Source organism: Zingiber officinale, chromosome 1A (assembly GCF_018446385.1).
Source record: "Zingiber officinale cultivar Zhangliang chromosome 1A, Zo_v1.1, whole genome shotgun sequence".
NCBI lineage: Eukaryota > Viridiplantae > Streptophyta > Magnoliopsida > Zingiberales > Zingiberaceae > Zingiber > Zingiber officinale.
Window position 1 is genome coordinate 47,654,696 of NC_055987.1, and position 72,089 is coordinate 47,726,784.

General features: G+C 38.3%; 5 protein-coding genes across 6 annotated transcripts; 3 read left to right on the forward strand and 2 right to left on the reverse strand.

Moving 5' to 3' along the window:
• The first annotated feature begins 10,763 nt into the window (after positions 1 to 10,763).
• LOC122024515 (ferredoxin--NADP reductase, embryo isozyme, chloroplastic-like) lies at positions 10,764 to 14,204 on the forward strand. Of its 2 annotated transcripts, XM_042583174.1 has the most exons (7): positions 10,764 to 10,922; positions 11,011 to 11,067; positions 11,938 to 12,273; positions 12,838 to 13,057; positions 13,361 to 13,601; positions 13,689 to 13,954; positions 14,095 to 14,204. In XM_042583174.1, exons 1-6 carry the CDS (start codon positions 10,899 to 10,901, stop codon positions 13,945 to 13,947), a joined length of 1,137 nt encoding a protein of 378 aa, XP_042439108.1. In that variant the 5' UTR covers positions 10,764 to 10,898; the 3' UTR covers positions 13,948 to 13,954; positions 14,095 to 14,204. The 2 variants fall into 2 exon arrangements, with proteins under 2 accessions (XP_042439108.1, XP_042439102.1); XM_042583168.1 differs by lacking the exon at positions 14,095 to 14,204 and having other exon boundaries at positions 10,765 to 10,922; positions 13,689 to 14,077.
• An 824-nt stretch (positions 14,205 to 15,028) lies between these two features.
• Positions 15,029 to 17,049, forward strand: LOC122024509 (patatin-like protein 3). The gene is made up of 3 exons (XM_042583155.1): positions 15,029 to 16,096; positions 16,354 to 16,416; positions 16,523 to 17,049. The coding sequence occupies exons 1-3, from the start codon at positions 15,179 to 15,181 to the stop codon at positions 16,826 to 16,828; spliced, it is 1,287 nt and encodes a 428-aa protein (XP_042439089.1). The 5' UTR covers positions 15,029 to 15,178; the 3' UTR covers positions 16,829 to 17,049.
• A 5,641-nt stretch (positions 17,050 to 22,690) lies between these two features.
• Positions 22,691 to 31,252, forward strand: LOC122024527 (DEAD-box ATP-dependent RNA helicase 53-like). Its single transcript, XM_042583184.1, has 7 exons — positions 22,691 to 23,166; positions 23,979 to 24,106; positions 24,236 to 24,644; positions 29,122 to 29,220; positions 29,313 to 29,537; positions 29,899 to 30,060; positions 30,245 to 31,252. Exons 1-7 carry the CDS (start codon positions 22,780 to 22,782, stop codon positions 30,881 to 30,883), a joined length of 2,049 nt encoding a protein of 682 aa, XP_042439118.1. The 5' UTR covers positions 22,691 to 22,779; the 3' UTR covers positions 30,884 to 31,252.
• Positions 31,253 to 31,874: 622 nt separating this feature from the next.
• On the reverse strand, positions 31,875 to 35,739 carry LOC122024538 (septin and tuftelin-interacting protein 1 homolog 1-like). Its single transcript, XM_042583193.1, has 2 exons — positions 32,921 to 35,739; positions 31,875 to 32,158 (listed from the first exon to the last, which is right to left on the reverse strand). The coding sequence occupies exon 1, from the start codon at positions 35,516 to 35,518 to the stop codon at positions 32,960 to 32,962; it is 2,559 nt and encodes an 852-aa protein (XP_042439127.1). The 5' UTR covers positions 35,519 to 35,739; the 3' UTR covers positions 31,875 to 32,158; positions 32,921 to 32,959.
• A 1,390-nt stretch (positions 35,740 to 37,129) lies between these two features.
• LOC122024547 (single myb histone 6-like) lies at positions 37,130 to 45,580 on the reverse strand. Its single transcript, XM_042583205.1, has 7 exons — positions 44,917 to 45,580; positions 44,051 to 44,247; positions 43,706 to 43,920; positions 43,098 to 43,182; positions 41,467 to 41,550; positions 38,127 to 38,459; positions 37,130 to 37,362 (listed from the first exon to the last, which is right to left on the reverse strand). Exons 2-7 carry the CDS (start codon positions 44,198 to 44,200, stop codon positions 37,348 to 37,350), a joined length of 882 nt encoding a protein of 293 aa, XP_042439139.1. The 5' UTR covers positions 44,201 to 44,247; positions 44,917 to 45,580; the 3' UTR covers positions 37,130 to 37,347.
• Between the last annotated feature and the right edge of the window lie 26,509 nt (positions 45,581 to 72,089).

A 72,089-nucleotide genomic window follows, 5' to 3' on the forward strand; every position in this document is an offset into this window, starting at 1 on the left:
ATTTTGAAAGATTCTTTGAAATTAATTTTGAAAAGATTTTTAAATAATTTTGAAATTAATTTTGAAAAGATTCTTTGAAATTAATTTTGAAAATATTTTTAAATAATTTTGAAATTAATTTTGAAAAGATTTTAAATAATTTTGAAATTAATTTTGAAAGGATTTTTAAATAATTTTGAAATTAATTTTGAAAAGATTTTTAAATAATGTTGAAATTAATTTTTTGAAAATGATTTTGAATAATTAATTTTGAAAAGTTTTTTAAATAATTTTGAAATTAAGTTTTTGAAAATGATTTTGAATAATTAATTTTGAAAAGTTTTTTAAATAATTTTGAAATTAATTTTGAAAAGATTCTTGGAAATTAATTTTGAAAGGATTTTTAAATAATTTTGAAATTAATTTTGAAAAGATTTTTAAATAATTTTGAAAAGGATTTTTAAATAATTTTGAAATTAATTTTGAAAAGATTCTTTGAAATTAATTTTGAAAAGATTTTTTTTTTAAATAATTTTATTACTTAGTCATCTCACCCGATCTAAATTGTCAATCAGGGAATCCTATAATTGATGTGAGATGATTTATTGTTGAATTCAAGGGTCTGGTTTAACTTTGTGTTAGATTCAGGTTTAGCTTTGGGTTCAACAAGTAAGCATTCTTTGGATAAACTTCTGGGCTATGGTGAGTCACAAGGAGCTCATTAAAGTAACCATGCCTTCGAGGTTTCCCAAATAGTCCTACCCACTGAACTTAGTACAAAACCTTGGTCTAACTAGTTAGGATCCATTTAAGGGTAGCTTCGGTCAGTTCCACTTGGCCATCGAAGTCATATCTTCCTAGACATGCGATGCCCAAGCTTCCCTAACGTACTATCATCCAAAAACTTCACTAGTACTGTGGTTCAAGTTAAACTTATCCCGTTTTAATCTAACCTTAATTACCCTGCCGGGTAATTTATTCTTGTTTTACCCATTTTGGATAGATTAGGTTCAGTTACCCTATCGGGTAGTTCAGTTGGAGGTGCCAGCTAGTTTGGATCCTCCATCTAGTTTTCAATTTAATTTTGAATTTTTATTTAATTTAATTTAATTTTGAGTTTTGAATTTTGAATTTATTAGAATTTAATAATTTTTAATTTAATTTTGAGTTTTGAATTTTGAATTTATTTTGGAATTTTTAATTAAGATCGTTTTCCATTTTAGCTTTCCCTGGATCACAGCCTCGATATGGTCTGTCGAGGTAATATATTTGATCCTTCGGAACCCAGTATTGGCCAAGTCCAATTTGATTGATCAATTTAGACTTGGGGACCCATGCTTGGACTGATTTACTACTTTGTTTTGTTGGTGCAATATCCTTTAAGTCAAGGTTGACTGAGTTGACCAAGCTTGGGTCTTGGTCATAGTTTCGATGTTTGACAATACATGTAGACACATGGACAATGCAGGTGCAGTTGTTCATGTGGGGAGATTCTGATCAGGGATTGATCAGTGTGATTGAAGGAGAGTCAAATAGGTCAAGAGTGACCGGATACCTGACTAGGAAGTCCTAACTGGTATGTTAGGCTGCAGAAGTGAAAGTCCTGGTGAGTGAAGTCAGGCAGAAGGAAAGCCCTAGTGAGTGAAGCTAGGCAGGTGAAAGTCCTGGTGAGTGAAGCCAGGTGAAAGTCCTAGTGAGTGAAGCTAGGCAGATTGGAAATCCTGGTGAGTGAAGCCAGGTGAAAGTCCTAGTGAGTGAAGCTAGGCAGTGGGAAATCCTGGTGAGTGAAGCGGTGAAAGTCCTAGTGAGTGAAGCTAGGCAGAGGAAATCCTGGTGAGTGAAGCGGTGAAAGTCCCGGTGAGTGAAGCCGGGCAAGGAAAATCCAGATGGATCGAGGATGATCGGACATCTGGTGGAAGTCCAAGTAGGACAAGAGAGTGACCGGATACTTGGCACGAAGAAAAGTCCAAGTGGGTGAAGGTTGACCCGGACACTTGGTGGGAAGTCCTAGCAGTCAAGGGTGACCGGATGCTGGGCATGATGTATCAACAGTCAAGGTTGACCGGATGTTGGTTTGAGAGGCTTGGAACTTGGTTTTGGGCAAAAACCAAGTGTTGGATCGATCGATGGATCGATCCAGCCTTCTTAGCGAACAGAGAGCCTCGGATCGATTCGTGGATCGATCCAGATGTCCAAATCGATCGGTGGATCGATTGGGGCGTTGCTTCGCGCGATAAGGCTGGATCGATCCGTGGATCGATCAAGCGTTCCGAGCATAGCGCTCGGATCATCCGTGGATCGATCCAAAGCCCCCCGATCGATTGGGAATATTGAATCGATCGGGATCCGCTGCGTCGTGTTTGAGCGGCGTCGTTGATGACATCTCTTCACCGATTCCTCCGGATCTCGCCGACTTCTCCGCCTTGAAAAGCTCGGATCGCGGTTCTTGAAGGATCTTGGAAGGTTTCCAAGTCAAGAGGCGGATCAAAGTCAAGAAGAGAAGCTAGGGTTAGGGTTTGTACTCATTGTAAGCTTGTAAGCTTGTATTTCTTGTATCCTTTCCCTCTCTTCTTGTACTGAGTCTTGTAGGGCTTCTCCGCCCTTGGTAGTTACCATAAAAGAGAGTTTTATTAGTGGAGGGTGCGTGCGTAGGTGTGGATCCTTGGACTAGTCACCTCTTGTGAGGTGGATACCAAGTAAACCAACCTTGTTAGCGTTGTGTGATTTGTTTCTTTGTATTTCCGCTGCACATCTTTGAAGGAACAAGCAACGCCGAGCACCGAGCGAACGCGACGAGCTATTCACCCCCCCCCCCCCTCTAGCTACTTTTGGTCCTAACATGTTTGTTTATTAAGGATAAATAAAATTTATATTTCTTTTTACTTTTATATCCTAGCCCAGTTCTATTGTAGATGGCTCTTTGTGTCCCAAGAATTAGATCCAAATTCTTGGAGCCCAGAGAGAACTTTTCTAAAGTAATTTTTAAATCTTTTAACTGATTTTTCAGGTTTGAATTTTCTTTCTCAAGTTGTTGTACTTGAGTTGAATCTTCAGTTAAAGATGTTGAGTTAGTTACTCCTTTAAGAATGGTTACTTCTTTTAAAAGTGACTTAATTTTCAAATTTGACTTGGCTAATTTGCGAAGTAAATAATTGATTAAATTATTAAGCCTAGGAATACTTACAGCGGAGTCTGGCCCTTCGGAAACGGATGCGGATCCGTGGCTTTGCTCGGAGTCGGCTTCTGACTCGCTCTCGCTGATCCGGTCCCGGGCCATCAATGCGAGTAAACTCGTTTGGTCGAGTTCGTCGTCTTCGTCCTCCGAAGAAGATTCGTCCCAGGTTGCCTTTAGCGCCTTCTTTCTTCTTTGCTTCTTGGCTTCCTTTTGATTGGGGCAGTTGGCTTTTATATGCCCCTTCTGGTTGCACCCGTAGCAAGTGACTTCGTACTTTGCCTTTGAGTTCTGTTGAGCCTCCTTGGATTGAACTGCCTTCTTTAGATCTTTCTTGTTGAATCCCTTTTTCTTCTTGTAGAGCTTCTTCACGAGATTCACTAGTTCGCTGGTCAGTTCATCCTCTGAATCTTCTGAGTCGGGTTCGTCTTCTGATTCTGATTCAATCTTTCGCCGTACTCTTGATTCCCTTGTTCGACTTGTACCTGCAACCAAAGCAATGCCCTTCTCGGATGGTTGTGCATTAGTTTGTTCATGGAGTTCAAATTCACTAAATAATTCGTCTGATTTTAAGGATGACAAATCCTTAGAGACTTTGTAGGCATCTATCATTGATGCCCACAATGAGCTCCTAGGAAATGAGTTAAGAGCATACCTTATTATATCTCTGTTTTCTACCTTTTGCCCGATTCCATGAAGAGAGTTCAGAATATCTTGGATTCGAGCGTGTAGAGAACTTGCCGTCTCGCCTTCCTGCATTTTCAAATTGTATAATTTGAAAATGCACAGATCACGCTTACTTACCTTGGTTTCCGAGGTGCCCTCGTGAAGTTCGATCAGTTTCTCCCATAGTTCCTTTGCGGAGGAGAATGGACTGACTCTGTTGAGCTCTTCTTTGGTCAGACCGCACTGGATGGTGCAGGTGGCTTTGGCGTCGGCTTCCACTTTTTTGATAAATGCGGGCTCCCAGTTCTCACAGGATGTAGGCTTACCGTCTGTACCAGTTGGCAGTTGCAGTCCTGTTTTGACGATCATCCAGGTGTCGAACTGGATCTTTAGATATATCTCCATTCGCCCCTTCCAATATCCGAAGTCTTCTTCGGAAAATAATGGGGGACGAACGGTGCTATATCCTTTTGTTGGCCCATTTAGATCTACAAAAAAACAGAAACAACAAGATCTATTCCAAGACTAAGTCTTGGATTAGTAGTGTGGGAGGAAGGAAAAAAAATAACAGGCTCAAGTGGTATTGACCAACTTTGAGCAGAAAATTGATTCGTAAAAAGAATTAGAATATAGCTATGAGGCTAAATTCTAATCGACTCCGAACAAAACCACGAAAAAAAATTGTCTTGAATAGTGGTTGCACTGATTCAAGACGACCCCGCTCTGATACCAATTGTTGGATCGAGAGGCGCTAGAGGGGGGGGGTGAATAGCGCTCGCGGCTATTTTGAACGTATCAGAATCGTAAAACTATCAAAGTAAATATACGCAGCGGAAATAACGAATGCAATCACAGAGGGACACAAGAAGTTTTACTTCGTTCGGAGCCTAGGTCGACTCCTACTCGAAGGCCCGCGATCCTTGATCGCTTTCGGTGGGCAACACTTATAAGTACGAAAAAGAGTACAAGATTTACAATTAGTACAGTAATTAAAAACAAGTATACCGACGACAGAATCGTAATCTCGAAGCTCCTGGTCGTCGTGGACTCGTAACAGCACTTCAGGGTCGTTGATTGAGCAGCACGCAGCACAAGGATCGCTTGGAAGTTCTTATCGTTCAATGTTGCTCGAAGTCCCCTTATAAAGGGCATCCAGGGCGCCTTGAAGGCCTCTGAAGGCGCCTTCAAGGCTCCGAGTCCACTGTGCAGATGAGCGCTGACCAGTTTGCGCTTATCACCTTTGAGGGCGCCTTCAAGGGCCTTCAAGGCGCCTTCCAAGGCGCTTTTTGTACCCGAGGCGCCTCCAAGCTCCATGGAGGCGCCTCGGACACTGTTCATCCGAGGAATTAGGTTGCTCCTTTGCACCTGCAAGATACGTTAGTCCCAAACACAATCCTGCAACACAAAGTTAGCACAATACACATGATAAATAAAGTATAGACAGTCTCCGGACTGCTAACTTTTCGGTTTTCCGGAAACCCTAGGTCGACCCGACGCTTACTTCTATGGGGAACGCGTCCTCACCTACTCCACTCAGAGATTTACATTGCCGGTCGATCCTCCGGATCGATGGACTTCTTTCGACACCGGCGCTTGGACTTTCTGGACATCCGCTTCTGAATCGGCTTTCACGGTTCGCGACACCAGGACTTTCCACCTAGGGTTACCACCCCCTAGGACTTTTGCCTGAAGACATCGACCTACCAAGACTTTCCGCATAGGGTTACCACCCCCTATGACCTAGGGTTACCGCCCCCTAGGGTTTTCCCTTTGCCTAACCGCAGCTAGGACTTTCCTGAAATCCTCAAGTAGACTTGTTAGACTACCAAACATCTTAACTTTGAATTCTTTGCCATTATCAAAACACGAATTCGATCGTCGGATGCTTCCCGCACCAACAATATCTACATAGTCCATATCACTCATGTCATATTCATGTCATGAAGAGTGCTCTTGATCCCACTTATAGGGAAGCAACTCTTTAGGCATAGCTTAAAGCATGTATATTTGAGCACACATCATATCATGAACTTGAGCACACAGCATATCATGATCACATGCATAATTAAGCCCACAACCTATCATGAATTTGAGCACACAGCATATCATGAATTTGAGCACATAGCATATCATGAGTTTAGGCACATAGCATATCATGAATTTGAGCACATAGCATATAATGAGTTTAAGCACATAACATATCATGAATTTGAGCACACAGCATATCATGAAGTTAAGCACATAGCATATCATGAAATTGAGCACACAGCATATCATGAACTTAAGCACATAGCATATCATGAAATTAAGCACACAGCATATCATGAAATTAAGCTCATAGCATATCATGAATAGGACCTAACATAACAAATAAACATCACAGCATGTCATACTCTTATCATATCATAAAGCATTGCATATGAAGTTCATGGAAAGAACATAATTAGGTCTCTAACCTTAGTAACAAGTGGTGGCTGAAACATGTAGAGATGGCTTAGGTTAGCAAGCAACAAAAGAGCATGTGAACCCTAAACATTTAACATTTCTTAGAACATAAGGAACATCTTAAGCATGTTTGATATAGGTTCCAAGCTTTCTAGGTTCTTTTTCATATCATGGCCGAAACCCATTAAGCCTCATTTTTGGGTTATAAGCAACATACAAGTATGAAAAACCCTAACAATGGCCACATCATATTTCATAAGAACAACTTGAGCATGTTTGATTTTGGTTCCAAGTTCTCTAAGTCTTTAACCCTAACATGGCCGAAACCCTAGCAACATGTTTCTAGGTTACAAGTAACATGAAAAGGTTGAACTTCATACTAATATCTCAGTACATATCATGAGAAGCACCATAAGTACTCTTAGTCTAAGTTTCGAGCTTCTCAAGCCCTTTAACCTAATGTGGCCAAACCTTGTTAAGCATGGGGATTAGGTTTCTAGTGGCATAAGAGCATGAAGACCATAAGAACTTTCTTAGTATTCATTACAAGGAATAACATGGACCACTTAGTTTAGAATTTAAGCATCCTAGGTCTTAAAAGCAAGTGTGGCCGAGAGTTATAGAGCAAGAATTCAAGTTTCTATGCAACAAGCAACATAAGAACATCAATTTATTTCATATCTTTTCATCAAGAAGGTCATGAGTATCTTAGACTTGATTTAAACTTTCCTAGGGCTCAAGCCTCAACATGGCCGAATCATCATATGCATAAAAATATAGTTCAACTTAACATAAGATCATGACATAACATATTAGCTTCATATCTTGTCTTATGAGAATCATAGCATGCTTAGGTTTGGGGTTTAAGCCCTTCTAGGCTCTCAACTCTATCATGGCCGAATGTTCATGAAGATGAAAATCAAGTTCAAATCAGCATACAAGTGGAAAGAAAACATTAATAACACCTTTTACCCTAAGGTACATATCATAAGGACAAGAGAGCATGCTTGATTTAGGTTTAAAGCTCTCCTAGTTCTTTTGTTCTTGCTTGGCCAAAAATCTAAGTTCATAAACTTATGTTCTAACCAAACATTCTAGCATGAAAATATTGGTTTAGTCCCCTTATCATAAGATACATATCATAACAACCATCATGAATATACCTAGTTGGTTTTTTTTTCAAAGTTCTTAAAACCTTTCTTTTTGCTTTGGCCGAAACCCTCTTGAAACAAACATAGGTTTTTAAGCAATATATTTACATGACAATCATTTAGCTATTGTACCACAGGTGAGGGGAACTTACATCCTTTCGCTTGTGGTTTTTCTTAAGGAGAAAAATATCCTAGGAGCCAAGGAAGGAGATAGCTTCTTCTTCTTGTACCTCTTCTTGTTTTTCTTGCTTGGAAAGGATAGGTCTTGTAGGTGTCCTCTCTAGATTTACTTTTCTTAAAGAGGAACTGAGCTTAGTGTTCGGATCAAGGAGATGGGGGAGTCCTTGGTCTCGGTGGAGAAAGGAAAAGGAGGAAGGAGGAGGAAGAAGGAGAAAATGAGAGATTTCCTTTCTTATTTTCCATTTATTCACCATGAGGGGAATTTATGCCTTCATTAATTCCCTCTCTTAACTCTCCCATGTCTCTTCTCTTGATTCTCACGAAAATGAGAAGAGGGAAAGGTGAGGAAGACAACTTGCCTTCTTCTTGTTCCTTCTCTTAACCAAGAGGAAGAAGAGGTAAGAAATTTGATTTTCTCTTGCTCTTTGCTTTATTTTTTTCTTCTCTCCTTTAACTACCATTTTTATTCCTTCCTATCCATATGTTACTCATTATCCTAGTGGTGATTATGTCGTTAGTCTTCCTCCATTATTTGTGGGAGGTTCAAGGTTCAATCCTTGGCCTCCACCTCTTACCATTTATTTTTATTTTGTTTCTTAGTCTTCTTTTTCTCTTATTCTTTCTATTTATTTCCATGCTCTAATGAAAATAATACTCATGTACTTATAAAAATTCGTGGGTGTTACACATATATTGGTACTCATTATATGGAGAGGGATAGGATTAGGATATTTCCCGGTTTAGTGACATGCACCATCTTGCATGATTGCATGCTGAGCGGTTGGTAGCTCCATTATTGTTGAGCGCATCGCCAGTACATGGATCTGCACACACCACCACTCACGGGTTAGTGGTATATCAGACAGGGTGTAGTGTTGTCTTTGTCAATGCTTTGCTGGTCCACTCATGGGTAGCGTGACACAGCGTGGTAGCACGTCAGGGGTCCCTCCACTGGATTGTCTCAGGGAGATGAGAGCATTGAGCTCCCCCACTTATGATTTGGGGTAGGAGGATATGTGTACTTCGACAACATCCCGTCCACTCGGTCACTCATCAGGAGCAGTGATGATAGAGTGCACGGTTGTCACAGCCCTACCCACTCGGTCTCACTAACGTGTGTGAGACGTCTGACTGGAGAGTAGGGGTGACCAGGACATGTTAATTGCATTATATGCATTATTTGCATTTATTGCTTGTTTTTGTTGCACTTTATATGCTGCGTATTTGATGGATGCATTGTTTGACATGCATACAGGATTTATGATACTTTGGGTCTGACGGCCTTGATATTCCTATACCTAGGTTCTGGTTAGTACAGTTACTCCTTATCCTACAGTTTTGCACTTTTTATATGTTATATCAGGAGATTGTACGCATAGTTATTGCTATTTGTTATAGTTTAATATGCATGTCAACTAGGTATTCGCTGAGTGTTGGACTCACACCCCGTTATTACTCTTTTCAGGTTGAGGCTGTCTGGAGGAGTTCCAAGTTGCTAGTCCCCCTCCAGGTTGCGAGGATTTCCACTTTGGATCCTTGCTTTGGTTTTTCTTATTATGTTAGACTATGTTTCAGACTTGTATCTGCTGGAATTTAGATTTTGTACGATCACTTGTTATCGATGGGTTTTTGTTTGGATGATATCGGTTTTTGCTTTATGAGTGTAGTTGAATAGGATATCGGTTTTGTGTTTTATGAGTGTAGTTGAGTAAGATTTTTGCGATGTTTTTCCTTATCTATGCTTATGTTTAGTTTTCATTATAAAATTGCATGGATGTTTGCTATATTTGTACTGTTATATATTATTATTGTTCTGGCCGTGTTGGCCGATGTATATGTGGCCTTGAGGGTATTGTAGGAAATTTCATATTGTCACCCGTACAGGAGAGATGTTACCGAAATTTTCTCTGGCAGGACTACCTGGGACGTGACACCTACAACTCTTCAGTAACTATTACAACTGTACAGTAACTATTACAACTATACAGTAACTGCTATAACTGTGTAGTAACTATTATAACTATAAAGTAACTGAAGTAACTGTTATAACCGTACAATAACTCCTATAACAGTACAGTAGTTATAATTACGGTAAATTAGAGAAAAATCCCCAATCACAATGTTAACTTTGCATGTAATCCCCATGTCCAAAAAACTTTGTTTCCACTCCCTGCATGTAAAGTATTACTTGTTTCAACTCCCTCATGCAAATATTGATACCTAAATTGCCCCTCAGATTTTTTAGGTACAAAAATTACAAAATTGAGTACAAAAAGTCCAAAAATAAGTATAATTCTTCTTAAAATCAGTACTTTATATTAAAAATCGAGTATATTTTCTATCACAATTATCCCTCTTATTTTTTAGGTATAAAAAGTCTAAAAATAAGTATAATTCATGTTAAATTCAGCACTTTACACTATAATCTAGTACTCTATACTATGATCGAGTATATTTTCTATCGAAATTAAGCCTCATATTTTTCGGTACAAATTGTCTAAAAATGAGTATAATTCCTATTAAATTCAGCACATTAAACTAAAATCGAGTATATTTTGAGGTGAAAAAAGAATCGTACTCAATTTGATAGAAAATATACTAGATTCTAAGTTAATATACTCAATTTAAGAGGATTTATACTGATTTTTAGACTTTTTGTACCTAAAAATATCATGGACAATTAGATAAAGATGTTTAATTGGAGAGTAAAAATAAAGATTTTCATGGATAGAGACTGCATGCAAAGATTTGTTTGTCAATAGGGACTACATGCAAAATTACCCTTATAATTATATATATATATATATATATATATATATATATATAATAAATTATTTAAATCTATTTTTTTATTAAATAAAACTTGAAGTTGTTCCCACCCACCCATTCACATTTCAATTAATTAATTTAACTAAATAATTAACAATTCAAATGCCCTTTGACAGAGATGAAGGGCCATCCACGGAGACGCAGGCAACTACTTATTTTTGTTGTACCTCTTTACCCCCAATATTGATCGAAGATTAGCCGTTCGTTTCTCTATCGGACGGTCATCCACGAATAATATCATATAAACGCCTTGATTCTGCGAGGGTAAAATAGTCTACATAATATCCAAACCTGGGGAATCACTTCGCCGATTGAGCGACAATGCGAGGGGGTTTCCGCAAATGTACCAGCTCTAAGCTCTCTACAAATGGGGGCTTCGCTGCCGGATGCCTCTTCCTCGTCGCCAAGGGCTCCGTTTCTCCCTTCCCAAAACCCGACAAGGAGGAGAGGAACCGTAGAGAGATCTCGTTGAGGCAATGGTGCACGCATTAGGAGCACAGGTGATGTTTTGATTGCTCACAGTCTCTCTCCCTCATTGTTGGCTTCGAGTGAAATTGATTTTTCTTTCTCCTTGAATTTGTTTGGCAGGCATCTGTTACTGCATTGGCCAGAAAGGATACCTCTCTGAGGAAGGCCAGTTTCAAGGTGACATTTTTTTTATGCTTATTGCGATTGGGTGCTCTCTCGAATTCCCTTCTATAGTGTTTCGTTTTGGTAAAATAGGGTTTATAGAGTGACTGGGGAATGCAATAATGACACAGTAGATGTTGAATGTGGCATATGGATCACTAATATTGGCACTGTAGGTATTGAATTTGAGCCATTCGAGTTGAGTTGTTTATGGCAACCGAATGGATATTGATGGGAGGATTCTTGCGAGTTAGAGAAAGCATGTTAAAGTGTTTGCTAGTTGATAAAATTTCCATTTTTCTACTTAAGTCGGACAATAGGACTTCAAGTACATTTGATTTTGCCAAACCATGCATCAAAACGGGAAGGTTTCTGCTTTATGATTTATGGTATTAAATTTTTGGTTTTTTAAGTAATTGCTTTCAATCTAACAATGCATTCTTGAACATCATTAATTTGTTCAATAGGCTATGAATATTAATGATTGATCCTTCCTAGACCCGTATGGATTACCTTATTTCAAGGAGATGAATATAATGATAAAGTTCTCTCCCTCCCTCTTTTTAATGAAATAGCTTATTAAGCTCATCGATATGATCTTAACAAATTCAATTGTATCTTGACGCCTTATCTTATAAGCAGTTACAAGGAACTTGCTTCTATATCTTCATTTGTTAAGCCCTAAAAAATAGCATATGAAATTCACTGATATCTTTGACCTTCAAAAGATTAATTATGCTTGCTAGTCTTAATCTTTACCCTTGATGCTGCAAATTTTACATAACATTTGCCTTAGAATATAATCTAGAAGCTGTTTTCTGTATATCACTGTAAGCAATTTGAATTATATTCTTCAAACTCAATGACACTTATTCTTCCATTCAGGAAAACAAAAATATTAGCTTCAACAAGTTATGGATTCCCCTTTCTTCAGCAAATTTGAAAAGCGGATCTTCTGCAGCAATGCACCATTTAAAGGTGCTATCTATGTCCGTCTCACAAGCTACACAACGAAAAACTCTTGTTCAACCATTGGAACTTGAGAACGCCAAAGAGCCTCCTCTCAATCTTTACAAACCCAAGGAACCATACACAGCCACGATTGTCTCGGTTGAGAGCCTTGTTGGCCCAAAAGCTCCTGGTGAGACATGCCACATTGTTATAAATCATGGAGGCAATGTACCTTACTGGGAAGGGCAAAGTTATGGTATTATTCCTCCGGTAAGTGCTAGTTTTGATGTTTAATTTTATTTAAGAAAAATGCAAAGGCTGATAAGTTTAGATGTATCCCAATAGGCCTCTAACATATTTTCATATTTTGCTTGCTATGCATTGTTAAATTTTGGGGTCTTTTGTCCGGCCATTGATTTAATTAATGCATTTCTAAATGTTGTTAATCCTATCAACCATCTCAAGCACAAATAGAAAGCTTTCTTCTCCAATGATAAAATCCCCCATCCGGTGATCAGAACTTTAACTCATATGAGATATGTAACAGATTGCTTTAGTTGAGCACTCTATGATTTTAGACGTGACAGACACACCTTGATTTTCTAGTGTCCAAGATACTTTATTAAGATCTTAGTGAATACATTACCATACCGTATCAACAAATTGTAGAAATGCTTCATGTGCACACAATTGTAAACTATAAACAATAAGGTTCTCAGATGAGTAATTCTTTATTTTCTCATTTTGTCCGCTTTCTAGTCAGTTATTTATAAGATTAAACTAAAACAGTCATTGTGAATGTTCTACGGTAAATTTCTCAATTAATTTCTGCAGGGTGAGAACCCAAAGAAACCTGGGTTACCCCACAATGTCCGTCTCTACTCAATTGCATCAACTAGGTATGGGGACTCATTTGATGGCAAAACAGCTAGTTTATGCGTTCGCCGTGCAGTTTATTATGATCCTGAGACTGGAAAGGAGGATGCATCAAAGAATGGTGTCTGCAGCAATTTTCTCTGCGACTCAAAGCCAGGAGACAAGATTCAGATTACAGGTATGATCATTTGAGGTCACCACTGATATTGAGATGTCATATTCCTCACATGAATATGGTAAATTGACCACCTTATTGATGTTTCATAGACATCAACAAACCGAATGCTTAGAATTCTGTATATCTAATTCCTTTTGTTTGCTGAAATTCGATTCCTTTATTGCTTCATGACAAAAATAGATATGTAATACAACAACAAGTCTCTTAGTTCCATTTTTTCAATAGAGATCGAAGGAAGTAATTTAATTATGATCAGCCATATCCATTGTTTGCTTATCCTATAGGCATTATTTGCTGTTTCAGGACCTTCAGGAAAGATTATGTTGCTACCAGAGGATGATCCAAATGCCACTCACATCATGATTGCAACTGGAACTGGAGTGGCTCCTTTCCGAGGATATCTCCGTCGCATATTCATGGAAGATGTACCCACCTACAAGTTCGGTGGTCTTGCATGGCTCTTCTTAGGGGTTGCAAACTCCGACAGCCTTCTCTATGACGACGAATTCAGTAGCTACCTCAAGACTTTTCCTGACAACTTTAGGTGCTAAAACTCTTCCTTATCCATTGTCATCTGAATTGCTCTAGTAATTCTGCATGGTTTCACTGGTGTAGCCAAACTACTTTGTAGGTACGATAAAGCGCTTAGCAGGGAGCAGCAGAACAAGAACGGCGGGAAGATGTATGTCCAGGATAAGATCGAGGAGTACAGCGATGAGATTTTCAAGTTGCTGGATGGAGGCGCACATATCTACTTCTGCGGTTTGAAAGGGATGATGCCTGGAATTCAAGATACACTGAAGAGAGTCGCTGAGCAAAGAGGAGAGAATTGGGATGCCAAACTCACTCAGCTCAAGAAAAACAAGCAATGGCATGTTGAGGTTTACTAGGATTAAGGTAGTAGTAGCAAAAGACGTCAAGCAATGTTGGAAAAGAACACGTTTCCAATATTTGGAAAAGTATCATCTGAATTTTTCTTCGTTTGAATAATGTTTCCCAAATTTATCTTGGTTCACGAAATGCTCTATTTCTTTCAGAAAATTCTAGTCGAGGTATAAAGACATTGCTGGATTTGAAGAGTCAATTTTCCAAGTAAGGTCTGTGAATCAAAGATGAAATTTATATGAGTTCAGAAATTATTGTACTACTGTTTCTCAGAATTTACTAACTTACATCATAAATCTGTAAATTTATAGATCTAAAATAGGTGTTGGCCTACGCCATAAGTACTTATAATAAAAAAAACTGAAAAATACAAGTTTGATGTGATCTAATGTGAGTCTATTCTGTGAAGAAAATTTAAATTTATATAATATAATAGCAATAATATAATGAAAATGAATAGCAAACTGTTTACATCTAAAGGCAAAAAGTGCAGTTACTGCAACACATCGATGGCATTAAACTGGAATAAAAACAAAGAGCAACATGGGAAGCACAAGAAGAAGAGTGAAAGCTTACACAAATAGACAAACAGGCATTAAAGACTGTAGATGAGTGGAAGAACAGGTAATAACTATGCGTCTGTTTCATTTATTTGTTTTCAAGTATTAGAAAAAAAAAAGTTAATCTCACTAAACTCCACTTTAAGCCACTAACCATCTTCCAAAGAGGAGAAAGGGTTGGACTTGGACCCCCTCAAAGGTTAAGGCTGATGGGGTAGTGTTTCTGGTGTTGCAGAGGCGGCCTAATAAAGCAGGGCACGGGAGATGTGGTGTGGATGCGCGTGCCGTTCTCGTGACTCAATCCCTGCTCCCTGCTCCACCAACAGCTGTGCACTGAAGCCGCATGTCTCGTGCCTCCGACCCCATTACGCTCGATTGGACCCGACCCAATCACATTGGGTCGCACCCAGATGGGACCCGACCAACCAACTGATTAAGATCGATCCCGCCCGTCGATCATGCGGCGTCGATCACGATCGCATCCTTCGGCCCTCGACGCCACGGGAGCCCCCACTGATCAGCGATCGCTCGCTGCACGAGCGTGTGCTAACTTGCGCCGTCCGGCCCCACGCCGCTAGCTCGGCCTCGGCCCCTTTATTTGGAGCTCGAAGCCGGTGGCGTTATCCGTCTTCCTCGGCCACTAGCGTCGGCGCTCGCCCGTCCGCCTGCAGTTGCCATGGCCGTGGATGTCGACAGGCTCAGCTACGAGATATTCTCTATCCTCGAGAGCAAGTTTCTCTTCGGCTACGACGACTCCCCCCAACCTTCGGTCCTCTCCTCTGCTTCGACCGGTACCCCACCCCCGGCTGCTGGTCCCGGCGGTAGAGTCCGCATTCTGTCCATCGACGGTGGAGGGCACCCTTCTGAAGCCCTCCTGGCCGCCGCCTCCCTCGCCCGCCTTGAGTCCTCCCTCACCCGCCTTTCCGGCAATCCTTCCGCTCGCGTCGCTGATTTCTTCGACGTGGCCTCCGGATCGGGGGCCGGAGGCGTCCTTGCATTGATGCTCTTCGCCCGAGGCGCTGACGGTCGGCCCCTCTTCTCAGCCGACGAGGCGCTGCGGATCCTCGCAGCCTGGAGCGGCCGGTCGCCGTTCCGATCCGGTCAGAGGGGGAGTGTGCTGGAGCGACTGCTCAGACGGAGGCCTTGGCGGAGGCTCCGGCGAGCGTTCGGCGACGCGACGCTGAGGGACACCGTGAAGCCGGTGCTGATCCCGTGCTACGACCTCGCCACCGGGGCCGCCTTCCTCTTCTCTCGGGCGGACGCGATGGAGGCCGACGGGTACGACTTCCGCATCCAGGAGGTCTGCGCCGCCACCTGCGCGGACCCTGCATTCCCCGCGGTGGAGATTAGCTCCACCGACTGTCGCACGCGGATCGCCGCCGTGGGAAGCGGCATCGCGATGGGGAACCCTGCGGCAGCAGCCATCACACACGTGCTCAACAACAAGCCGGAGTTCCCCTTCGCCGTCGGGGTGGACGATCTAATGCTTCTTTCCTTAGGAGCCAACATCTCCGCTACTCAAAAAGCACCGAGGCGGCCGGCGAAATCGACTGCGGAACTCGTGAGGATCACCGTCGACGGCACCGCCGACATGGTCAGAAACCTAAACCTTCTCCTCTTCTATATCCAGCTGGCATTTTAAACATTTTTAAAAGAAACTCGACACATTTAATTTTTATTTCGCGACTGCAAAAATGACAATAATGTCGGTTTGTCCCTATTTCCTACGTGGATCAAATCCGTCCATCTATCCGTCGATTATCATATGGACGGTCGATTCACCTAAAATATGAAATTTTTTTAAAAAAAACACACACATATTTACTTTATAATACCTGCAAATTGTTCCAGGTGGACCAGGCAATTGCGATGGCCTTTGGACATAATCGGATAAATAATTACGTGCGAATTCAGGTGACAAATCATTATCTCTGAATAAAAATATCAATTCTGTTCGTTTAATATTTGTTTTTCTCATTTTTCTTTTGCTTGCTTGATAATATATTAATACTAATGTCAGGATAACGGGTTTGGATCGGGTAATTCTGCTCCGAGAACTAGCGATCCGAAAGATTTGATGCGAACTTTGGAGGACACGTTGCTGCAGAGGAACGTTGAATCGTCGTTGTTCAGAGGGAAGAAGGTATCGGAGCAAACAAACGCAGAGAAGCTGGAGCGGTTCGCCGGCGAGCTGATCAAGGAGGAGGAGAAAAGGAAGAAGAGCTTGATTCCGATAGTGGTGCTGAAGCAGGTTATAACTCCGAGCACTTCCTCCACCGTGTCGAGCGTCGTCACCGCCGCCACATCGAGGACGTCGACTTCTTGATCGCTGCCGTTTAAAACAGCTTCGAAGTTCGATGGATTAGGGGAATAAGAGATCAAGCGCTGCTGCTTGTGTACATTTCGTAGGTACATTTGGGTTTTCTATGGTAGGCCAGTTCAAGATTTTGGTTGAATTAGATCTTAAATATCTACCAAATTTGGCATCTTGTTCATTTCATATTTGATGGTAGTAATCAATCTCTGGCTCCGAGTCTTACTTTAAAATACTAGATGTTACAGTACTAGTCTAGATATATATATATATATGAGGATAAGATCTCTGTTCATTAATTGTGGGATAATCGAGTTTCAATCACTAAGGTCATTTGACTTGAGATTAGTGTGCAGTACTCTATTACTCTTATAGATGGTGGCCCAGATAACTGTGATATAACACTAAAATTGGGCAGATCATCTGGATTTTATTTATTTTCAGCAAGTGTTTCATACTTCTGTTTTGCTCAAAGTGCACAAATTCATCAACTAAACTGACTATCCAAGCAGATTAACCTCCATCCACTCAAACCCACATATGTTCTTGCCAATAATGCATGTTTTTAAAAAGTATTTACACTTCACTTCATTATTCCAATGAGATTCCCTAAGACTTGCAAGGAGTTCAAGTTGCATATCTCTAAGGGAGCCAACATGAAATCGTAAATAGCTTGTCAAAGATTAATTGCAAAATGTTTTAAGATTTTATGATTTAGAGATGATTTTTTTTCCTTTTAAAAAATGGTCCCTCTATTGGGTTCCTTGAAACCTCTAGTGATTTTATGCTCTCATTTTTATTGTTTAAGTCCAAAACTTCTATATGGACTTAAGCTTGTCAAATTTCAAAAATAATTTAGTGAAACGTTTGGAATCATTCTATGCTACTTGTTTGAGCCTTAGAATGTTACCTACAAGGTTTATCCAAGTCAATTAAATTTTAAAAATGAGGCATCTGTTGTGATCCCTTGAGCATTTAGAGTCATTCTGTACTGCCTTTTTTTTAGTCCTACAAAATCATCTTGTAATTTTGATCAAAACTAGTATATGAACCTAAACTAGCCAATTTATAAAAAATGATCTCTCTGTTGTATGAAATCATTTTATTATCACATTTTGACTATTTGAGCAATAGGTCTTCTAAAAGTTTTGATCAAAATTGTCAAATGGACTAAAGTTTGTCAGATTTTTAAAATGATCCCTCTATTATGTCCTTGAAGCCTAAATAATGCATTGGTTATGTTTTATGTCTTTGGAGTCATTCTTTAGTCTCATTTTGGCTCTTTGAGTAATAGAAACAAGTTAAACTGAGTTGTTGCCCTGCTATTTGATTTAAATTTATAAAATTCAAAATAATACATGTATTTCAATTTAGAAAAATAACACATGTATTTTATTAAAATTTGATATTGATTAGTTTATGAATATTATTTCATCTGCTTAATAAATACATAATTCATATACTAAAAGATGAATGTTCGACATGGCATATTATGATAAATAATATGACAAAATCAAGGGAGACACATGTAATGATTTTTGTAGAAATTGTTGGATATATCTAGCAGTTTCAGAACAACTAAATGCAGTTTTAAAATTACTTTATGCATCTCATAGTTTTTAAACAAATTTCAAAAGACTCATTTTGAGTCTCATGTAGTAATTTTGACTAATATTGTTAATTGATAATTTTGAGTATTTTGGCTATTTTGAAAATATAGGTGGACTCCAACAACCTCTTAGACTCTACTTATCTAATTAGATTCATCATTTGAGTAATCTATCTAATAAATTTGTCATTTTGGTGAAAGAAACTCAGTAATTTTGGGCTAAAACTCTAAATGATCATTGTTGAATCACTTGTCTATTCTGAAAGCATGGGTGGACTCTAATAGTGACCATGAATTGCATCTATCTAATTAAATTCACCATTCGATCGAGAAAATCTCACTTATAGCTTCAACAATGGAAGAGAGCATAATATTAGTGGAATTGCTCATACAAATTTTATATTAAGGTCATTAACAAAGGAAGAGAAACTAAAAATAATGTTATCATAAAAACAAATATTCTTCTATATAAATGGCAACAAAAGAAGGGGAGCCTTGGTGCAACGGTAAAGTTGTTGCTTTGTGATCAAAAGGTCACGGGTTTGAATCCTAGAAACAACCTCTTGTAAAAAGCAGGTAAAGCTGCGTACAATGAATCCTTCCCCGGGACCCCGCATAGCAGGAGCTTCGTATACCGGGCTGCCCTTTATAAATGGCAACAAAAATAAACACATAAAATGGAGAAGAAAAAAAAACTAAATGCATGGAGAAGAATAGTGTCGATGGGTGTTTGTCCGTCAACAATTAAGTTGTTTACTATTTTAGCGGGATTATAAGGCTAAAGTAATATTTGGATAGGGAGGTGGGTTTGACTAGTTAGACTGGATGAGCAAGCAATCCAAGTTTTTTGCGGAATAGGTGACAAGTTTTGATAGTTTTAGAGGTCGTTTAGAGCTTTTCACATGTGGATGGGATGCCATTAAGCTAAACAAAATTGTGGGCACCTATGAAGAATAAATGAAATCCAAAATCATCCTTTAGTGAACAAAAGTTAGAATGGTCATCATCAGTCAATTCTGCAAGTGTTCACTTGTCACTACCACCTAAAGAGAAAGACTTGGTTGATAGTTTCTTGTCACACTTTTTCTATCTTTAGCTAGTGATGCTGCCTTCTCATGAGCATTGAACTAGTTTTGGTATTCCCACAAATATAATCCAAAAGTAGCTAACCAACTCCTACACACAATATTCAATAAACTGCACCCAATTGGTAGATTTGGATTGGTTTACCACTCTTACTTACCACCTGTTGTACTTCTCTTGAAGAATGTAAGACACTTCTAAATCCTATCTAACTTTCTTCTTCTTTATTCAGTAGATAGAACAAACACATGTGCCAAATGTCAATAAGTTATCCTCTTATAATATTTATGAGTGGTTAATAAGTTTTAACTCTTCTCCTTGTTTCTGTCTTTTACTTGTTTCTTCCTTGGGGCAAGAGCAATGAAGAACAACTCTAGATCTGTAATTGAGAGTAAAAATGCATGGTACAAGGACAGTCTACTAAAGGATTACTGAATAAGACAACTTAGTCTGGTTGCTCCCACATGATGAATGGGTCCTCTACCTTGTAACTATCAGGGAAAGCTTCTCTGTCTTTTTTTTTTTTTAACGTTTCATGGTTGGCACTTGGCAGTAAGCAATTTGTAAGCTTCAGTATCCCAAGGGCCAGCAAATTATAGGTAATGAGTTGAATGAAGAAGTGTAATTGGACCTGGCAGTACCAAACTTGTTCTTTAGTAATTAATGGTGTAGAGCAGAGAAGCCATGGAAGTATGTGGTACACAGTTGCTAAATACATAAATATCCTTGCATTTCTGCTTTAGATAGAGTGGTGAGTTAGTCTCTCAAAATGCAATACCCCAGCTGACTATTTTTGATCCACTGGTGAAGGATTTTAGGCTTTCAGCTCGTTTTCCAATGCAAGCAAAGGGAGAAAACAAAAAATCACACCTTGAAGATCACACAGAGTCAACTTACTATGTATCTTAAGTAATCATTTGGAATAATTTTTCCTTTTTATGCTCACTGATGCATGTCATTTCCACTTGTAAAAAAGAAAGATTACTTGCAGACAGAATACATATAGTTCAACTTTGATGCCTTGTTTCAAATGAAAGCTGCAGGGAGACTGCAAAATGCTTCCTTTGAGCTAAATCTTATTGGCACTGGTTTTTGCAGCTAAAAAGGACATGCTTGTTTGAAAATTCCGGTGTTGAAATTTTTTAGCTGCAGGGACTAGAAGACTCTGTACTTTTTACACTTTGAAAAGGCACAAAATTGGTGGTCCTAAAATCATAGGAACTATTCTTGAGCCCATCTCTTAAGCATGTCTTGTGCATCTTTCTCTTGCTTGTGATGAAGAACTGCAGCTGCTTTTGTCTCCCTGTAGGAAAAGATCAGTAATGATGATGGTTCGATTATCGAATAGTTTCTGTCGATCAAATTCTCTCTCTTTCTTTTTTTTCTTTTTAGTTTTTTGCCAGAGTTTTAAGTTTTCCCCATGCCACTGTTCTGAAGCTTCTATCATGTTTTCGCACTTGATTGGTGGCAAATAAAGGCCCTTGTCTCCTTGAGCATTGCTCTTGTGCGGTTTTAGTTTGAATTAAAGCATAAGATTCATGAATGAGAACTTGAGAGGTTGGGAACAACTTTACTTTTGATGATTCTTTCCTGCAACTCCGGACAAGTTTCAATTATGTGGTGGTCCCCTCTTTATGGGTTTGTGTTTTTGAAATTTATTAAACTTTTGTCATTTTATTCATAGTTGTTATTATTGTTATTAATTCATCATGTCGTGTGTTTGTTTTGTGTCAATGGCTACAAGATGAAAGACAAGAGTTTGAAAAAATCTAAAGGTTCTTTGGCGATTTAAAAATTTAGAAGGATTCCTTAGAAGAAGAGAAGTTCTAAAGCTAAATTGAATTGTTTTCTTTTGATTATTTATTCTTATCCTTAACTTAATAGATACGACAAAATTGAGCTGATAACTTTAAAGATTGTGTATTTCTGTTATGAAGCTTCTCTAGTTTTTAAATCTATCAACTTAATCACCTTTATCTATTAAATAGTATTAACAGTTTAAGTAATAAAAAAATATTATTAAGCTGAAAATTTTCTTAAATTTTATCATCCATAAAAATATTGAAATATTTAATGCATTATTGGTTGAAATCTAATTTACAAAATATGTTATTTAAGAAAATGAGTTTCAAAATCATTAAATTTGTATGAAAATTGCATGTAAAGGTAATTTTAAAGGGATGTTTTATTATTGCAATTTTGACAGGTCTTTTCTTTGATGTTTTTATGATATCCTTTATTAATCATTTATAATTAAATTTATTTTATATATATAAACACAAGCCCATCAAAGTGGGTCTTAAATATAAAAAGGATTGCACCAATGCAAGAGAAGGATATTAAAATATTATTGATAGTTTGATTTTTAATTATGGTATATTTGTAAAGATTTTTTTTTTTTAAATGGGTAAGATGCCTGACTTTTAGGTTGTTGCCCGCCCACTTTCTAATTTATCTTAACGGCTGATGAAAAATTTTGGTGGAATTGAGTCGATCATTCTTAGTGTTACCTAATTTATTATATTGAATATAAAAGAAATTATAATAAAATAAGAGATCAATTTCCAATGGTGTACATTTCCTTCATTAAAAAAAACCCTCCAACCTTTAGTTATTTGATTGTCTGGCATAAGCTGACTCATTAATCTACCGTAATCGACTATTTGCTACAATTGAATATAAAAGGGATCCTCTGGACTAACGTTAATGAGCTTAGGAGTTGGGCCGCAGTTTTATTTGGTGAACTTGGGCCAAGATTTTAATTGGTAGACTGGGCCGAGGTTAATTTATTTAGTAGTTTGTGTTAGGGAGAAAATTAAGAGCACTTGCACTCATTTTTTTTAACATTAAAATGATATCTCGATATATTTTTATTTTTATGACAGTAAAAAGTATTGTAATTTGTAGATGTTACATACTAAAATATTTTTATCAACTTATTAAATTTATTATAAAATTAAATAAAAGTATTTTTAGAATAAAAAATATGTTAATATTATTTTAATATTTTTTTGAAAAAATGTCTTGATTTTTTTTTTCCAAAAAATAACTCCACTTATACCATGTCATTAAAAAATCACAAGAATTTTAATACTTAAAGGGCGTTATTCTATTTTTTTTTTTTTAAAAAAAAAGTAAAAAATGTTTATGAAAATGAAGGGGTTGAAATGTAATCGCCCCTGAAAATATCTTCCCTCTTCTACAACCTCTCGAAAACCCTAGTCTTCTCCCGTTCCGCCTTCTTTCGTTCCCCGGTTCTGATCCACCGACGATGAACTTCTTGTTTCGGAGGTCTTCTTTCGTCGTCGCCTCGGCATCGAGGCGAGCTCTAGTTGCTCTGATATCCTCGGAGACTTCTCTACTCCCGTTGTTTACCGCCTTGGAGCCATCAGCTTGTTCCCGTAGTTCTTTCGCTCCCGTCGATATTATTGATCTTGGCAGTGTGCGGAGAAGGGAATTTCATTCCTCCGCGAATCGGCTGGAATTCCGCGCCACTAACGCCGCCTGCGCGGAGTACGCAGTTGACGAGTACGTCGACGAAGACAAGGGGGGCGTCAAGAGGGGTGATGAGGGGTTGGAGATCGCCAAGCTGGGGATAGCACAGGATATCGTCACTCAGCTGGCTAACAAGGGAATCACGAAGCTTTTCCCGATACAGGTATTTGGTTTTTAGTTTTTATTACGTGAAGTCGTCAATTTCCCATTATCTGTCGAGTGATTACATAGCGTGACTAACTATATAAGTATTTCTCGTAGGATTTGTATTGGTGTTCATAATCTCTATTTGTTTCTTCATCCTTTGAGCAACCTTATGTAGCTTAACACTTATGCTGTACTTGATTTATTCAGTACTATACCAGAATCAATAGGGGAACAAAAACATGTAACTATATCATAATTTGAAATGATTGTGTTTATTTAGTGCCTTTGCTATATAGTCGGATTGTCTTCCTACAACTTTACTGGTGTGCTACAACACTAGAGAAGTTTAGTATAGTCTTGCTGATTTATTTTAATGAAACAGTGTTATGGATAGTTTTTATGTTGATTAGCTGCAATCTGTACTTGGAACCATCTTCTTTCTTTTCTTTTCCTTTGCATTACATCTGCATTGATCTCTTAAATTGGTATTATTAGGTATTCTCAAAATCTGAACCGCAAGATCTAGATCATCAGAAGAACTTTTTGTTTTATTAAGATCTTGCAATATGGTAACTGAGATCTTAGTATTATGGATTTTCCCAACTCCAATGGCATAGCAAACTACATATAATTCTAACAATGCCTCAAAATTTTTTCCTTGTGTGATGTGTATTCCTCTAAAATTTCTTCTCTTGATACAGATTTTACACTTTACATCATTTGATTGATTTCACATCTGTTAGTTTTTTTTTTTGCTGATATAAAAGGAAGTCTTGCCATTAATATCAGCATCAAGTTGGTTGATGTTGGTTTTGTTCTATTAATTAGAAAGCTGTTCTTGAACCTGCAATGCAAGGACGAGACATGATTGGTCGTGCAAGGACAGGCACAGGGAAAACTCTTGCTTTTGGAATTCCAATTCTGGATAAGATTATCCATTTTCAGGCCAAGCATGGGTTAGTTTATTAATTTCTTGCAACATCCAGATAGATTTTGACATGTTAGTATTTTGATTGAATTTTTTAGATCTTATCCTTTTTTCTTCACTGCAACAATCACAATCCTTGTTTCTTCCAAATTTGCAGCTGTGGAAAAAACCCTATGGCCATGGTACTAGCACCTACTAGGGAGCTTGCTCGACAAGTTGAGAAGGAATTCAGAGAATCTTCCAAGTTGTACACTCTATGTGTTTATGGAGGTTCTCCTATTAACCAACAGATAAGAGCACTTAATTATGGTGTTGATGTTGTGGTTGGCACTCCCGGGAGAATTATTGATTTGCTTAATAGAGGCTCTTTGAATCTGTCAGAGATTAAATTTATTGTCCTTGATGAAGCTGATCAGATGCTTAATGTTGGTTTTGCTGAAGATGTAGAGATGATATTGGAAAAAATGCCACCGAAGCATCAAACCATGATGTTCTCTGCTACTATGCCACCTTGGATTAGAAAACTTACACAAAGATACCTAAAAGATCCCGTCATCATTGACCTTGTGAGTTTTATAAATGCAAATTAAGAATTTGATATTTAAAAGTTTTAGACTTTGTGAAGGTTATTTCGTAAGATCCTTTTCTTTTTTTGGAGAATAAGTTGATTACGGTCAATTTTTATTTGTTTATTATCTTGTTTAGATAACAAGATATTTATTCCAAGTTGATTATGGTCCATTTAGGTATATGTTTATTTCTTTCCTAAAATATTTTTAGTATATTTCCAATTTTATTTGGTTTGGTGTGATTAAAGGGGGACCCAATCCCCATATTAATCACCTTTTATAATAATATTTAAGTTCAGTATTTGGTTTTAGAGCTTTGTTCCTTTCCCCGTGAAGCGGCATCTAAGACTTCTTTATGACCTTGAGCTTTATCTTGAGCAAATTGAGTACTTCCCCTTAGAAGTGGCTCTCATTGTCGATTACAAACCTAAAGTAAGAGCTTCTTCTCAATCTCTTCATCCTGTTGCTATGAATCAACACATGTTGCTCTCCTTATCATGTACCCCTTTGTACCACCTTTTGACTCTGTCTACTCTGCAACTCTAGGACTTTTGTCATTATCCTCAATAAAACACTTGCAGCAAGATCTTCTTTGAAACATGCTTGTAGGCACCTTAATCACAACCTCTCTTTGAAAGCCTGCTTGATTATTAGCAAGACATCCCTTTTTCACCACTCATGCTTATACTTATGTCAACTGCCTACATCTCTTCCCTTCAGCATCTCTTCCACTAATATACGATCTAGCATCCTGTGGATCCTCGTCCTCCCATTGGCAAATCCATCTGCGCCTATCATCTATAGCCACCTTCACCTCTTATTTGTTGAGCATTATGGACCACATCAAACTAATAACAACAACTGTTAGGATTGGTGGACCAGCTAGAGGGGGTGAATATCTTGCAATCAAAAGTGAAAGTCTTTCTCTTGCTTACTTCTAGTAAGGACACACTAATTAATTAAATAAAAATAATATGTAAAGAAATAATACTCGAGTGTGTACTTGGTTACAACTTGGTGGTTGTTAATCTAAGGCGATTGGAAGCACTATCAATCCCCTTCTTCGACAAGGTTCGGAGGTGCAATAGCCTCATATTGTAGTTGATCGTACAGACAACTCAAATTGAATTTAGAAATGAATACAGAATGTGTTGTCTAACCTAGAGGACAAGGCTTCTATTTATAGCCTACTGGTCAAAATGACCGTTTTACTGACGTGGAACTTCGGAGGTGCCTCAGACAATTGGAGGCTCCTCCTGGCTATTCTTTTCTATGCGCAACGGTTGGTTTTCTGATTTGGCGGCATCGAAGGTGCCTCAGTTCATCATAGGCACCTCGATTAGGCTGAGCTGGACTCCAATGGTTATCCGCTCGCAATGGCTCCTTCTGAGCTTTTGAGGTGCCTCAGATGAACTGAGACACTTCCAATGGGTTGCATTCGAGGTGCCTCAAGACAACTGAGGTGCCTCGAGTTATCAGGGTACCTTAAGTCAATAGAGGCGCTTGGAATGGTCAACCACAACAGTAGATCATTTTTTGTTCTGCTTAAAGTTGAGCTCATCCAAATCCAACTCTGACTTTCTCCTCGAGCAGACTTCCTTCCAGCTTCTCGTTCCCATGTGTCCTTCTCGCTCTACTACTTTTCCGTAGCTCCTCGTCCCTCAGATGCACTAAGCCCATCGACTCCTTTCCCGTGTCATTCTTCTCGTTTGTTGCGTCTCCTACTCTACTTCTTGTGTTCCTAAGTCCCTGTACACTCAGACATAAGACTTCAAATGCACAGGGCCTAATTTATCTCAGTCGATGATCATTAAAACTAATTGGGGTACGTACAACAACAACTAAGCCTTATCCTACTAAATGAGGTCGGCTATATGGATTCTCCTATGCCATTGAATTCAATCCTCTATTATCTATATTTAAATAAATTTTATCCTTTTTTATTGATGTTAATTAAGTTTTTTGGTCTTCCTTTTTTGTCGTTCTCTCACTTTGCCTAACTGGGTACTTATTGGTCGCCTAAGTACACATTTATACTATCTTAAATGTGTCTCTTGAAGTTTTCTTTAACTTTTTTTCTAATATTTTCATTTCTTATCTTGTCCATCATCACATGTTCTCACATTCATCTTAACATTTTTCATCTTTTGCAACTTTAGTCTTCATAGCTCAAAATTCAAGTATATATGATATAGCAGGTCTAACCACCATTTGTAGAATTTCCTTTTAAGTTTTAGAAATACTTTAGGATTACAAAGAACACTCGACACTTTCCTTCATTTCAATCACTCTACTTGTATCCTACATATAACATCGCTATCGACCCCTCTATCCTTTTGCAAAAACAATATTAGATACTTAAAACTTTCATGCATAAGCAATTTGTCATTTCCTTTCTTAACAATTGTCTTGCTATATATGTTAACTTAAATTTCATATATTCTGTCTTTATCTACTAAGTTTAAAATCTCTTAATTTCCAGTGTCTTCCGACAAGATTTGAATTTGTCATTTACTCCTTTATAAGTCTTATCTATCAAACTAATATCATCTATAAATAACATCTACCATGGTAACTTATCTTGAATGTAGGACCACATCAAACTAAGACTGCCAAAATTAGCTCAATTTTGAAGTACATGAGAGAGAGGACCATAAGATCCATCCAGCTCTTGTGCTACATCCATGCAACTTGCAGTAGGGATTCTCTGGTCCGCAAATTGCGGACCAGGGGATGGTCCATTGCCTGGGAACCGTTGATTTGGATGAATCCCATTTTTAAATAGGTAGGGTCCATCTAAATCAATGGTGTAAAAAAGTGGACCATCCAATAGTCCGCAATTTGCGGACCAGAGGATCCGTGCTCTGCAACTTGCCAGTGGCGAACCCATTGCAATTGCTTTCAAGTCTTTGCCTCAATTTTCACTGGAGTATTCAATGCCCCTAAAGATTGCTAGCTTTCTTTTTGTCCCTTCGCATATTTTGGCTTCTCTCAGTTCTCAATGTGGGCAACATATCATCATTCTGTGTTCTTAATTGTTGTCCTACGCATAAAGAAAAAGGTTCCTGTGTGGATTCCATATATTAAGATGTTATCTATGATTCAATGGAAGAAGGAATTTCGGGCCCTGTTGTAGGGCCATTATATAATAAGACAATGCAAGTATGGATTGATGCAAGGTTTTGTATCTTGCACAAGTGGATCTGGCCCAAGATTTACAAATTGCAAGAGAGAAAGAAATTAATTATAACACTAATTTTCTTACAAAAATCCCTATATATAACCATGCCTCATTCATAAAAAGGATAATCATATGCATAACCTTCTTGCTTTTGACATAGTTAACAATTATCCATCATATCTTTAGTTCACGAGATTCAAGCATCGAAAGGAAAAAAATCTATTTATCTTACACTGGAATTTATGATGCTATTTACATTAGAAGCATCATTATTAATTAATAATCTTAAAAATATCACTAGTTTGTGAGATATAAGAAGAGATACAAGAGATATAAATGCTAGTTGCAAAGGTCCTAAAATTAAAAATTTAATACACATCTAAATTTGAGCAACCTCGACAGTCTAACTTAAAGGGATAAAATTTAAGATAATCACTGGACACCTAAATCATCAGATAAAGATAAACATGAGAAAAATCATGGGACTTAATGTGGTAAGATGCTCCACCCATATTGGATGACACATGAAAGTGCCCTAGCATATTTTATACATATTCTGTGGAGGCAAGTCATGCAAACTTGTGATACATAGTGGGAAATGCTTTGTAATTTTTCCACAAAGGTTCTTGCTAGGATCCAACTCACTTTTGTACCTCACTTGAGTCCTTACAAAGTCACATGAGGTGACTGAACATTCTTTTTTGTTAGAGTTGTGTTGCATGGACTAAACATCCTTTTCGTTGGAGTTGTCTGATACCTATCTAGATGAGCTTCTACACTAATGAGATATGGTGTGACTATTGTTCTTCTTTTGGGAACTTCTTTCACTCCAATTAATATTATTAACATTGTTACTCTCCAGTAAAAATGAGAGTAAGAGAAGTTGTTAGTGCAAATAACTGGAGTTGGAGGTTCTTCCCTTTGGTACGGTGCCTCTGCTGTCCTAGAGGGAGATGGAACTAACCTCACCCTCGAAGGACATTTGTTTCATGATCTGATTATTACTGCTTCATCTTCGTGCATTTTTATTCCTGATATCCTGCTACTATTTTTTTTTTTTAATAGCCATTTTGGTTGCTCATTTCTAATTGCATTCCAAATAATTTTGTTTTGAGTTAATCATTTCTTGTTAATATTTCATTTTTGGTCTTCGTTACAAGCCTGAGAACTAGTTTCCCAAACATTCCTCTAGGCCACAGCAATGGATAGTTATGCCCTTTCTTTCTAACAAACTTAATCTTTTTTCTGGCACCTTATTTGTCAACTAATTGCTAATGTTTTGTTTTTGTGTAGGTTGGTGACTCTGACCAAAAGTTACCAGAAGGGATAACTATATATTCTATTGTTTCAGATAATTATGCAAAGCCATCAATTCTTGGGCCATTGATAAAGGTGAGTAAGCAAACATTACTTTTTGAGTCACTTGGTTAACCTTATCATGTTCATTGGGTTTTAACAAACACATTATGTTAATATCCTTGCAGGAGCATGCTAAAGGTGGTAAATGCATAGTATTTACTCAAACAAAGCGAGATGCAGATAAGTTAGCTTATGCCATGGCCAGAAGCTTTGGATGTGAAGCCCTTCATGGTGACATTTCACAGAGCCAGAGGGAAAGAACACTAGCTGGATTTAAGGATGGCCGCTTTAACATTTTGATAGCTACTGATGTTGCAGCTCGTGGTTTAGATATACCTAATGTTGATCTGGTGAGCAATATAAATGGAAAACATTTAGTTTTTGGTTTTTGTGAACTACTTTCTTTGAAGCATTTTGCGAGTAGTAGTTTGTCGGTTGGTGTACTTGGTAGATTGAAACAGGAGGCTTGACAGCAAAAGGCATACTCCAGACTTGAAGGCATCATTCTTTTGACAAATATATGGCCTTTTGAGTTTGATGAAGTTTAAGCCAATGCTTTATTAGTAATTTCATCTGATTATGGCAGTAATCTTTTTGAGGGTGACCTACTAGCAATAATATTCAAGATCTGATAATGATATCTTCTTGTCAATTATAATTACTGAAGGAAACTTCTGCACATGACTAACATGATGGTGACTTCTTGACCAGGTGATACATTATGAAATGCCAAACACTTCTGAGTTATTTGTTCATAGATCTGGTCGAACAGGGCGAGCTGGCAAAAAAGGAAGTACAATTCTCATACATTCACATGAGCAACACCGTGTTGTTAGAGGTATTGAACAAGATATTGGATGCAAATTTATCGAGGTAAGTTTTTTTATGTTGTTTGATTTGATCAACTATCTTAATCATTGTGGTTAAAACTGAGAAAAGTCATCAGGCTTGCTAATTTTTCACTTCCATCAAATGTTTTAGTACGCATCATATGAACCTTAGCGATTTCTGATAATTTGACTATAAACTGATATGGTCCTTCACTAATAACTCTCAGCTTCCAAGGATTACAGTAGATGATGGGGGTGAAGGTATGTTTGGTAGCATGGGTGGTGGTCGTTTTGATTCATATGGTAGAATGGGTGGTTCAGGTTTTCGACGCAGTGGAAATTATGGTGGTTCTGGATTTGGCCATTCTCGTGGATTTGATGGTTCTAATGATTTTGGAGCTCCCTCAAGCCGCAGGGGTAGCTTCAGAGACACTGGATCAGGAGGTTTCAACTCCTTTGGTAGGTCACGGTCAACTTCAGATGCATCAAGCAGGTCCGGCGGTTTCAGTTTTGACCGCTTTGGTGGGTTTGGTGATTCAGGCTCAGGACGTTCTAGTAGCTTTGGAGAGTTTGACTCGGGGCGTTTCGGCAGCAACAACTTTGGTAATCTTAGCAATTCTGGGTCGAGTCGCTCTAGCCCACGTGGTTCCAGTGAGTCCACAGAAAGCAATTTTAGAAAGGATGGTGGTGGATTTGGGGTCTTGTCAGGACGTTCTAGCAGCTTTGGGGAGTTTGGCTCTGGGCGCCCCAGAGGCAATGACTATGGTAGTTTTGGCAGTTCTGCATCTAGACGCTCACGGCCACGCAGCTCCAGCGAGCCCAGAGAAAGCAGTTTCGGAAAGGATGATGATGATGACTGGCCATGAAGATCATTCTGATTTCATCTTATTGTAGTTTAGCTTTATGATCTACCAAGGCTTTCATTGTAGATACCCATCCTAGATGCAATTCTCTCTCCAGCAAGCCAAGCCATTCGTGCACCTGTTGCTAACCAGGGTTCTGTATCTCATAACCCGGGATTGCTTTCAGAAGTACAACATGTTTTTGAGTTGAGTATTCTAGTAAATTTGGTTCACCAGGAAGTGGATCAGGGAACTATGAGACATCAATAGCTTGCACATGATTTCAGGTTACTCTGATTACTATTAGGTGGAAAATTATATAGAGAACTTTGAGTATGTAATACTTTATGATCCTAAAGTTGCCGTATGAATGTCTTTGTTGTGTTGTTACTATATCCCTGTTTTGTCAATTGGTCGTGAAATAAGAAAGAACTTTTAGACTAAAACCACAAGTATTTTTGCTACTATGGTTTTATGAACTTGAAAAATGATTTGTGACAATATTCTACAATTGGGTAGAAAGGTAATTGAAAATAAGGATTGATATAGAAAAAGATTGCAATGTGCTCGTAGGGTGAAATGAAATGATTTGGTCAACTCAACATGAAATACTTCATTAGGAACGATTCATTCCAATAATATTAAATATAATACTTCTTAAAAAGCATCATTTCAAACTTCAATATACAATAGTAAATTAGTGAATATAGAGAGGTTCAACTGATCCAGCTATGAAAGCCAATCAGTTCAATTTCAGTTGAGTCAAATGGGGTTAGGCAGACTAGACATGCAAAGAGCCAAATAAATTGATCAACAGATAAGGACATAAACTGCAAGAATTAGAGGGCAAAATAAGTTTAACATAAAATGAATTGTTCCATTTCATCCCATCCTAATATCCTGCCGATCTAAGTAGAACGATGCCGATCTAAGTAGAACAATGCTGCTTGCATATCCTACATTTAACAATTGTGTTAAAGAGTTAGCCCATGTCAAAAGCCACTTCCAACTTCCATTAGCACATGAAACCTGACTTAAACTATTACGGCAACAAAATCCAAACACCATGGCCGGCATTACATGAATACACTCTCCAAGGAGCAAAGCATGAACAAGTAAATGCATATGGTATGGTATCCGAACGGATCTGCATATATGATTGCTGCCTTGCGTGTTTCTTACAATATGGACATCATTTAACTTTGTAGTAGAAAAAAAAGTCGACCAGTCACCAGGATGTCCTCGATTTGGGGCATTCTTTCCCAAATTGCATGTTCTCTCCCTCAACACCAACGAACCCTGCATATAAAAATATGTCATGCATCTTTAACAAATGTTGGAGTCCAATTGACTAGAAAATGTTTACAGAAGAAAAATTATGATTTGCAGTCAGCACTGTCTGTTTCAGATGTGTGGTAGACTAAACTAAACTAAACTGGGACGATCAAATCTAATTAATGTAATGCATGCCACTTAGTATTCAAATGCTTTACGATCTAAATTTCAATAAAATTAATATTCATATACATGTCTTAAGCATCAATATAGTTCCACTGTTGGTTTGCAACTACAAACTGTCAAGGTGTTAAAATGACTAACTATGATAGAGAAAATCTGAGGTACTCGAACCTAACTACAGGCGATGGCAGTAGAAGAAAGACAAAGTTGCTCGAAGAGGACACAAAATTCTCATAGATTCATTGAGAGAAATTCCTGATGTAAAACAACTGCAATTGGAGCTGAGAAACAGCAGATTCTGTATGGATGATATGCTGGAAATTTAAAGTCAGCAAATTTTATTATACTTCTAACTTACACGTTCATGTGGTGGTTGAAAATAAAGCATCACAATGTAAACTATAGCTAACTAGTTTTTACAGGTCTCCCATAAAAATGTATATCATATTATGCAATAATCAAATATGCATAAACATGTAGCAAAGTTCTGCATCTGAAAATGATACAACCAATAACACTATTCAAATCTATTAGCCATAAATATAAAGTACGTAAAGAATGGATGCAAATTTATACCAAAAAAAGGTATACAAAAGAAATGACCTTGTATCAATAGCCACTAAAGCATCAGGAGGTCAATGTTCAATGTCGTGAGGTGTTCTGGTGCATCTCCAGTAACTGTGTGAGTGACACAGCACTCCAGCGTTCATGGCCATCATGGACTTGGGCATATAGCAGTTTCTTAACTGAATCTATGCAAATGCTTATGTTACCAAATCCATACACTGGAAGACCATTGTAATATCTACCGACTTTTGGTATGAACAGCAAGCCTTGCTCCATTGCATAAGCTTCAATGGATTCCTTGAAGCTCATTTCATGAACACCACCAACACCATTGACATGGACTGAGGAATAAGCTGGAGCCTGTTGCTGTGCTTCTAACTGTCTCTTTTCTGTAGCTCTCAGATAGCTGACGTTCTCTCTAGCACCAGGTTGAACCACTTCCATGCCTTCTACAGCCTGGTTCATCATATCCAAACCCGAACTTAGAAGCACTCGAATCCTCTCATTGGCAAGTAATTCTGCAGGGAAGAGACCCTTCCAGCCCATGTACCACTGCATAACCTCATTGAAATTAGGACGTGAGCACAACCAATGGTATAAAACTTGCTGCCACTTGCTGAAAAAATCAACCTCCAGCATGTGAACCATATGGTGGATTGGGATTGCAGATGCCCACATCATCACCCAATTGAACTGGTCTAACTTCTGATTAGCTGGATTCACCTGGAACTCTTGAAGAGCGATTCTCAACTTAGGAACAATATAGCGTACCATCAGATGCTCCCAACTAGCTGCATCAAACACATCCTTCCATGGAGAAAGTATGGCATATGCTGAGGCATCACTTGCATGCCAAGCATGGAGGACACTACCTAGCTTATAACGGATCGTATGATACAACATCTCCAATCTCTGCCCTAGCAATGGAAGCCATGGGTGAACCCAAACATGAATTGGGACAGTCTCTCGTCGTGGATCCCATGAATCAACAGCCGTCGTTAGCTTAGGCATAACCACATTTTCTAGAATTGACTGCAAAACGGATGGTGGCAGTAACTTCTCCCATATTTCCAGAAACCGAAGCATTGGTTCAGGATCCCTAGCCTGCCAAGTGTTAGTCCCAGATATCCTCACAGCAGGAAGAATAACTTCACTGATAAGCTGTGAATAAGAAGAAGTGGAAAAAGGGTTTTCTGAAAAATCATAAGGCTGATCTCCTTGCAACAAATCTCTCCAAGAAGATATAAGATTCATGCCATGCAATGGATTCTGCAATGGTTCCCATCCTTGAAACACCCGGAGAAGCAAAGGATATGCAAATGAGCAAGCAATACAGGAAATATTGCAGAGCTTGTAGTCATCTCTGAACATCTCTTTTAAATCTTTGAAAGTGGTCAGTAGAGAATCAAGTGTCAACACCCCTGATAAGCTGTCCTCCTTGACCTTTTCTAAGACTAATGCAATTGTCTCCATAACATGAAGTTGCTTCCTCTGCCTCATCTCATCTTTCATAATCTTTTCCTTTTCCTCCTGTAAGCTCACCACCTTCTCCCTCTCCCTTCTCAATTGCTGGTCTAGCTTTTGTATGTCAACCTCAGTAGAATCCACAATTAGTTTAACATTGTACTGGAGCTCGGGCATGGGCACGTCATTCTCTTTCATCTCAGTCTCCATGTTCAAATTCTCCAGACTAGTCAAAACCTTAACTTGTGGTCCCCTCATATCAAGAACCTTCTGAACCTCAATACCTTGTTCCTGCTTTTTAGCCAGCAACTCATCTGCCGTCAAAATCTCAGCTTTGGCTCTTCCTTTCTTCTGCTTTAACCACCTCTTTTCCTTTGAAGGTCCTGCTGCCACTGGAGTAGCCATTTTTTCCTTTGGTGCTTCATCCAAAACAGGCAATTTAGCCTCCTTGTAGTCGTTGAACCCCATGCCCATGTTCTTTGGACGGAGTTTAGCTTCTACCGGGGCGACTATGCCTTGTTCATTCTTCCCCAATCCAGACCCTTCCTTGTATCCCATCATCTTCATCAGCTTCAAACCAATTCCCTTGGTGTGTGCCTCAAACTTCCCCATCTCACTGGCGCCAGATGCATCTCTTCTCCCAGAAGACTTCTTGGCCAACTTCGATTTCCCTCTCTCAGACTCCTTCTCCTTCTCACGGCGCTGGGCGCCTTCTTTAATCCTCCTCCCAAAGGCCGTTGGGAGGAAATTATCCTGGTCCTCATCATCCTCATCCCCCACGCTCTCCTTTCTGTTGGATTGAAACCCTAGCCCATATCCCAACCCCTGGCCAGAATTGGGAACGCCAGCAGATCGATCCCCTTCTTCCTGGGGATCCCGTTTGACTTCCTGGCTGGGCATGACGGTGCCAGTGGAGACAAACTGGACAGGCTTGGAGAGGTCGGCCTTAGAGATGAGGTCTCCCTTCCTGCGCTTCCGCGAGCGGCGCCTTCCTCCGTCGGAGCTAGAATCGCTGGACGCGGTGGCAAAGGTGCCGTAGATGGCGTCCTCGCGTGTCTGGACGGAGCGCTCCTTCTTGCTGCGGTAGTAGAACTCGCCGCCAATCCACTCGCCGCCCTCATAGTCGTTCTCCATCCCGAATCGCTCCGAGCCCTCGTAATCATCGGCCATGGGAAAAAAACTCTCCCCTAGCGAATAACTCCGTAAATCAGTGAAAATCGCGTTCAATAAACCAATCACTTACTGTTTCACCGAGAGGACTCCGATTTCTTAGCGTCTCGAGGATGAACGGAGCTGTTCAACGCAGGATGTCGCCAACGGAGGATGAACGGAGGATTAGGGTTTCGCAGATTTAGGGTTTCGCGTTGAGGTAGTTACAAATATACCGTCAAATTATAGATACTTAAATAACTCTGGAAGCTGTTACGAATAGAATAGGAAGTCAAAAGGTTAAATTAAAAAAATTAGTATAAATTTATTTAAATTTGTACGTGGTAAAATTTTATATATTTACTTATAAAATATTGTTAAAGACATTTATTTTTATTCATTAAAATTGTCAATTAAAAATTTTATAGTATTTTTTATCAAATTTTATTAATAAATTTTAAAAGATAAAAATTCTTTATAATTATTTAAAAAATAATATATTTGATTAATAAATATTTTTATTTAATTAAATAAAGTTAAATTTGACAAGTAAAATATTTTTAAAATAGCAAAATTTTGAATGATAAATTATTATAATAGAGGTTAATATACATTCAAACCGCTATTTTAAAATTTTATAAATAATCAACCAATTTATTTGACTAAAAATATTTAATTGTTAATTTTCTTGGCATTGAGCGTGAATTACAAACAACAACAATAATACCACCACCACCATCACCAATAATAAATAAAAATAAATTAAAAATAAATTGTACTTACAACAGCTTGGGGAGGTCTGGAAGAGGAAGGAAAAAAAAATAGAAAAAGAAGTAAAATTTAAAGAGAAATAATTTAATTTAATATTAAATATGTTTTCAGACTCATTTTAATATGTCTTTTTGGATGAGTTTAATGATTAGCGCATGAAGTGTTGTCATCATAAATACCTCCTTTAGGTGTTAGTCACTATTCCAAAGATTAGTAGCCGTCAATGATTTTTCTTCTCGGTGTTGATCCTAGGATGAATTGACGGAGACATTAAGAGAAACATATTCATCTCTTTACCACAATATTTTACTATTAATATGAGTTTTTTTTGTCATGTGTATTGGAGTTTCGGTTTGTGCGAACTGTTTTACACCATCGGGAGTTGATAGTATTACTTAATGACTTATTTCAGCAGTCTGTTATTTCTTTAAATTGGTTATGACGACTTCCATGTTTATTACTTGCAACACATTATTTTGATGATTAGGCTTCCTCGATTACAATGAATGAGAAATATCAAATGGATTCGTATTATATTAGTGTATCATGCTCTATTAGTGTATCATGCTCTGAGTTGGCTAAGACTATTGATCAAAAAATCTACTGAATTTGGCACGATAAAGCTTCCGGAGTTTGCTAGATCAATAACTTAATAAATCATAATGTCACATTACTTTTATGGGGTATTGAGATCTTAAAATGAAAAATATTGCTCATAGATCTACTCATTCTTTCCTTGAACTATATGTAAAAAAGAACAAATTTAACCCCATGATCTAAAGTCCATGAATAAGAGTCGGCAAGTTCAACGACATTTCTGTCCGTAAACAATATGATAGTGAGTTCCATTAACCAAACAACTTTTAACATGCCAACAAGAAATTTATTTCGTAGGCCAAATTGTACAGAACTGGAAGTGCAATTTCCATGAATGACATGAAAAAACAAGTTTTTCTAGAGACAATAAAAAGGATCGCTTGTATGATATATACAAAACCATAATATGTATCCACAAGTATGATTACAAAGAAACATGTAGCACCAAGTTAGAAGCAACGACAACTTATATTACGCGTCGCTCAAACACGAAACATCTGCACATAAGAGAAGAAAAACAAAATGAGAACATTGGTATCAAGTAAATGGCTGATAGTGTCAAAGAGCTCAGCAACTTGTAACAATAAAGCAGACATCCCTTCAAAAAAAGAGAAAAAAAAAACACTGAAAAGTACTTGTATCAACCCTAAATCCATAGACGTTCCCTAACCCTTATATCTTTTGCATGAGGTGTCATGAGCACATTTTCAAGATAAAAACGGGGATATATTGTACAATTTGCACGAATATACATGACAATAGAAAACAAGTTGAAATGGTATGAACTTGTTTAAACACGATCGGCATATTTTACATTAAAATGAAAAGTACAAGAAGCAGGAAAAGGCTACACAGAATATTAGTCAATAAAATTTAAAAAAAAAAAAAAACAACCTAAATATTACTAGTGATATTGTCTTTCATAGATCTCAACAGAAAATAAGTTTCATATTGCCAACCTAAATAATTTGTGACAAACATGATTTGACCATGATGACGACATGAAAACTTTTGGATTTATTGTGTTCTGTTGTAAATTACAGTTAACAAAGCTCCTAGTGCCATGTTGGCACAAGACAGGGAAAACTCCCTCCCTCCCATGTAAAAGCATATAGAGAATTGCACAGGTAACAACTGAAAGAAAGATAGGGTTCTCCTACAAAACAACTGAATTGCAGCAAAATGCTAAGAACAGTAGTTGTGCAAGATGGAAAAGTAGAGGTAGGATGACAGTTTCACAAGAGACGGACTTAAGCCTTACATGTTTAGGAACATTGCGTTTCTTCAGGGTCAACATTGCTGCCTCTGCAAAGGCTTGTGCTGCTTCTGCATCAGTTTCAGCAGCTTCCGCCTCCCTTGCTGCTGCTTCAGCTTCCGCCATCGCAGCTTCTGCCTCTGCAACTGCTTGAGCAGCAGCAGCAGCAGCTTCCTGAGCTGTCATATTTCGCATTCGTGATAATTCAGCATCTATGTGAGATTTCAAGAGGGGTTTGATTTCAGGTCTAGGTTCCCCTTGTTGTCCTTCAACAAGAAATTTGGAGGTTTTCTCTTTTGAATAAGCAGAAGTCGGTGCTATTCTATACTTGCGCTTCACCTAGAGGGTAGGAACAAACTGTTAACACACTGCTGGTTAGACAAACCTATAAGATAATGACCAAATTACAAAAAACTAATGGGATATACTGAATGAAAAGTATATTGACAACATTTGTCATAAAGGTTTACATTTTCAAATGATAAAATGGAAAATGGAAAATGGAAATTGTGAGGTGCATTTATTTTGTCAAATGACATGAAACAATAAACCTTAATAGTGTGGTGTCAAACTGTACAACTCAATCTGTCTTCAATATGATATTCTTCCTTAGTTCTCCCTCAAATCTAAAATAATTCAGGGTTATGGAGTTTCCAAAAATGGACAAATCTATGAACAGATGCATAGGAAAAAAAATATATTGAGATCCAAAATCTACTCTTGAGATCTAATAGAAGAAAAATATTGAGAGAGAGAGAGAGTGAATTGAAGTTTGATATTGCATCACAACACCCAAAACAATGCATGAGTAAATCTTTGGCACCTATTCAAATAAAGATAAAGATACAAAACAAGAGCAAGTGACTATTTTTTAGAGTGCCTTTATAGGCACAACCAATCAAGAGAATAGGTAAAAGAATTGCAAACAAAAAATGAAATTAAAGTTCCACATCAACTATAGGAGATGAGAAGGTTTGGAGAAAAGAATATATTTAGCCATTTTATTAGGTCTATAAATGAAGATAGTGTTCTAGAACAAGATTGATAATCAACTCAATAAGAGCTAGTTTATATTTGTTTGATATAAAACAGTATATTAAATAAACAACACTAGTGTGTTCAGCTTGTTGATGTTTGTTTCATGAATGATTGAAGAACAAAGTTGTTTACAAACTTGTCTTCCACTCAATTATGATATTATTTCTTTAGTTTTTTAATTCAAATTTATCAAGAATATAATACGTCTCAATATAATAATATTATATCTATTATTTTTGAATTCTTAAAAGAGTTTCAATCTGCCTATAATATTTCAAAAATGAGTAATAATAGACTCCTTTTTATTGGATCAGTGATTTAACTAAATTACAAGGACAACAATTGATCTTGATAAAATCTCATGCTCAGTTCAATCTCTATAAGATGAGAGAGTGAGCAGTAAAGCTACTATGAGTCAAAAATCTAGAAGAAATTGCTGGTGCAATATCCCCTGGGTCAGGTTGACCAAGTTGACTAAACTTGAGTTGGCTCAAGCTTGAGTCTTAATGTTTAGGTTTCGATGTTTGACAATACATAGAGTTTGCAGATGCAATCATCTGATTGGGGAGATTGTTGATACAATTGCCATATGGTCAATGGATAACCAATTTGATGTGAAGAAGAGTCAAGTAGGTCAAAGTTGACCGGATACTTGACTGGGAAAGTCCTAACTGGAGGTTAGGCAAGGGAAAATCCTGGTGAATGAAGGCAGGTGAAAGACCTAGTGAGTGAAGCTAGGTAGGTGAAAGTCCCGGTGAATGAAGCCAGACAGTGGGAAAATCCTGGTGAGTGAAGCCAGGTGAAAAACCTAGTGTGTGAAGCTAGGTAGGTGAAAGTCCCGGTGAGTTAAGCCGGGCAATGGGAAAATCCTGGTGAGTGAAGCCAGATGAAACCCCTAGTGAGTGAAGCTAGGTGAAAATCCTAGTGAGTGAAGCCAGGCAGATGAAAAGTCCTAGTGAGTCAAACTAGGCAGATCGAAAGACTTGGTGAGTGAAGTCAGGCACGTGGAAATTCAGGTGGATTAAGGTTGATCGGACATCTGGTGTTAGGAAGCCCAAGTAGGTCAAAGGATTGACCGGATACTTGGCACGAGAAAATCCAGATGGGTCAAGGGTGACCGGACATCTGGTGGAAGTCCAAGTGGGTCATGGAGGACCGGGCACTTGGCGCAAAGTATTGCTTCACTTCCAAGGTCAAGAGTCGTTACACCAGGAGAAGAAGAAGCTAGGGTTTCAGTTTCATGTTGTAAATCGTGTAAGATTTTACTTGTATTTGCTTCCCTCTTCTTTCTTCTTGTATTGAGAGTTTGTATAAGGTTTCTCCACCTTTACGGTAACTTTACCGTAAAGGAGTGTTTTCATAGTGGATGAGCATGTCGTGTGTGGATCCTTGGACTAGTCACCTCTTCTTGAGGTGGATACTAAGTAAATCCTTCGTGTTAGCATTGTGAGTCTTGTTTCGGGTCTTTCCGCTGCATATCAACAACAACGAAGCGCGACGAGCTATTCACACCCCCCCCCCCCCTCTCTAGCTACAAATCGACCCTAACAAAGATGATGAGGCTGCTTAGCAACAACAATATGGTTGGCAAATCATTCTTGGTGAAAATCTTTAGCGTTGCATTGGGAGTGACAAAAGAGTCATTCTCACCTGGGTAGATAGCAAGAGGATCATACATTTATGATGTCATCGAACAAAAATCTCCTCGTAGAAGAAACCTTCGACTATAATAAGATGTATTTAGGGGGGACAAGAAACAAAAGCATGGAGGAGCATGTAAGGTATAGGCAGAAGATGGGAAGGGGAAAAAAGGAGGGAAGTAGAGACGGGATGAGAGTCAACAATCACACCAATGTCATCCCCCTTAAATGGAGAATCTGAGAAAATTTATTGCTTAGAAAATAGAAAAATTACACTAGTATGTGGGACTTCAATATACTACCGAAAATCTAAATAAACAATCAGGGACTCAGCTATCAACTCTAACATAAAGCATTGTCAAAATTTTAAAACTAGAAAGTACTGCTTTATCAAGCTCCTCTTTAGCACTTGTGTTACAAGCCTATTCACAAAACCATGACTTTTTAAACCCATTAAGCAAGCCAAATAAATCTGGAGATAGCAAAATCCTACAGCTGGATCTGATTTGTATAAAGACTGCAGACAAGCTAAGCTTCTATCAATTGGACATTTGTAGCTTTCTTTAGATTCAGAACTAGAGGATCACAACTTATAACTGATACCTAAAAGTTTGGCAATCCTTAAAAAGATAATATTGTTGCATGACATAAAATAAATAAATCACTACCTTGATCAATCTCCCGGATGCAGTCAAAGTCTTCAACTTTTCTGATAGCAACTCTTTAAAATCAGTTGGAGGCCAGTATTGATCCTAGATGAACAAGATAAATCCATAATATCAGCCATTGAACAAAGGTAGTCGGCTGATAACCATACAAGAAGCAAGAAGACAACAATGGCAAGTTGCATAAAAGGTCACCTAAAACTATTATATTCCCATGTTGAGATCTACATAAGGCCATAATTAAGATGCAAAAGAAAAACATATATATATATATATATATATATATATATATATATATATCACAAATTGATCAAAAGTTATCAAGCTCTTTGGAATTTTTTAATGATGATTATATAATGCTTGACAGTTGGAAATAATTAGATTTTATAGAGTCATAGTGCAACCTCACATTTCCATATATTTGAAAGGAATTATAGTTAAATCCTAGCTATTGCAGTTAAAGATTGTAAAATTAGATCATCTCAAACTCTCTACCTTGTTCATTATTCCTAGCAATATCATCTTTGAGTGAGATAAGTTTAAGTTACTGATATATTGAGATCACTAGCTTGGGGTTAGCCTCAACTAGGAGCCAACTTCCTAATCAGTTTAAATCCCAAAAAAGATGATGCAACCAATCCAACAATTCTAGCAATAGAAATGTAAAATTCATTCACAGTTTTTTTTCATGAGCAAAAACAGTTAGAATTAGATAAATAGAAAATATTCAAAAAGCATTTTAAAAAGCTTAAAAAAAAGCCTAGATCATCAAAAGAGAGTATACATAGCATATGTTTTAATATGAATATGAGATAAGACAAATTTCACAATTAGAAAATTAAAGAAGAAAAATAAATCAAAATTTTATATGAAATGATAAAACTAACTCCTACATAGAATTGGTTCGGTACGATATACCAGTACTGAAACCTCATACCGAATATCGCATATCGATACGGTACTGAAATTTTGGTATACCAAAAATTCAGTATATCGATTTTCGATATGGTATAAATTCTATACCATTTACACTCAAATTCTAATATCGGTACGGTATACTGAATACCAAACTATTAAATTGTATACCGATACTGTACCGAAACTTTATTTGATATAATTCGGTATATTTGGGTACGGTACGTGCGATATACTGAATTTTTGGTATTTTTCTCATCCCTACTCCTACACTTCAAACTAATCAAGAAAAATCCGAGAATATAAAGATCACCGGAAAAGGCTAGAACTTGATAAGGAAAGATTAACAGAAGACATTTCTTAATTCAAAATTTAAGAACCTAATAAGCTTATGTGGAAGTTAGACAAAAACGGGAGAAATTGCATAAGCCTGATTAACTCATGAACATGAGAAAATATCCAATAAGCACAAACAAATAGATTGTGACAGGTCTAGGAAAAAGTCAATATCCCTAGACTTGGATTGTGACAGGTCTAGGAAAAAGTCAATATCATAATAAACATAATTGAGATGATAACTTATAAGATGTCTAGGGAAAAGATACATAAACCATTGAAGAAATACAACTATGGCATGCAAATAAAAAAAATAATAAATGCAACCATCTTTATCATATGGACTAGGTGGATCTTCTTTTAAATAAAGGAATGTCAAAAACCTCAATGTATGAAGAAATAGTTGTCTTGTTTGATCCAGTGGCCTCCTTCAAATTGATTACAGCTTCCATTATGAGATTGTCTAGCCTGCATGTTAGGAGAAAAATTCAATCAAGCATCTAAAATTAAAAAAAAATGGAGGCAAATAGACACTTATCCAAGTAATATAATTTGCACTTTGCATATAATGTTTAGTTTTTTGGAAATAAACCTTATAGTTGAAACAGACAACGAGTCAGCTAAGCCAGACCAAGTCTAAAATTGATAAAAAAATTCCAAAGACACTACTTCATAATACCAAACAATGTTAAAGACTGTTAAAATAACACATTTTTTCATGCATTTTGACATACTACAACCACCAAATATCAATATTCCTTTCTGCCGACTTATCCTGCTGAAGGGCAAACAGTTTATAAGAAATAATGCATTTTTCTTGATCACCACTCATCAAAATTTATTGAAAATTTACTACTTCGATCTGTTACAAGACTGATCCAACTTATATTTACTTATATCATTTTTCACAAACAAGAACAAAATCCAATCATATATCTTGCAAGAATTTATTAGTATTGAACATGAATCTTAGATTAATAACCAAACCAACCTGCTGATAAACCTTTTCTGACTGGAAATTTGAGGAGGCTCACTAGACGTCGCAAGAGGCTCCACGTAAACAACTTCATTTGCAACATCCTTAGCTACTACATCCATTGATGTAGTATCATGCTTGATGGTTTGTCGACTGTTTTTCAAGGCAATCCTGGCTTTTTCGCGTGATCCCAGTCCATGTGCAGTCACACTCATGTTTCGCCATTTGTCCTGCTCATTTTGTGGAACAGAAAAACATTTGGGAAACATTGGGATTTATTTACCGTTATTGAGAAATTTCAAAATATTACAGTACCAGTACAAATTAGACATGTATTTCACATAAAAAATAATAATAAACCTTGAGGTCCACATTAGACCGATTTCGCAACACACTGTTAAATTCTGGATCTTTCAATATTGTGCGCCATTTGCCAGCCCCATGCTTATTAACTCCAGCCTTGAGGGCCGCTTCTTCATCCTGAGTCCATTTTTGCTTAGGAGCACCCATTGGAAGGAAATTGGTGCTTCTATTAGCACTGATATATAAATTTTAACCTGATTCAACACATCAAGGAACAAATCTATCAAGAATCAAATGATAGATACTAACTAACCATAATGAAGTGAAAAATATATCATGCACCTGAATAAAATTTTATTAATAGTACAAAAAAAACATTAATGAATGAGAGCAGGAAGGAACACCTAAACTACAACATGTTCTAGAGTTTCCCTTGTTTGAATCAACCAAATAGTTGATCTAATCCAAATTTCTAATTAACTTGGCTATGTCTTCTCAAGTCAACTGGTTGAAGAATTTTGATTTGACCAAAAATTATATTGAAATAAAATTTATCAAAAAAAAAAAAAACAAAACACTATCTCTATTTTAAGAACTCATCCAAGGAGTGCCAAAAGGATGTTGTTTGTTCAAGAACAGGCCCACTTTTAACTCTTTCCCAATAAAATTCATAGCATTTTTATTTATTTTCTTCCAGAAACAACAATGAAATCAAAAGGTGGGTATACAATAGAAAATAAAATGAAACCATCAAAAGACAAGAAAATAAAACACTTTAGCTCAACTATCTCAGTTTTGTTGGTTAATCTATAAAATCAGGAAATATAGGTCCAATTCATATAACTCACTATCTACTGTTAGACTTAATTTGAACAAAGATAAAGTTTGCAACCCTTTAATACTAAAAAGGAAAGGAAACTAACCACTTGAAATAACTTATGAACTATATTGAAGTTTCCAGAGTACGACCGATCAGCTGGCAATGTTGACGTGACTGGCTCCGCCAAGTTAAGTTCACTCTTCTAATCAACAAGTACATAAGAAAACATATGATGCAATCGGAGATAGTTTGATCAGGAAACGAAATGTTTTGGTAATAGTCCCATTACTCCATCTAAGGAATAGAAGAATCGCCTGATGTTAGTAAAAAGGATTTACTGATATCTAAAGCCATGAAACATGCTTGATCACATTTACTACTCAAAAAAGAAAAAAAAAACAGATTATTGTCAGGCGATCGAAACCCTAAACATCGTCGAGCTGCTTTAAACCCATGAAATACCCAATGTATTCCACCAATCAACCCTAGATTTCTCACAATAAGAAGGAAAAAATTACTTCCTGCCAACGATCGAAAACTTCAAACTAGCACCGCATTGTTAAAGTTAGATGCAAGAATATTAAAACAAGAGGAGAGATGTCTACAGAGCATGGATCGGATTGACAAGGGAAATCGAGAGAACAAGAAAGGGAAGTATCATATATTGGGCCACGAGAGAAATCGATGACACGACGATCTACGTCGTGCGGCTTGTGAATTATCAACTTGAGGTTGAAGACTTCCATTTTATTTAAGCGCAACTAAATTAAAATGGAAATAAAAGGGGGAAAAAATTAAGATGGATTGGAACAACACTGACACGTTTCCATAATACTAAAAAAAAAATTAAGAACAATCGTCAGATTTTATTCTCTTTATACGGAAAAAAAATTCCCTATAATTTTTTTAACCTATAATAAAAAGCATACAACTATCTACGTTACAAATCACAAATCAAAATATAATACTATTTTATCGTTAATTTCAAGTTCCATCTTTAAGGAAAAAAAAATAAATTTAAAGTTTCAATATAAGAAAAAAATTTCACCTCTACAACCGTTCAAAATTTTTTATTGAAATATTTTAATTTAATAAATTTCACTTAAGACTTACCTTGGAGATGTCCTAAGCACTTTTCAACTTATCTATATAGTTGATAGAAAATTTTTATGAGTTAAATATATAATAATAATAATAATAATAATAATAATAATAATAATAATAAAAGAGTAAAAATTTTAACATCATTATATTTACCTGCACCATTATATTACTATAGTTATCTAGTTAACTTCTATAATTTACTATAACTATACTTTCTTTTTACTGTTCATTTTTTACTATTCACTTTTTACTATTTACTATTCAATATTTACTTTCTTTTTACTATTCACTGGTTACTGCTGGTCACTATTTACCTTCTGTAATTCACTACTATTATACTTTTTTTTTTACTCTTCACTATCTATTTTGCTTGAAATAAAAATTTGGTATCAGAGTCTTAAGATTCTTTTCGGACTATTTTATGAACAAACTCTAATTTTCTAATTCGCATTATGAAGCAGCTTTAGACTATTTCCAACAATTTGCTAAATCTAAGGATATAGGATATCAATTCTGCCTTAGTAAGCCAAGGAGACCAAATTCTAGTACAACAGAATAACACGATACTACTGTTAGGACCAAAATGTAGCTAGAGGGGAGGGGGGTGAATAGCTCGTCACGCTACTCGTGCTCTTCGTTGCTTGTTTCTTCAATGATATGTAGCGGAAATACAAGAAACAAAATATACAACGCTAACACAAAGGATTTACTTGGTATCCACCTCAAGATGAGGTGACTAATCCAAGGATCCACACACACGAGCACTCTCCACTATGAAAATACTCTTTTACGGTAACTACCGAAGGCGGAGAAGCCTTTACAAACTCATACAACAAACAAGAAGAGAAGAAGAAGCAAATACAAGTAAATCTTACAAGATCGTGTACAATAAACCCTAGCTAGCTTCTTCCTCTTGCTTGGGATGCCTCTTGACCTTGGAAACGCTGCTCCAAGAAGCTTTAAGAACTGGCGGTGAGCTCTGGAGAAGAACCCTCGAAGATCGCTGTGTAGATCGGGAGTGAACAGTGCGAGTGCTCTCGAAGAAATCACACGCCAACGGCTTTATCCAGCGCCAACGGTCAGATCCCGATCGATTGGATTGCTCCCAATTGATCGGGGAGGCTTTGGATCGATCGGTCGATCGATCCAGAGTGTCTCTGTGCTATCGGGAAACGCCTGGATCGATTCACCAATCAATCCAAGGCTTATTACGCAGAATCACACCTCCCAATCGATCGCCCGATCGATTGGGAGCTCTGGATCGATTGGCTGATCGATCCAGCGCTGTTCTGTGCGATTTTGAGTCTTTCCCAATCGATCCACCGATCGATTGAGAGGAAGCTTGTCGTGGGGACTCACCCAATCGATCGGCCGATCGATTTGGCATGAGCCAATTGATCCAGCTCCTTGATTTTGCCCAAAATCAAGCCCAAAACCCCCTTAACCAACATCCGGTCACCTATGACCTGTTGGTACATCATGCCTAGCATCCGGTCACCCTTGACCTGCTAGAACTCGCTCACCAAGTGTCCGGTCAATCCCTTTGACCCACTTGGACTTTTCTTCGTGCCAAGTATCCGGTCAATCCCTTTGACCTACTTGGACTTCCTCACACCAGATGTCTGATCAAACTTGATCCATCTGGATTTCCTGTGTTTGGCTTCACTCACCAAGACTTTCACCTAGTTTCACTTACTAGAATTTTCCTTCTGCCTAGCTTCAATCACTAGGTCTTTCACCTGGCTTCACTCACCAGGATTTCCCATACTGCCTAGCTTCACTCACTAAGTCTTTCACCTGGCTTCACTCACTAGGATTTTCCAGTCAAATATCCAGTCAACCTTGACCTACTTGACTCTTCTTCACAATCTCCCCACATGAACAATTGCCCCTGCAATCTCCATGTGTTGTTTACATGTATTGTCAAATATCGAAACCCAAACATCAAGACTCGAGCTTGACCTAGTTCAAGCTCAGTCAACTTGGTCAACCTTGACCTGAGGAATATTGCACCAACAATCTCCCCCTTTTTGATGTTTGACAATACCACATTTAAGTTAGGCTAATCCCATAGCCTCAACTCCCTTCATGCCACTAGGCAATGAAGGCGTAAGTTAAACCCTACGTTCTCCCCCTAAGAGGGCAAACTCCCTCTTAGATAATGAAGGCCTAACTTAAACCCTTTCATTCTCCCCCTATTGGCACACATCAAAATAAGCAAACACTCCCCTTGAAGAGTTACCTAACGTTGTTCACAACTTCACTTGTTGCTCACAACCCGATAACGAAGGTCCCATACCCTTCACTATCATTAAATGCTCGTCCTTGAGCAGACACCCCTTGAATAATGAAGATATCCACTCTCCATTATTTTCAAATGCTCAACCTTAAGCATTTCCGCGAAAGAAGGTTAACCACCTTCCAAGGTGTATGAAAAGTATTTTTCATGTCCTTAAAGAGTAACTCCCCCTAAAGACATGCATGAAACTTCTGTCATTGCACCAACAATGACTTGGAATCCCTAAACCTTTAGGAAACTCAAAATTAGAAGTTTTGAGGTTCATAAATTTAATAATGAAACCAAACCTCAACATAAACTTCGACTTAGTCTTCCTTAACCAATCCATCCTTATTCTCATCATGAAAACTCCCCTTAAATGTGTATAAATATGTTTTGAGAGGTTAAGAATGGTTACCTAGACTAAAGATGGTCCGAAATGCTGAAATCAGGCTTTACCAGCCAAAATCAGCATTCCCAATTGATTGGAGTTGGGTCCCAATCGATTGAACATGCTTGAATCGATCCACTGATCGATTCAGGAGGGTTGGATCGATCGGTGGATCGATCCAGGAAACTTCTGTTCGCGAGAAGCTTGCTCTCAATCGATCGCCCGATCGATTGAGACCCTTCAATCGATCGGGTGATCGATTGAAGCTCTGGAAAAGCTGAAATTCCATTTCAGTCAATTTCAGAAACTCCTAAAAAAATCTACAAAATTCTAAAAATCATAAAAATCATTGTAGACATTATTTAGGGCATATAGTATCATGGAAGAATAGTTTTCTAAGAAAATACTTCATATTTTCAAAGATTGACACAAACTTGAAAACTTGTAAACACTTTAGTGTTTTCTTCAAGTTTGTGCTCAACTATTCAATGATGATTACTATCAAAAGATAGCCTTCACCAAGGTTTTCCAAAAGTATTTTAAAATGATTTTCAAAACCAATATCCAACCATGTTCCTTTGGCTCAATGCACATGACTTGTATATTAGCTTTCCCAATGATTGAAAAACACATAACTATGTATTTTGATGAACCTAAAACTCAAAATAATGCACTAAATCAACATCTTGAGTTTTGTTCATCATCCTAACATCTCACTTGTATTTAATGTGTACGAAACCACATACTAGTCACCTTATAGTTCTTAGTGAGATGTAAACTTTGGTTTTGCTCTATTTTAGAGATCATGCATATTTATCTAGGCATTTTGAGGTGATGAACATCCACCAAGGATGTTACATGTTAATGAATGCCATTTGTCCTTAGTTTGCATAAAATAAATTAATGCATGATAATATTATGGCATACATCAAAAAGAAATAATTTTCAAAAGAAAATATCCTATAACTACATGATGTATGTATGACATGACATGGTATTTTTGTGGTTTTCATAATAAAATATGATTGCAAAAATAAACATGATGTCATAACATATGATGGGCAAACAAAGCATAACAAGTTTTAGTATTAATGAAATATACCTAGATTACCTATCTAAGTATTCTAAAACCTTAGCTAAATCCTAGATTTGCCCAATTTCATCAAGAAAATGCCAAAACCTAATTTTGACATTTTCTTTGCCTTTTCCTTCACTGTGCCAATTTAAATTAAGCATATTCCTTAAAATTTGGCACAAATGACTCTCTCAAAGAGTAACCAATTAAAATAAGGCTTAGACTTGCCTTTAACTTCCCAATAAAATGCTAACATCCCAACTTGACATTTCTTTAGACTTGATTTCTTGTGCCAATTAAAATTATATCCAAAAACTCAAATTTTTGGCACATTTTACTCTTTCCAAGAGTAAGCCATTAATCCTTATCATTTTCAAAGGTTAACAATAACCTTGAAAATGCTCTTAGAGTGCCAACTTTATCATGATTGGGTTAACTACCCTTTCAATTAGAGTTGACACTCTCTAACCCATCTAAGGGGTAGAGAAAATGCTCCTAGGAACCCAAAACCTATTGGTGCTCCTTGGATGCTCTAGGTATTCACTAGGGATAACTTCCCTAGATATCTTCCTAGTGACCTTGTTAGGCTTCTTAGAAGCCTTGGTCACATTTTCTAGGTCAACTCTGGGGATTTCTTCCCTTGTGACCTTCTTTGTGACTTTCTTGGACTTCTTAGAAGTCTTAGTCACTTTTGTTGCAAAAATACTTTTAGGAATAACCTTCCTAGTATGTTTGACTTGACCATTTGACCTAGACTCGGTTCCATAGCTATATGGAACCCTATGGTAAGAAATTACATCCTTCTTATCCTTTGGTTTGTATCCCAAACCTCTATGGCCATTGGATGACTTTTGTTGTCCTAAACCTAGGTTATGCTCATTTTGCCCTTTTTGGATATTTTCCATCATTTTTAGGGTCTTTTCTAATTTATCAAGTCTTGACCTCAAGACTTGATTTTCTCTCCATAATCCCTCAACCTTGGATTTTTCACTAAAACCTTGATTTTTCTTTTTCTTAGGTAAATACCTAAAATCCTTAGGATTACTTCTTAGTTGGTTATCTACCTTCTTAGCCCTAGATGTGGTAGTCTTAGCATGGAGAGCCGTATGTTTTTCTTTAATATTATTACGCTCCCTATTTTTTTGGTAAATAGCATTAAAATGATAAAACTTAGAATTAACATGCTTTTTACCATTATTTAAAGGTGTAGGCTCAACAAATGATACCTTTCGTTTTACCTTGGAGGCTCCCCCTTGACTCATGCCTCCTCCTTGAGCCTTGACCGCTTTCTTCCCCTTAGGACATTGGCTCCGATGATGTCCTTTTTGATTGCAAGAGAAGCACACAATGTGCTCTTTGCTGTTCTTTGTTCTGGGAGCAGTCTCTTTAGGCTTCACCTTGCCCTTTAGTGCCACTTGGCCCTTCTTCTTGGCCAATTTGGGGCACTTGCTCTTGTAGTGTCCATGTTCCCTACACTCAAAACATATAATATGATTTTTATTGTTAATTGGAACATTTATACCTTCATGTGTAGGGATGACACTTGATCCTCCATTTGATTTAGCTTGACTTGTGGAGGTGGAAGCTTTTTCATCCTCTTTTTCTCTTAACCCGGATGTGGAGGCTTCTTCTTGCTCCAGTGTCAATGATCTACACTCCCCCTCAATCCTAGAGGTGGAGACTTCTTCATCTTCGTCTTGTATATGGAACAAGGAGTATGCCCTCTCCTTGCCCTCTTCATTGCATTACTTTGAAGATGAAGCTTCTTGGACTTCTTCTTCGGAAGATGAGCATCTCTCACCTTCAGAATTCTCCTCCTCTTGGTCTTGGTCCAATGAGTCACCCTCTTTGGATTTTTCTTGGATTGGTACAGTGGAGAGGATCTCATGAATCTTGGCTAATTTTCTCCATAGCTCTTTGGCATCTTCAAAATTTTCAATTTGCTCCAAGATGTTGCTCGGCAATAAATTGACTAAAAGCTTGGTCACTTTGTCATTGACCTCACATCTTTGAATTTGGTCTTGGCTCCACTTGCTCCTCTTGAGAATTTTGCCCCTTGAATTCTTTGGAGCTTCGAAGCCTTCCATTAGAGCAAACCATTGCTCTATCTCTACCATTAAGAAATTCTCGATCCTTGATCTCCAAAGATCGAAGCTCATCATTGTGAATGGTGGAGGCACCCTTGTGTCGAATCCAAGACCATCTTGGAATTCCATTTGAAGTTGACCTTGATGATGAAGTCTTTGATTTGATAGAATTTGCTCCAACTTCTACACCCTCTAGCTCTTTGCCCCTTTCGGCGATGATTCCGGTGAAGAGCGGGCTCGCTCTGATACCACTTGTTAGGACCAAAATGTAGCTAAAGGGGGGGGAGGGGGGTCAATAGCTCGTCACGCTCCTCGTGCTCTTCGTTGCTTGTTTCTTCAATGATATGTAGCGGAAATACAAGAAACAAAACATACAACGCTAACACAAAGGATTTACTTGGTATCCACCTCAAGATGAGGTGACTAATCCAAGGATCCACACACACGAGCACTCTCCACTATGAAAACACTCTTTTACGGTAACTACCGAAGGCGGAGAAGCCTTTACAAACTCACACAACAAACAAGAAGAGAAGAAGAAGCAAATACAAGTAAATCTTACAAGATCGTGTACAATAAACCCTAGCTAGCTTCTTCCTCTTGCTTGGGATGCCTCTTGACCTTGGAAACGCTGCTCCAAGAAGCTTTAAGAACTGGCGGTGAGCTCTGGAGAAGAACCCTCGAAGATCGCTGTGTAGATCGGGAGTGAACAGTGCGAGTGCTCTCGAAGAAATCACATGCCAACGACTTTATCCAGCGCCAACGGTCAGATCCCGATCGATTGGATTGCTCCCAATCGATCGGGGAGGCTTTGGATCGATCGGTCGATCGATCCAGAGTGCCTCTGTACTCTCGGGAAACGCCTGGATCGATTCACCGATCAATCCAAGGCTTATTGCGCAGAATCACACCTCCCAATCGATCGCCCGATCGATTGGGAGCTCTGGATCGATCGGCTGATCGATCCAACGCTGTTCTGTGCGATTTTGAGCCTCTCCCAATCGATCCACTGATCGATTGAGAGGAAGCTTGTCGTGGGGACTCACCCAATCGATCGGCCGATCAATTTGGCATGAGCCAATCGATCGGTTGATCGATCCAGCTCCTTGATTTTGCCCAAAATCAAGCCCAAAGCCCCCTTAACCAACATCCGGTCACCTATGACCTGTTGGTACATCATGTCTAGCATCCGGTCACCCTTGACCTGCTAGAACTCGCTCACCAAGTGTCCGGTCAATCCCTTTGACCCACTTGGACTTTTCTTCGTGCCAAGTATCCGGTCAATCCCTTTGACCTACTTGGACTTCCTCACACCAGATGTCTGATCAAACTTGATCCATCTGGATTTCCTGTGTTTGGCTTCACTCACCAAGACTTTCACCTAGTTTCACTTACTAGAATTTTCCTTCTGCCTAGCTTCAATCACTAGGTCTTTCACCTGGCTTCACTCACCAGGATTTCCCATACTGCCTAGCTTCACTCACTAAGTCTTTCACCTGGCTTCACTCACTAGGATTTTCCAGTCAAATATCCAGTCAACCTTGACCTACTTGACTCTTCTTCACAATCTCCCCACATGAACAATTGCCCCTGCAATCTCCATGTGTTGTTTACATGTATTGTCAAATATCGAAACCCAAGGATCAAGACTCGAGCTTGACTTAGTCCAAGCTCAGTCAACTTGGTCAACCTTGACCTGAGGAATATTACACCAACAACTAGCTTTACTTACTTCATTACATTATAGACTTACAGTCCTAGAAAATCAAATTCTTACCTTGGAAAATCACATACACAAAAACATTCAGACACAGGATCTAAAGCAAACATTAGAAAATATAAATAAAGACCTTGGAAAACTTTCCCTAGGCAAAACTATTACTAAACACCCACCTACAACCTATAAATTCCTGAAAATACAAGATTTACCTTCTAATGACTCTACAAACAAAAACACAAGTTGAAAGTTTTTCTGGTTCATCTCATACGCTAAGACCTCAAAAGAATCTCCCTATGATATCCAGAAAATCTACAAGCACTCAGGCTACCTATCAATTAGAAGAACTTATAGACATAGACCAAAATTTAGACACTTTCTCTAATGAACAATTAAATACACTAAACCCAAAATGATTATATCATCAAGGGTTGTTATCCTTTTCCACTTCACTTTATAGACATCATAGAACCCAACCATTACACCTACCAGATGGAGGAGAAGAAAGATTAGAATCAGCTAGACTACTCTTACAAAGAAAACATAACTATATTCACTTAGGACTTATTGTGTTTGGCCTAAGAGGACTTACTAGAAAAAGCATATGAGCTAAAGTCTTTTTAGTACTATATGACTCAAGGTTCTCTGATAATGACAAAGTGGTTATTGGACTTATAGAAGTAGATATGAATAGTAATCTAGGAATTACATATTTTTGTCCCAATTTTAATATGACCATTCTAGACTTTATTGAACATATTAAAATCTCTGTTCAAGCTAGAGGATATGGTGATTTTCAGAAACATAATATTCAAATAGATATAATCTTTCTTGGAAAAACAATGACTAGCATAAACAACAGTTTTAAAGTACAAATTAATAACATAATAGAAACACTCACGACAAGGGGAATCTATTTCATAAAACCTAAAGACTTTTCGTCTGACTTACTTGCTGGATTAGATTGGAATCTTAACCTAGATCTAAATATTACCCCATAAACACTACAATCAAGAGAATTCATAATCTATAAAGATAAACATAGTAAATCAATAGTAAGATTTCATAATTATAAACCCTCAACTTCTCAAAAAGACAGCCAGGAAAATAACCAACCCACTTTAAATCTAATGAATATAGAAATATCACAGGAAGAAAAAGACAATTTACTATTTTATGATAATTTAAATGAATATGTCTACCTTCCATTTGAAATAGCTAATTATTTCACACAAGAAGATCTTACAGAATTAGAAACTTTTGACATACTACATCACAAGCTAGATGAAGATTGGATGTTATATTTTGATGAGGACCATAACATTATAGCCAAAAAGAAAGACTATTTTTCCAACGTTGTTTTAATGAACCCTGCAGAATCTAGTGCTACCAATACACCAAGACCTTTGCAAGTAAGATACCCCAAAAGTTCCATGAGAACTATGGATTATGGAGAAGGACATCCTCCAAGAACACAAATACATCCTTATACTAACAATAATCCTATGTTAAGAACTATAGGGAAAAGAAGACCACCAGAAATTACATACTTTGGAAAGAATTCAGTCTTACTGAATATAGGAGAATGTGATGACCCACAAATGTATGACACTTATTTAGAACAATGGATAGTCTCAGTCAAAAGAGACTACTAGGAAAAACATGAATTAGACATAGAATTTGGTGACGCTATGATAAGAGTAGGAGAAAACTATTTAGGAGATGTGGCTAGAGCAGCATGGGAATCTTATAAAACCACTCACCCTGAAGAAATAGCTAGGATTGCTTCACAAGGTAATAATATACTTAATTTTTGTTACACTATCTGTTGGGTTTTCGGGCCGTAAAAATCGCTTTTTGCGTTGCGGAAACCCCGAATCCCATGCCACCGGATCCGTGTGAAGTTATAAAACAAAATTTTCTACGTGTACGAGTTTCTCTAACCTAGATCTACACGAGATCTACAAAGAAAAGGAGATTACCCTTGATGCGAAGCCCTTCGCAAATCTCGCTCGTCCAAGGTTCGCCGGATCTCAAGGTTGTCAAGTGTACAACCCTCTATGTGTATCCACACGAACAAATCGATGGAGAAAACCTCTAAAGATGTGCTAGCAACCTTAGAGGATCAGCAATGGTGGAGGAGAGGGAGAGAAGAAAGGTAGAAAGGAAGAAGAAGGAGGTTACCAAAACCAAATGAAACTCACACTTGTGTAATTAAGTGGTCGACCACCTTTTAAGGCTTATAAACCTCCATGTGATTTCAAGAGTCACAACTCTTGATCTCTCTCATGAGGTGGCACACAAATGTGCTAGCCTTGATGATGTGGCATATCATCATTAGTCCACTTAATGCCAACTCACAAATGAGGTGGCAATGGTCAAGTCAAACTTGACCTTTCATCTTCCTCTCAAGTTAAGTCAAACTTGACAACTTCTCTCCCATGGTTGATCAAATCTAACCATTGGTTCAAATCAATTTTAATTTAATGAATCTCTATTCATTGAATTAAATTGGCTCAATGAGTCTAAGTCCAAATTAGACTTATTTAACACATGAACCAAATTGAGTCCAACTCAATTAGTTTATTTTGGATTACTCTTAATCCAATTTGGTTCATCATATGAACCTAATCCTCTTGGTTCATCAAATGAACATAATCTCCATCTAATTGCCCTTTGTGTGTGACCCTATAGGTTCTTGTAACGTTGGCAATGCTCCTAAACCCATTTAGAAGCATAAGTAATGAGCGGTATCTAGTAACACATCATTACTACCCAAGTTACAAGAATGTTGAGATCCAACATCACCTTGTGACTACTAATTGTGACTCTTCATAATATGTGACAATGTCCTTTTATCCTTGACATCTAGATTGATCAATATGAGGCAAAGACCGTGTCATCCTCTAATCAATCTAAATCTTGAATCCCAAGTAGACTCACTCAATCAAATGAGCTCAACATCTCATATTGATTCATTTGGGCATGGCCATGCATTTAGTGGTCTCACTCTATCAAGAATAATGATGTCACTCCCGTCATATAGGAGGGATAGATCTCATCTACATCATTCACATCCCTCCGCATAATTTGTTACATACCTAGTAATCGTCTTTATAGTCCACCCAATTACGGGTGACGTTTGACGAAGCCAAAGTATGTAACTCATTATGTAGGGAACCATGGTGACTTCAGGTCCAAGGACTAATAGTCATACTAATAGCCACATGAGAAAGTATATGACATTCATATAATGATCCATGATACTTTCTCATGGCAGGTCATTCAGTATACATTCTCCAATGCATACCCATGTGTCAACTTGATATCTCTATATCCATGACTTGTGAGATCAAGTCATCGAGTTGACTTATATGCTAGTCTCATCGCATTAACATTGTCCCTGAAAGTTAATACTTGACTAGGAATGATTAAGAGTAGTGTTCCCTATATCATTTCACTATCGATTCAACCAATCGATTGATATAGGTAAAAACCTTCTACTCAAGGACGCTATTATACTTAGTTATTTGACACCAATACAAGTAAGTATAATAACCATAAATAAATATCTTTATATATACATAAGAATATGATACAACGAGTCCATACAACAACCATCAAATGATTGACTCTAGGGCTCTAACTAACACTATCCACAGACTTTTTACAACAAGAGATGCTAATACAGGATTAGATATTAGACAAAAAGAAACTATGAGAGATCTAGAACAATTACAACTTTTTATTTGGAATTGGATTAAACCTTTTTGCAATGACTTCCTTGCCTTAACAGCAGTATCAGGAAATTACTGTAATATAGAATTAGGAGAATGACTATTTAGTAAACTTCCAGGAGAATTAGGAAAAGAAATACACAAAGCCTGGACAGACACGAAAGTAGCACCACAATATGACAATATAGGAATACGTATCCAACACATAATTTCTGTATTAAAAGAAAAATGTACTTATATCCATATTCAAAAACAACTTAAAAACCAACAATATGGGTTTTGTAGCCAGATTTATACTCCCCAACAGTATGGTTCAATGATACCTAAACAAAAACAAAAGCATTATCGAAATACTAAAGCCATTACACAACCCACCAAAACTAAAAATGTCAGGTCAAGAAAAACATATTATGTCAGGAAAAGTAGAGAAAAGAAACCATATTTAAATAAAGAAAAACATGTCAGAAAATACAAACCAAAGAAAACATATGCTAACACTATTACTTGTTTTGCTTGTAATGAACCAGGACATTTGTTTTCTGCGTGCCCTAATAAGAAAAACTTATACACGAGAGAAGCTAAATTAGTTACCTGCACAAATTTAGATTTAGTAGAAATTCAATCAGATGTCTCAGACACATCTTCTATCTACTCTATTATTTTTGTAGATGATATGGAAGAAATTCCCCCTTCATCAGACTATAGTTTAGTAAATTCCTTCCTACAACCCCCATACTATACAGACTTTGATTACAAATCAATAAACTTAGAACCAGAATTATGGGATGATTTTCCTTTCATGGATACAAATTTAATGCTCACATAACTAAATACAAACTTAGGCGACTCTAATTGTACACATGATTGGAAATTAAAAACAGGAACAGATAATATACCCTATTATTTGTGTAGTTATTATCCAGCTATTGATAAAAGAGGTACCTGTATAACCTGCAAGAAACAGGCTTGTAATCTATGTCTTCAGAACTATTTTAATATCCTAATCCCAATAACACAACCCACTAAAAGTAGTACTAGGAACATTCTTTTAGAAACAAGAGTATCAACATTAGAAACTATAATAAACCAACTAGAAACTCATGTAGACATAATAACAAATCAAATAGAAGAACTAATATCATAGGAGCCGTTACAACCTAACAAGGGTAAAAGTCTACAAATAACAGAGTCACCAAACAATGATATGGTTTTTATAAAAACCCCTAGTATTTGTAATACAAATAAAACTCTCGATGTTAGGGTAAAATGCTTAGTAAATATACATGGCCATGAATTTACATTACAAGCCTTCTTAAATAGTGGAGCCACTAATTCTACTATAGATGGGCTACACTTTTATCTATTTTACCTAAAGCTTTGATTAAAACTTCTTCACAACCTTTAATTAGTACGCAATTTGATGGACAACAACTTACTAGTACCCAATTTGTCACTAATGTACATATAAAGTTTTATAATAACTGTGGGATCTATAGTGCTTCTCAAACTCTTTCCAAATTATGGGTTAAATCCTTATTACATTAGAATATTCACCTTATCTTAGGACTAAATTTTCTCATATCACCAGACAGAGCCTTTTTGCTTACAAAAGATTATGCTCTATTTTTCTCTAATTCAATAGTTGCACCTATTATTTCAGATTACCCCTCTGTAGTTAAATCCTTAACAACTTCCTCACAGACAACAGAAACCCAAACCCAGTTGACTGACACTCCTTGCCAGTGTAAGATAAAAGGGACATGCAAACAAACCCCTCTCATGTCATCCTGTGACTTTACCCTATCCGAATATCAGGAAAACTAGACTTACTTGGCTGGACAAGCCCATTAAGTGATCTATCTTTCTGGGATATTCCTACTGATCTACTTCTCCCTAAACAATTGCTTCAGACTATTAATACTCATCAGCCAGATATCTACTCTTTCATCTCCCGTCTAGAAAAACTAGAAATCATTGGTGACAACCCAACTAAATATTGGGAGCGAGATAAAATTTATTGTAAATTAACAATCATTAACCCTGACCTAACTATTAAGGCTCAAGACTTAAGATACATAAACTGGGAAATCGAAGAATGCAAAGCACATATTCAACAATTATTACACTTAGGAGTTATTCAAAGATCTACCTCCCGACATAGAAGCCCAACTTTTATAGTAAATAAAGGAGCTGAGCAAAAACGAGGTCAATCTCGAATGATATTTAATTACAAACGGTTAAATGATAACTGCTAAGAGGATGGCTACAAAATACCAGATAAAGACCAACTTCTGAACAAAATACAACATTCTAAATGGTACTCAAAGTTTGACATGAAATCAGGTTTCTGGCAAGTAAGGATGCACCCAGACTCTATAGAATGGACGACTTTTTCCTGCCCTGAAGGACATTTTGAATGACTTGTTATGCCTTTTGGTCTTAAAGTAGCCCCTCAAATATTTCAAAGAAAAATGGATGATATTTTTAGGAATGTTTCTCACTTCACATGTGTCTACATAGATGATATTTTAGTCTTTTCCAAAACTAAACAAGAACACTATGCTCATTTACATACAATCTTTAATCTCTTTGAAAAACATGGTTTAATTATTTCACGAAAGAAAATGAAACTAGCTGTTACACATGTTGAATTCTTAGGAGCTGAAATAGGTCAAGGACAAATTACCTTACAACCTCATATTTCAGTTAAAATTTTAGCCTTTCCAGATAAAATGGAAGATACTAAGACTTTAAGATCATTTCTAGGTCTTCTAAATTATGCAAGACCCTTTCTAAAAGATATAGGAAAAATTAGTGGACCTTTATATAATAAGACATCCTTGACTGGACAAAAACATTTTAACCAACAAGATATTGCATTAGTTCAACAAATCAAACAACTGGTTAAAACTATACCTAAGTTAACTTTACCTCTTGACTCTGATTATTTAATTATTGAAACAGATGGCTATGAGACTGGTTGGGGCGGTATCTTATATCACAAAACATCCAAATATGAACCTAAATCAACAGAAGCCCTATGCCATTATGCCTATGGAAAATACCATGAAAAAGGGCATTTGACATCATTAGATTATGAAATCTTAGCCGTTATTTACTGCTTAGAAGCTTTTAGATTATTTATTTGTAACAAACCAGAAATCCTTATTAGGACAGACTGTGAAGCTATAGTTAAATATGGTCAACAAACTCAAACAGTCAGAAAAGGCCTCAGTACAAAGCGTTGGTTAAAATTTACAGATACCATAATCAATAAAGGACTTAAGATACAATGGGAACATATAAAAGGGATTAATAATTCTTTAGCAGATACATTATTAAGACTGTTACATTAACAATACATTAACATTTTACTTTTTGAGTCATTACAGGATGGACAGGCCAAGGAAAGTTCGTACTTTTTCCACCAAAATCATGCGTTTTGGAACCCAAGATTTACAACTATTTACACAACCAGAAGATCATTTTCGATTTGTTGGCAGAGAAAAACTTGACCACATCCGAAACTGTCTTATAGATAATATCTGGCATATCCCTACTCTTCCAGGAAGCTCTGGACATAAAATTGCAGTGATAAATGCTCTTTCCAACTATTTTCTTACTACTATCCAAAAACCAGCAGGAAAGAAATTTATCTGTTACGTGGTCTTTTCAGGACCTCGGGCAGGAGTATATTCTACATGGGAAGAAACTAACTTAGCCATTCAAAACCTGGAACATCCATACTTTAAAGGGTATTATTCACTTGAAGAGGCTTTTACAGCAGCCAGAGCCCATCTAGGGCCACATTTCTTTGTCAGTACAATTATGCAAACAACACCAATACAAGCTACTAGCCCGGATACAAATACTTTTACTTATGCTCAAGCTGTACAACATACTCCTGAGAATAATCTGACAGAGACTTTAACAGAAAACACTAATACCCCTATCAGACCAGAATACCTAACTTTGGCCCAACTTAAAGAACAAAATAAGGCTACAGCCTTACAAAGAGCATCTGAGATGCGCCTGGCAGGATTCCCAAATACTATTCCTGAGGACATTCATACTTATGTTCGCAGTCTGGCTGAGAAATCTACTTTACAAACATTTATAGAATTATGTGAAGCCCTAAAAGCATTTCACAAAACACCTCCTGAAGGAATGACTATTGTATATGAAGCTGAGTTCAACCCGAAACTTAAATGCCAAAAGAAAGGACCACCCTGTATAGAATCAGACAAATACGGATGTCAATGTCAGCTTCTCTATGCTTTTAGAAGAGCTTACATGAATTATGAATCCTACATTACTACGGCTTACAAAGGGAGACAAATTACCCCTTTTACTCTCCTTGATTATGGCCTCTTACATAAATTGTGGGTTTATGACCCAGATCCAGTTAAAGATTTCCCTAAGAAACTGGGAACTGTTATTTCTACTGCCCTGGAAGAAGGAGAGACATTTGTAGTATGCACATTTTGTTAGGACCAAAAGTAGCTAGAGGGGGGGGGGGGTGAATAGCTCGTCGCGTTCGCTCGTTGCTCGGCGTTGCTTGTTTCTTCAAAGATATGCAGCGGAAAATACAGAAACAAACACACAACGCTAACAAGGTTGGTTTTACTTGGTATCCACCTCACAAGAGGTGACTAATCCAAGGATCCACACCAACACACACACCCTCCACTAAATAAAACTCTCCTTTATGGTAACTACCAAAGGCGGAGAAGCCCTACAAGACTCAATACAAGAAGAGAGGGAAAGGATACAAGAAATACAAGCTTACAATGAGTACAAAACCCTAACCCTAGCTTCTCTTCTTGGCTTTGATCCGCCTCTTGACTTGGAGAGCTTCCAAGATCCTTCAAGAACTGGCGATCTGAGCTTTGTGAGCGCTGTGGAGGAGTTAGCGAGAGCTCTGGAGTGAATCGGAGAAGAGATGCCGCAGCCATCGAACGCCTGCAGCTATAAACGACGCCAACGGTCGGATCCCGATCGATTCGAATGTTCCCAATCGATCGGGGAGGCTTTGGATCGATCCACGGATCGATCCGGCCTCAAGCTCGAAAGCGCTGGATCGATCCACGGATCGATCCGGCGCTTATCGCGCGACTTTCCAATCGATCCATCGATCGATTGGGACCTCGATCGATCCACGGATCGATCCGGAAGCTCTCTGTTCGCTGGAGTGCGGATCGATCCACCGATCGATCGAGGATCGATCCATCGATCGATCCGGCACTTGGTTTTGTCCAAAACCAAGTCCTAAACCTCCCAAACCAACATCCGGTCAACCTTGACCTGTTGGTATGTCATGCCTAGCATCTAGTCACTCCCTTGACCTGCTAGGACTCCTTACCAAGTGTCCGGTCAATCCTTTGACCCACTTGGACTTTCTCTGTGCCAAGTATCCGTCAATCCCTTTGACCTACTTGGACTTTTCTTTCATGCCAAGTATCGGTCAATCCTTTGACCTACTTGGACTTCCCGACACGGATGTCCGATCATCCTTGATCCATCCGGATTTTCCCTTGCCCGGCTTCACTCTGGCTTTCACCTAGCTTCACTCACTAGGGTTTTCCATCCGCCTAGCTTCACTCACTAGGACTTTCACCGGCTTCACTCACCGGATTTCCATCCGCCTAGCTTCACTCACTAGGACTTCCTGCCTCACTCACCGGGACTTTTCTACTGCTCGGCTTCACTCACCGGGACTTTTACCACTGGCTTCACTCACCAGACTTTCATTTGCCTAACATCCCGTTAGGACTTCCCGTTCAATTATCCAACAACCTTGACCTACTTGACTCTTCTTCAATCAATATCTTATTGTCAAACATCTAAACCCAAACCAAGACTCAGCTTGGTTACCCAGGTCAACCTTGACCTGAGGGATATTGCACCAACAATCTCCCCCTTTTTGATGTTTGACAATACCACAATAACACTTACAATCCCATATGTAAGTTAGGCTAATCCCATAGCCTCCTTCTTCATGCCACTAGGTAATGAAAGCATAAATTTAGCTCTTCATTCTCCCCCTAAGAGGGCAAACTCCCTCTAGGTAATGAAAGCCTAACTTACTTCCTTTCATGAGTCCTTTCATTCTCCCCCTATGACCTTCCCATAGGTAATGAAGGACTAAGCTTAACCATACATTCTCCCCCTATTGGCACACATCAACCCATCGTTGGACACACATCAACCTATGCTCCAATTCTGGGCACACTTCAACAAATCCATTTGTTGAAGACTCTCCCCCTGAAGAGTTGCTCATCGTTGTTCACAACATCACTCGTTGTGATCAACACGATAATGAAGGTCCCACACCCTTCATTTTTCCTTAACTTCTCCCTCAATGTAGACAACTACCCAACCTTGAGCATTATCTACCACTTGAGTGTCCACTTGAAATAATGAGGATATCCACTCCCCATTTCTCCCCATTTCAAGTTTAAATGCTCAACCTTGAGCAAGTTCACAACAGAAGGTTAACCACCTTCCAAGGTTCATGAAAAATAATTTTCATGTCTTTAAAGAGTCCCTCCCCCTAAAGACATGGTGGTAACTTCTGTCATTGCACCAACAATGACTTGGAATCCCTAAACCATTAGGAAACCCAAATTTAGAAGTTTTGAGGTTCAAATATTCAAAATTTGAAACAACCTCAACCTAAACTTCTATTTAGTCTTCGTTAACCAATCCATCCTTGTTTTCAACATGAAAACACCCTTTGTATGTATACAAATGTATATAAGGGGTTTGGAATGGTTACCTAGACTCAAAGAGGTTCAAAGATGCTGAAATCAGGCCTTCCCAGCCAAAATCAGCAACTTGGATCGATTGGAGTTGGGTTCCAATCGATTGAACCTTTCTGAATCGATCCACTGATCGATTCAGACTCCCTGGATCGATCGGCTGATCGATCCATGACCTTCGCTCGATTGGAGTGCTTGAATCGATCCATGGATCGATTCAGAACTCAATCGATCCATGGATCGATCGGAGCTCTGATAGTTGCTGAAATTCTATTTCAGTCAACTTCAGAAACCCCTAGAAAATTCTACAAAAATCTAAAAATTATGAAATTTCGTGTAGACACTATTTAGGGCATACTTAATCATGGAAAAATAGCTTTCTATGAAAATACATCATATTTTCAAAGGTTGACACAAACTTGAAAACTTGCAAAAACTTTAGTGTTTTTCTTCAAGTTTGTGTCTAACTATTCAATGGTGATTACTATCAAAAGATAGCCTTCACCAAGGTTTTCCAAAAACATTTTAAAAACATTTTCAAAACCAATATCCCATCATGTTCCTTGGGCATAATGCACATGACTTGTACATTAGCTTTCCCAATGATGGGAAAACACATAACTATGTGTTTTGATGAATTTAAAACTCAAAGGAATGCACTAAATCAACATCTTGAGCTTTGTTCATCATCCTAACATCTCACTTGTATATAATATGCACTAAAACACATACAAGTCACCTTAGAGGTCTTTGTGAGATGTAAAATTTGGTTTTGCCCTATTCTAGGGATCATGCATATCTATCTAGGCATTTTAGAGATATTAGACATCCACCCAGGATGTCACTTGTTAATAAGTGTCGTTAAATGCCATTCGTCCTTAATTACAAGAAATTAAACTAAAAGCATGATTATGTTATGGCATACATCAAAAGAAAATAATTTTCAAAAGAAAATATCCTATTACTACATGATGTATGAATGTCATGACATGGTATTTTTGGATTTTTCATAATAAAACATGAATGCAAAAATAGACATGATGTCATGGCATATGATGGGCAAACAATCATGGCAAGGTTTAGCATAAATAAAATATACCTAGATTAACTATCTAAGTATCCTTAAAGTCTTAGCTAAACTTACAACTTAAACCTAGATTGCCCTAAAGTGCTACAAGAGAATGCCAAAGCCTAAATTTGGCATTTCTAATTTCCTTGATTTAATGTATGCCAATTTAAAATAACATGTCCTCAAATGTTGGCATATTCCATTTTTCCACAAGAGTAGCACTTTTAAATTAAGGCTTAGTTTGCCTTTAATTTCCTAAGAACATACCAAAATCCCAACTTGGTAGTTCTTGTGTTTTCTCAAATTTGTGCCACTTTAAGATTAAAATCAATTCTTCCACCATTAGGCACATTTTACTCTTTCAAGGAGTAATCAATAGGTCCATTTCATTTTCAAAGGTTAACTAACACCTTGAAGATGCTCCTTGAGTGTCAATTTCCTCAAAGTTGGGTTAACTACCCTTCTAATCGGAGTTGACACTCTCTAACCCATCTATTGGGTAGAGAAGATGCTCCTAGGAACCCAACACCTATTGGTGCTCCTTGGACGCTCTAGGTACTCACTAGGGATAACTTCCCTAGATACCTTCCTAGTGACCTTGTTGGGCTTCTTAGAAGCCTTGGTCACATTTTCTAGGTCAACTCTAGGGATAACCTCCCTTGTGACCTTGTTTGTGACTTTCTTAGACTTCTTAGAAGTCTTAGTCACATTTATTGCAAAAATACTCTTAGGGATGACTTCCCTAGTATTTTTGGCTTGACTACTAGACCTAGGGTTTGTTCCATAACTATATGGAACTCTATGGTAAGAGGGCACATCTTTCTTAGCCTTTGGTTTGTATCCCAAACCTCTATGGCCATTGGATGACTTTTGTACCCCTAAACCTAGGTTATGCTCATTTTGCCCTAATAGGATATTTTCCATCCTTTTTAGGGTCTTTTCCATTTTATCAAGCCTTGATCTCAAGACTTGATTTTCTATCACTAAGTCCTTAGTTTTTGGTTTTTCATTTGATCCATGAGCATTTTTGTTTCTAGGCTTGTATCTTACATCCTTAGAGTTATCGCGTAGGTTTTTACCTACATTCCTAGCCTTAGGGATAGTAGTTTTGGCATGTAGGGCCACATGCTTTTCCTTAAAGCCCTCATGCTTCCTATTCTTATGGTAAATCGCATTAAAATGATAAAAATTTGACCTAGCATGCTTTTTACCATTTTGCAAGGGAATAGGCTCAACGAAAGTTACCTTCCTTTTTACCTTGGAGGCTCCCCCTTGACTAGTGCCTCCTTGAGCCTTGACCATCTTCTTCCCCTTGGGGCATTGACTTCAGTAATGCCCTTTTTGTTGACACAAGAAGCACACAATGTGCTCCTTGCTCTTCTTTGTCCCGAGGGTGGTCTCCTTGGGCTTCTCCTTGCCCTTTTGTGCCACTTGGCCCTTCTTCTTGGCCAAGTTGGGACACTTGCTCTTATAGTGCCCATGTTCCCTACACTCAAAACATATTATATGATTTTTATTATTAATTGAAATATTTATACCTTCTTGTATAGGGATGGCACTTGCTCCTCCATTTGATATTTCTTGAATTTCAGAGGTGGCACCATCTTCTTCTTCTTCACTTGACCCGGATGTAGAAGCTTCTCCTTCTTCTTGATCCGGTGTCACCAAGGATTGCTCCCCCTCAATCCTAGAGGTGGAGGCTTCATCATCTTGAATATGAAACAAGGAGTATGCTCCCTCCTTGTTCCCTTCGTTGCATTCCCTTGAGGATGAAGCATCTTGGATTTCCTCTTCTTTGGAGGTTGAGCATCTCTCAACCTCGGAGTCCTCCTCTTGGTCTTGATCCAATGAGTCGCCCTCTTTGGATTCTCCTTGATTTGATACAGTGGAGGGGATCTCATGAATTCTTGCCAATTTGCTCCAAAGCTCCTTGGCATCTTCAAACTCTCCAACTCGAGCCAAGATGTGGCTAGACAATAAGTTGACCAGAAGCTTGGTCACTTTGTCATTTGCCTCGCCCCTTTGAATTTGCTCTGAGCTCCATCTGCTTTTCTTTAGAAGCTTGCCCTTGGAGTTTGTTGGAGCTTTGAAGCCTTCCATTAGAGCAAACCATTGCTCTATCTCCATCATAAGAAAGTTTTCGATTCTTGATCTCCAAGAATCGAAACTCGTAGAAGTGTATGGTGGAGCCACCTTTGTGTCAAATCCAAGCCCATCTTGGAATTGCATCTTGAAGTTGAGCTTGATAAAGTCTTGAACTTGAAGAATTTGCTTCAACTTCTTCACCTTCTAGCTTTTCTTGATATGTTTGCCCCTTCCGGCGGTGATTCCGGTGAAGAGCAACCTTGCTCTGATACCACTTGTTAGGACCAAAAGTAGCTAGAGGGGGGGGGGGTGAATAGCTCGTCGCGTTCGCTCATTGCTCGGCGTTGCTTGTTTCTTCAAAGATATGCAGCGGAAAATACAGAAACAAACACACAACGCTAACACGGTTGGTTTTACTTGGTATCCACCTCACAAGAGGTGACTAGTCCAAGGATCCACACCTACGCACACACCCTCCACTAATAAAACTCTCCTTTATGGTAACTACCAAAGGCGGAGAAACCCTACAAGACTCAATACAAGAAGAAAGGGAAGGAGTACAAGAAATACAAGCTTACAAGCTTACAATGAGTGCAAAACCCTAACCCTAGCTTCTCTTCTTGGCTTTGATCCGCCTCTTGACTTGGAGAACATCCAAGATCCTTCAAGAACTGGCGATCTTAGCTTTGAGAGTGCTGTGGAGGAGCTGGCGAGAGATCTGAGATGAATCTGAGAAGATATACCGAAGACAATGCTCGCCTGCGGCTATAAACACGACGCAACGGTCGGATCCCGATCGATTCGAATGTTCCCAATCGATCGGGGAGGCTTTGGATCGATCCACGGATCGATCCAGCGCCTATCGCGCGAGCGCTGGATCGATCCATGGATCGATCGGCGCTCTGAAGCAACAGCGTCCCAATCGATCCATCGATCGATTGGACCTCTGATCGATCCACGGATCGATCCGACCTTTTCACGGGCTGTCGGATCGATCCACCGATCGATCGAGCCGGATCGATCCATCGATCGATCCAGACTTGGTTTTGTCCAAAACCAAGTCCTAAACCTCCCAAACCAACATCCGGTCAACCTTGACCTGTTGGTATGTCATGCCTAGCATCTAGTCACTCCCTTGACCTGCTAGGACTCCCTTACCAAGTGTCCGGTCAATCCCTTTGACCCACTTGGACTTTTCTCTGTGCCAAGTATCCGGTCAATCCCTTTGACCTACTTGGACTTTTCTTTCATGCCAAGTATCCAGTCAATCCTTTGACCTACTTGGACTTCCCAGCACCAGATGTCCGATCATCCTTGATCCATCTGGATTTTCCCTTGCCTGGCTTCACTCACCAGGGCTTTCACCTAGCTTCACTCACTAGGGTTTTCCATCTGCCTAGCTTCACTCACTAGGACTTTCACCTGGCTTCACTCACCAGGGTTTTCCATCTGCCTAGCTCACTCACTAGGACTTTCACCTGGCTTCACTCACCAGGACTCTCACCTGGCTTCACTCACCAGGGTTTTTCTTCTGCCTGGCTTCACTCACCAGGACTTTCATTTTGCCTAACATCCCAGTTAGGACTTCCCAGTCAAGTATCCAGTCAACCTTGACCTACTTGACTCTTCTTCAATCAATATCTTATTGTCAAACATCTAAACCCAAACCAAGACTCAGCTTGGTTACCCAGGTCAACCTTGACCTGAGAGATATTGCACCAACACATTTAACAGTACTCCTCCAGAATGGTTGGACCTCAAAATTGAGCCAACCCGACATTTAGTTAAAATTGATGTAAATAAAGTCGGTGGTTACCAAGCTGAGCTACATGACAATCCTACAGATCCAGACTATGATTGGGAGGCTCCTCCCTCCTTTTCAGACCAACTCAAACACTGGCGAGTTCAGTCCAAGGAACTCATTGGGGATGGGACCGCCTTGAAGACCCAGATACTTATCTCCTGGTTGGAGAATCATTTACTAAAAAAATTTACTGGCCAAAGGATATGGGTACCAGGTTTTTCCCTTTTCACTTTACTACACAACATACTACCCTGTTTCAACATTACTAGAAGAAAATAGAAAGAATGAGTAATAAGAGGTTAGCAAGCTCCGCCCTTTCAGCTAGAGCCTACAGAGCTGCCTTAGCCAGACACAGAGCACCAATCCAAGGTTCCAGCTCACAAGCACCATCTTTAGACTCGGTCGGAGAAGACAATATTGATAATATGATGGACAGCTAAGAATGACCACAACCAACAATACCGCCGACACTACAGTCACTACTACTCACTAGTACCACCACTAAAGCTAAAACTACTTTCCACCTGTCTCCTTTTCAGATGCCCTCCTTTCACACAAAACAACATCTTCTTTCCACCTGTCCTACTTTTCCAAGATGCTTTCCTTCACACCGAAGCAAATGTTTCCTTCCCCCCGAAGCAAATGTTTCCTTCCTCCAGAAGACATCTCTCCTCTCTTTCTTATAAAAAGCCATCACCCTCTTCTTCCCAAGGCATCCCCCACGCATAGCCTTCTCTCACTCTTTGCCTCCTCAAGCTCTTGCAACTTCCCTTTCCAACTCCCTTTCAAAGCCCTTATGTTCTCTCTGTAAGTATGTAAAATATTTCAATTTCTGTATGTAATGTCTTTTAAATATTTCGGTGTCAGTATATAAAATATGTAATTAGTACTTCTCAGTTTGCTGATTGTAATTTCCTTCACTACATAAATCTATGCTTGTTTTATAATGATGAAATGAGTTTCAACAAAAATATTCTATCTTGATTCTAGTCTTATTTTTTTCCTCAGTCCTTATCTTAGTAATCAACAGGTGAACAATAACTGTATCAGGAATAACCAAAATCATATAAGACCTGTGCGGGCTAAGTAAGAAGGGTATATACCCAAAGTCTTACGCTCGGCCTGGATCTCGCAGCTCTGGTGCACCGTCCGATCGCCCAGAACCATGCCACTCCCGTGCGTGTCTACTCGGCCGAAATTCCATTCTGCCACTGTCGAGACCCATTGCCAGGCCGAGCGGGGTAGTCGCTCGACCAAAGCTTGTTGCCAGGCCGAGTGGTGTAGTCGCCCGAAGTTGAACTTTGCTCATCAAACTCTACTGTCTGGCCGAGCGGAGTAGTCGCTCGGCTTGGCTTCTGCACCTTGTCTCCCTTGAGCGTTGGTTGTTTGATTGCTCCCCGTGTCGAAGGCAACGGAGGGTCGAAGCCTTCTCCCCTGTCGAGGCATACTTCATCCGACCAACGATGCCCTCTACGCATTGACCACATTGACTTTGACCTCCTTGACCTCCATCGTGGCAGCGGGGTGGGGCCCTTCATCATCACCGCATCACAAGCCTCCCCTTCAAGTTTAGTCGAAGGAGGCTGTAAGTCCGACTGACTGAACAATTGTCTGAGCAGATTTCCTCCCGATCGGCCTTTGACACTATGTGGTTTCTGATCGAGATGTGATCGTTCCCTGCCGATCAGCCTGTTTAAGCTTGTCATTTGACTGTAGGTATGCTCTCTCAAGGCGACGATGGGTCGGAGCCTTCTCCCCGGTCGAGGCATACTTCACCCGACCGATTAATCCCCTCTATGCGTTGACCACATTGACTTTGACCTCCTTGACCTCCACCGTGGCAGCAGGGTGGGGCCCTTCATTATCATCGCATCACAAGCCTCCCCTTCAAGTCTAGTCGAAGGAGACTATAAGTCCGATTGACTAAACAATTGTCTGAGTAGATTTCCTCCCTGATATGTTAGTTAGAGTCTTAGAGCCAATCATTTGATGATTGTATTATGGACTTGTTGTATCATATTCTTATATAAATAAAGGCATTTGTTTTTTATTATTATACTTACTTGTATTTGTGCCAAATAAACTAAGTATAATAGCGTCCTTGAGTAGAAGGTTCTTACCTATATTAATCGATTAGTTGAACCGATAGTGAGATGATATAGGGAACACTACTCTTAATCATTCCTAGTCGAGTATTAACATTCAGGGACAATGTTAATGTAATAAGACTAGCATGTAGGTCAACTCGATGACTTGATCTCACAAGTCATGGATATAGAGATATCAAGTTGACACGTGGGTATGCATTGGAGAATGTATACTGAATGACCCGCCATGAGAAAGTATCATGGATCATTATATGAGTGTCATATACTTTCTCATGTGGCTATTAGTATGACTACTAGTTCTAGGACCTGAAGTCACCATGGATCTCTACATAAGGAGTTATTCACTTTGGTTTCGTCAAACGTCACCCGTAACTGGTGGACTATAAAGGCGAATACTGGGTATATAATGAATTATGCAGAGGGATGTGAGTGATGTAGATGTGATCTATCCCTCCTATATGACGGGAGCGACATCGATATTCTTGATAGAGTGAGACCACGAAGTGCATGACCATGCCCAAATGAGTCAATATGAGATATTGAGGTCATTTGATTGAGTGAGTCTAATTGGAGTTTAAGATTTAGATTGGTCAGAGGATGACACGGTCTATGCCTCACATTGATCAATCTAGATGTCTATGATAGAAGGACACTTGTCATATATTGTGAGGAGTCACAATTAGTAGTCACAAGGTGATGTTGGATCTCAACATTCTTGTAACTTGGGTAGTAATGATGTGTTGCTAGATACCGCTCATTACTTATGCTCCTAAATGGGTTTAGGGTCATTGCCAACGTTACAAGAACCTATAGGGTCACACACTAAGGACAATTAGATAGAGATTAGGTTCATATGATGAACCAAGAGGATTAGATTCATGTGATGAATCAAATTGGATTAAGAGTAATCCTAATTGGGCTAATTGAGTTTGACTCAAGTTGATTCATGTGTTCAATCAGTCTAATTTAGATTATGACTCATTGAATCAATTTAATTAAATGAATTAGATTCATTATATTAAATTGGCTTGAATTAAATGGTTGGATTAGATCAACAATG

Coding starts and splice junctions, on each gene's coding strand:
- LOC122024515 (XM_042583174.1), top strand. CDS start 10,899: ATGGTGCACGCATTAGGAGCACAG. Junction 12,274..12,837: donor GTTATGGTATTATTCCTCCG/GTAAGTGCTAGT, acceptor TAATTTCTGCAG/GGTGAGAACCCAAAGAAACC. Junction 13,602..13,688: donor ACTTTTCCTGACAACTTTAG/GTGCTAAAACTC, acceptor ACTACTTTGTAG/GTACGATAAAGCGCTTAGCA.
- LOC122024509 (XM_042583155.1), top strand. CDS start 15,179: ATGGCCGTGGATGTCGACAGGCTCAGCTACGAGATATTCTCTATCCTC. Junction 16,097..16,353: donor TCGACGGCACCGCCGACATG/GTCAGAAACCTA, acceptor AAATTGTTCCAG/GTGGACCAGGCAATTGCGAT. Junction 16,417..16,522: donor ATAATTACGTGCGAATTCAG/GTGACAAATCAT, acceptor TACTAATGTCAG/GATAACGGGTTTGGATCGGG.
- LOC122024527 (XM_042583184.1), top strand. CDS start 22,780: ATGAACTTCTTGTTTCGGAGGTCTTCTTTCGTCGTCGCCTCGGCATCG. Junction 29,221..29,312: donor TTCTTGGGCCATTGATAAAG/GTGAGTAAGCAA, acceptor ATATCCTTGCAG/GAGCATGCTAAAGGTGGTAA. Junction 30,061..30,244: donor TTGGATGCAAATTTATCGAG/GTAAGTTTTTTT, acceptor AATAACTCTCAG/CTTCCAAGGATTACAGTAGA.
- LOC122024538 (XM_042583193.1), bottom strand. CDS start 35,518: ATGGCCGATGATTACGAGGGCTCGGAGCGATTCGGGATGGAGAACGAC.
- LOC122024547 (XM_042583205.1), bottom strand. CDS start 44,200: ATGGGTGCTCCTAAGCAAAAATGGACTCAGGATGAAGAAGCGGCCCTC. Junction 41,551..43,097: donor CTATTTCTTCATACATTGAG/GTTTTTGACATT, acceptor TTGTTCATCTAG/GATCAATACTGGCCTCCAAC. Junction 38,460..41,466: donor CATCCGGGAGATTGATCAAG/GTAGTGATTTAT, acceptor CCTACCCTCTAG/GTGAAGCGCAAGTATAGAAT.